This window comes from Anomaloglossus baeobatrachus, chromosome 9 (assembly GCF_048569485.1).
Source record: "Anomaloglossus baeobatrachus isolate aAnoBae1 chromosome 9, aAnoBae1.hap1, whole genome shotgun sequence".
Taxonomy (NCBI): domain Eukaryota; kingdom Metazoa; phylum Chordata; class Amphibia; order Anura; family Aromobatidae; genus Anomaloglossus; species Anomaloglossus baeobatrachus.
Window position 1 is genome coordinate 180,790,768 of NC_134361.1, and position 72,089 is coordinate 180,862,856.

Genomic DNA, 72,089 nt, shown 5'->3' on the forward strand with positions numbered 1-72,089 from the left:
CAACATCAACTGAAGTCCAGAACACTCTCAGTGAAGTAGGTGTATCTGTCTCTAAGTCAACTGTAAAGAGAAGACTCCATGAAAGTAAATACAAAGGGTTCACATCTAGATGCAAACCATTCATCAATTCCAAAAATAGACAGGCTAGAGTTAAATTTGCTGAAAAACACCTCATGAAGCTAGCTCAGTTCTGGAAAAGTATTCTATGGACAGATGAGACAAAGATCAACCTGTACCAGAATGATGGGAAGAAAAAAGTTTGGAGAAGAAAGGGAACGGCACATGATCCAAGGCACACCACATCCTCTGTAAAACATGGTGGAAGCAACGTGATGGCATGGGCATGCATGGCTTTCAATGGCACTGGGTCACTTGTGTTTATTGATGACATAACAGCAGACAAGAGTAGCCGGATGAATTCTGAAGTGTACCGGGATATACTTTCAGCCCAGATTCAGCCAAATGCCGCAAAGTTGATCGGACGGCGCTTCATAGTACAGATGGACAATGACCTCAAGCATACAGCCAAAGCTACCCAGGAGTTCATGAGTGCAAAAAAGTAGAACATTCTGCAATGGCCAAGTCAATCCCCAGATCTTAACCCAATTGAGCATGCATTTCACTTGCTCAAATCCAGACTTAAGACGGAAAGACCCACAAACAAGCAAGACCTGAAGGCTGCGGCTGTAAAGGCCTGGCAAAGCATTAAGAAGGAGGAAACCCAGCGTTTGGTGATGTCCATGGGTTCCAGACTTAAGGCAGTGATTGTCTCCAAAGGATTTGCAACAAAATATTGAAACTAAAAAAATTTAGTTTGGGTTTGGTTTATTTGTCCAATTACTTTTGACCTCCTAAAATGTGGAGTGTTTGTAAAGAAATGTGTACAATTCCTACAATTTCTATCAGTTATTTTTGTTCAAACCTTCAAATTAAACGTTACAATCTGCACTTGAATTCTGTTGTAGAGGTTTCATTTCAAATCCAATGTGGTGGCATGCAGAGCCCAACTCGCGAAAATTGTGTCACTGTCCAAATATTTCTGGACCTAACTGTATCTATATATATATATATATATTTATATATATATATATATATATATATATATATATATAGAGAGGCAGACAGAGAGCCAGTGATAGAAAGATCGTCAGAGAAAGAGACAGCTAGAGAGAGACACATGAGAGGGAAAGAAACAGACAGAGCGAGACAGAGACACAGAGAGACAAACAGAGAAAGAGACAGATGGAGACAGACAGACAAAGTGGGAGGGAGAGTAGGAGAACGGGAAAGTGGTAGAAAGACTCTTAGTTACTAACCCGGGCAACGCTGGGTAATACAGCTAGTCTAATATATATAGCTGTATGTGTGTATGTCCACTAAAGGAATCCGCACCGTCGCATTTACAATCACAAAATTTTGTACAGACACCCCATGTGATTCAGGGAACGTTATAGACTATGTTTTGACAGGAAAATTTAACCCCGCGCTTTACAGTTACTCTCCAAAAATCCTGCCTCCATTAAAGTCAATGGAGCTGCGAGCTATTAGGTTCGTAATAGGAGCTGTAATTGGTTGCTATAGGAATAAAATAACTTGTTAGTATAAGAAGCTTATGTATGAGGTAATAAGATGTCGCTGGGGAGATGGATAGAGAGAGAGAGAAAGAGACAGAGAGAAACAGACAGTCAAAGAGACAGACAGAGGCAGACAGACACAGACAGACAGGGAAAGAGACAGGGAAAGAGACAAAGACAGACGAGTAAAGAGACAGATGGGGAAAAAGACATACGGGAAAAAAGACAAATGGGGAAAGAGACAGATGGGAAAACAGACAGAAAGGGTAAAAGACAGATGGGGAAGAGACAGACGGTGAAAGAGACAGACAAGGAAAGAGACAGAGACAAGTAAAGAGACAGGGAAAGAGACAGAGACAAGTAAAGAGACATGGAAAGAAACAGAGACAGATGGGGAAAGAGACATACGGGGATAGAGACATACAAGGTAGAGACAGACGTGGAAAGAGATCGACGTGGAAAGAGACAGACCTGGAATGAGACAGACCTGGAAATAGACAGACCTGATAAGAGACAGACTTGGAAAGAGACAGATGGGGAAAGAGACAGACCTGGAACGAGACAGACCTGGAATGAGACAGACCTGGAACGAGACAGATGGGGAAAGAAACAGACGTGGAAAGAGACAGACCTGGAATGAGATAGACCTTGAATGAGACAGACCTGGAACGAGACAAACCTGGAACGAGACAGATGGGGAAAGAGACAGATGGGGAAAAAGACAGACAGGGAATGAGACAGACCTGGAACGAGACAGATATGGAATGAGACAGACAGAGAAAGAGACAGACTGGGAAAGAGACAGAAGGGTAAAGAGACAGACAGGGAAAGAGACAGACTTGGAATGAGACAGACCTGGAACGAGACAGATGGGGAAAGAGACTACCAGACAGATAGAGAGAGACAGTCACAGACAAACACAGAGATAGAGACAGACACAGAGATAGAGAGAGACGGACACAGAGATAGAGAGAAACAGACAGAGAGACTGATACAGAGACAGACAGAGAGACTGATACAGACACACAGAGACAGACAGACAAAGACAGACAGACAGACAGAGACTGGGAGAGAGAGAGACAGTTACTATCCCGGGCAACGTCGGGTACTACAGCTAATATATATATATATATATATATATATATATGTTATTCTTTATCTTTTTTGACTACATGTGTTAAGTTGTGATATCTATGTGTAACTGGTCCGTAACCTCAACTAATTTGGGAGAATCAGGTTATGCACTTTTATAATGCTTACTGATGTACTGTACTCGGGTCTTATGATTCTTCAATGTTTTCATTGATTCAATAAGCACAGCTGACAGCCGAGGAAGTGGCAGGAAGGCAGTGCTGACATCGATGTGTGGCAAAGTCACTGCCCAGCTTCTCATTTCATTGTCTTGTTGGCCAGCCAATGGAAAATCTGGTCATTAGACCATTTACTGTGTATGGTACCATCCTTAAACCTACCTCTGACAGTCTTTTGCTGATCATTATTTTTGGTGCACTGGTTGTGATATAACTTAGCTTTTCTTCACTACCTTTCATGTCTGCATCTTGGACTGTAACATGTTGCTCACACTGGGCTAATTTACCCTTCTCCTAACTTCAGAATACTGTATGTCTCAGATCACCTACTTTTGACCTTGCTTATTATTGTTTGTTATATGTTTATGTCTTCCAGTTTTGTTCTTGTTGACTTCTTTCTGGTTTTGACCAGGCTTCATCACAAATTTACTGCCAACTCACTCCACCAGCCAGTAGATACTCTGAAGACGCAACCTAGAGGGCATATTCTTTAATAGGGGGTAAAGGGTGAATAATAAAGTGTTTCTTGAAACCAATGTGTTCCATAGTGCATAGACTTTTTATTGAAGTTATCAGATCTCCACCAAAGCCTATGTAACTGTATTAGAGTGATATATAGTGTTTAAAAAAAAATAGAATTATCATTTTTCTTTATTTCCCGTGTCTCAATTCTGCTTTTCTCCAAAATTTCTGTTACAATCTCAATAATTAAAAGTGGTCACATTACTGAAAGGGGTAATCCACTTTCTAATTAATTGTATAAATGTGCATGAAAGAGCTAATTATTCTGTATACTTTTAGCAGATCTAATTATCTAATTTGTAAAATATTGCCCTTCATTGACTCCAGCCTGGAATATGCCACGATTAAGAGGCACGTGAGAGATATACTATGTCCCACTGCAAGCTCTATCACTTTGCTTGCCTTCGTTCTCCATAACTACAATGAATTTTATATGAGATCTGATAAATGTTGATCTTCAACCCTTAAACAGAAGCCATTTACTCAACTCATAGACATGATGCCATAGCGCCCATACTCAACAACCTACACTCCTTGACAGAAGTTCTGTCGCTTACACATGTTATGTAAATAAAAGCTTATTTTAAATTCATCCATTGGTTTTATAAATTACTCTTTTGAAAGCTGAAACTCTCCCAAACTTGGTTTAGATAATGAAAATAAAGTTGCTGCAAAGCTGAAATATTGATCATTTAATGAACACAGAAAGGTCAGATTTTGGCAAGACAAAAGTTTTGTCGCCCACAGAAAGTAATGTGAAATTCAAACAAATAATTCACTTCTAATACAAAGATATGTTACATAACATTGGTGAATGAAGTTGTGGTGCTATTAGAGCCATATTTAATATTTTGGGTGACTTCCATGAGCTTGAAGGACTGCATCCATGCGGTTCAACAATGATTCATACAATTTATTGTTGAAGTCATCAGGAATAGCAAAGAATGCAGTCTTACATGCCTCCCAGAGTTCATCTAGATTCTTTGGTTTTGTCTTCCAAGCTTCCTCTTTCATCCTACCCCAAACATGACAATCATGTTCATGTCTGGTGACTGGGCTGGCCAGTCCTTGAGCACCTTAATCTTCTTTGCCAGGAGGAACTTTGTTGTAAAGATGGATGTATGAGATAGAGCACCATCCTGCTGCAGAATGTAACCCCTTTTATGATTGGGAAAGTAAAAGGTAGCTAATACTTCTTGATATTTTAGGCTATTGATATTGCCTTCTACCTTGCAAATGTTTCGCACACCCCATACTGAATATAACCCCAGACCATGATCTTTCCACCACCAAACTTAACTGTTTTCTGGGTGTATGTTGGATCCATACGGGCTCCAGTAGGTCTCCTGCAGTATTTGCGTCGGCTATTCAACTGAAGATTCATCAGAGAAATCCACCTTCTGCCACTTTTTCAACATCCATGTGTTTAGCAGGCTGTGGGACTTGGCAAATGCCACACGGTTTTTTAATTACCTTTTGTTTAGTGCTGGCTTCTGGGTACTGATTTGACCATGGAGGCCATTTCTAGGCAGAATCCTACAAACTGTTCTAGTTAACAAAGGGACTTGAGGTGACCAGGCCTGTTGGAGCTCTGCTGCAGTGGAAGATAGGATGGCTTTGGATTTTCTAACCAACAAACGTTCCTCCTGAGCAGTTGTCTTGCGGGGGTCTGCCGGACCTAGGCTTGTCAAAAACATCTCCATTCTCTTCAAATCTTTTTTTTAATTCTTTGTACTTGATGCTGAGACACATTAAAGGTGCCAGACACCTCTGCAGTGGATCTGGTCTTCAGCCTCTTGATAATCAAGGCTTTGGTCGCTTTTGGCATATTGTCAGAGGGCAAGTTGCAGTTCAAGTGAAGGTCTGGGTGCTGGGTTTCTTTTTATACATACCCACTAATTAACCAATCATATAGTAAGGACAGGTGAGGATGTAAACTAGGATTGGGTGCATTATATGACAAGGCAAAAAAACTTTTGTGTTGCCCAAATCTGACCTTTCTGTGTTCATTAAATTATCAATATTTCAGCTTTGCAGCAACTTTATTTTCATAACCTAAACCAAGTTTGGGAGGGTTTCAGCTTTCAAAAGAGTAATTTATAAAACCAATGGATTAATTTATAGTCAGGTTATAAGATTTAATTTTCATAACATGGATAAGTAACAGATCTTCTGTCAGGGAGTCTACTTCATAACTAAATAATTGAATGTTCATCCAGTCAGAATTAATTTCTTCCGTGGTTAGAGTTAATATAAAGTGCAATGCATAAGAATATTGAGAGTTGGTGAATGGCAGCAACCTATGGAAAGCAGGATGATTTTAATTATACTTGTACCCAAATGGATAGGGATGAGCCAACCTCAACAGTAAATTTTGGAGTTTGTACTGGGCACCTAGTGTTCGATGCTAAAATCTGAACATTGACTTCTTACGGAAGTCAGTGGTCACGTTCGGAGTTCGGATGCTGAGTTTGTTGAAAGGCTGTAGCACAGCCACTCAACAAACTTTTCACCTGTGGGCACTTCCGCAGCCATCACAATCATGCCGAGTATTGGCATGGCTGTGATTTGCTGGCGTTCCTTATGACCCAGCCTTTATAACTGCCGGATCATGGGTGAGGCTGTCATTCTTCTCTGACTAGCATAGGCACAGGACGCTGCTTGAGTGAGGGACATTGTTAGGGTTCTCTTAGATGTCCATGCAACATGGTCCATCCACAGACCATGCACTGACTGCCTGCGGCTCTTCCTACCAGAGCGTGACAGCTTCATATATTTATACGCTCGGGTCAGGAAATCCCCAGACAGTCTGTTGCATTGCGGTCTGTGAACAGACTGGTCATGGGTTTCCTGTGCTGAGTGTGACAGCCTCATAGAAATACATGAAGCTCTCATGCTCTGATCAGGAGAGCCATGGCCAGTTCCTGAATTTTGGTCTGTGCACGGACCATGTTGCATGGATGTCTGAAAGAGCCCTAACACTATCCCTCACTCAAGCTGCATCCTGTTCCTATGAAAAAAAACTGTGAAATAATGGGAGAATATAGTCTTGTCAGATGAGACCAAAATTGAACTCTTTGTATGTCATAGTACACATCATGTTTGGAGGCCAAAAGGCACTGCACATCAAGGCAAAAGCACCATACCAACAGGAAAGTCTGGAGATGGAAATATGGTGTGGGGCTGTTTTTCAGCATACGACACTAACTTCATATAATGGAAGGAAGGACGAATAGACAATAAAAATCTGCTGCCATCTACAGGATGATGAATATGAAATGAGAATGTCTTGCTGAAATGTCCAATGATCCCAATCACACAGCAAAGAAACTCTCAGTTGGTTTCAGAGAACGAAAATAAAGCTGATAGAATGGCCGAGCTGATCACCAGATCTGAATCCAATAGACAATTTATGGAAGGAGCTAAAACTCAGAGTTCATAGAACGAGCCCATAGGATCCTCAGGATGTGAAGAGTGTTTGTGTGCAAGAAGGGACCAAAATCACATCTGAGCAATGTATGCAACTAGTTTCTCCATACAGGAGGGGTCTTTAAGCTGTCATCACCAACAACGGCTTTTGTATGAAGTATTAAATTAATTTCAGTAAGTGTCTTCAATACCTTTTCCCTCTGTCATTTTTTATTTCTATACTTAATTTATAGATATCTATAGTTTGATTTCTTTAACTGTGTGAATTTGATAAGTTATTACTGACATCTCAAGAGAAATTCATATCAGTAGGAAATCAGTAGAAATATATTTACTTTAAAAATTGGTGACGTGTTCAATACTTATTTCACCTTCTGCATACAACGCCATTATATATCACAGTGCTTTATAAGCATTATTATCATTGTGTCTGCAATACAAATTCCCAATTAGTATGTCTTTTGAGGATGGGAAGAAACCTATGCAAACAGAGGGAGAATATACAATTTTATTGCAGATGTTGTCCTTGGTTGAACTTGAATCCTGGAGCTCAGTGCTGCAAGCAACAGTGTTAACCACTGAGTCACCATCCTGAGTTATGTGCTGTTTTATATATTAGGGTCTTTAAATGTGTCAGAGTGGTGCAACCAGTGTTGGGGGTTAGACAATTGTCCAAGGTCCCAATGCTAAAGTGGGTTACCTGGAAGACCATACAAATCTGCAGTAGAGATGAGCCACCCCCCTAGAGTTCGAGTTCGGTTCGTCGAACGTTCGACGAACCGTTGGATGAACCACTCGAACCCCATTGAAAAGAATGGGAGGCAAACACAAACACATAAAAACACATTATACATGTACACATACAGTTAATAAACATTGCCATAACACTTACAGGTCCCCGCGACGCGTCCTGCACTCTGTCTCCCGCCGCTTTTCCTTCCGATAATCGCGGCGTTCTCCCGGTAACCAGCACTGACGATAAGACCTATCGTGACGTCAAAATAGCATGTGACCAGTCACTCGTCTATTATCTCATTGGCTACAGACAGGTCACATGGCTAGACGTCATGCTAGGTCCTGTCAGTGCATCTCTCCGGTACGCGATGATCATTCCAGCATCTCCGTGTACCAGCAAAATGCTCTGGCACATGGTCGACTCCCTGTTCCTGCATGTGTGCGCTCTTTACAGAGTCAGTCCACATGCAGGAACTAGCTGTCACAGCCGTCAAATAGCGGCACCGGGAATCACGTGATCGGAGCACCGTTGCTATGGTAACCCACCTGTCAGCGGTGATGTTACCGCTTACAGCACGCAGCTTCTGCTCACTCACTAAGTGAATAGACTGCACGGAAACAGCAGCGTTCTTCCTCCCATGCTGTGCTGTCTGATGTAGCAGAGCTGCATGGGTTGAAGGAGAAAGAAGACAGAAGACCAGGATCGTGGAGGGATGAGAGGGAGTAATAAACATGGAGTCTCTAAGTGTGTCTGTGTATTTATTTCTATTAAAGTATTTTTTCTCTGTGTGGTGTCTTTTTTTAACCCTTTATTGGAGATTCTTAATGGCCGGGTCAAACTTGCCTGACATTAAGAATCTATGGCTTAATACTAGCTAGAAAAACAAAGCTAGCATTGACTCATTATTACCCAGCAAGCCACCCGGCTTCAGGGCTGCTGGAAGAGTTGGATACAGCGCCAGATTATGGCGCTTCTATGACAGCGCCATTTTCTGGGGCGGATGCGGACTGCAATTCGCAGCAGAGGGGCCCAGAAATCTCAGGCTAACCTGTGCTGCGGATTCCAACCCCAGCTGCCTAGTTGTACCTGGCTGGACACAAAAATGGGGCGAAGCCCACGTCGTTTTTTTTTTTAATTATTTCATGAAATTCATGAAATAATTAAAAAAAGGCCTTCCCTATATTTTTAGTTCCTAGCCGGGTACAAATAGGCAGCTGGGGGTTGGGGGCAGCCGTACCTGCCTGCTGTACCTGGCTAGCATACAAAAATATGGCGAAGCTCACGTCATTTTTTTTTACGTTTTTTGGCAAAAAAAATAAAAAATGCTTCCCTGGATTCTCCATTGCCAGTGAAGTTAACACCAAGCAGTGGGGGTTAGCAGCCAGTAGCTGCTTGGATTACCCTTAGCTAGCAATACAAAAAATGCAGCGGGAGCCCATATAATTTTTTTTAATTATTTATTTAAATAACTAAAAAAAATGGGCTTCCCTGTATTTTGACTGCCTGACATGACAGTGCTGTAAAAATAAATCTTTAAAAAATTAATGGGGTCCCCCCATTGTTGATAGCCAGCTAGGGTAAAGCAGGCGGCTGTAGCCTGAAAACCACAGCTGGCAGATTTACCATGGTTGGTGATCCAATGTGGAGGTTGTCCCCGGTAACACCACAACCAAGACATAACATGGGTGTTCTGTCACTGGGACCGGGCTAGGGTAGGAGCTGGGGTAGCCATCACGAGGTATGGGACCTCATGCCCACTAGTCAGGAACCCAGGAAGCAGGGCTTCAACAAGGGGAAGTTAGGAGCCATCAGACACACAATAGGCAGTCAGCACCGGACAGTGTCTGTGTGAGGTCGCACTAGGGAGGAGCCATGGCCTGTGATCTGGAGCTGGAGTCTCGACCCGGGTTCTTAGGAAAAGAAGGGGAATCTAGGGTTCACAGGGAGTGCAGCAGGCACATGCGACCCGTTCCACGGCTCAGGAGCTGGGGTAGAAGGAGACCACAGAAAGAAGACTGACAGAATGACCTTCAAAGTATCCGGGATCGGCTGGAGCCCATCAAAGCGGGGATCGGCACCTTCAACGGCTGCATATATGAGCAGTGAGTAAAGAGATCTTTAACTGCACCGCTTGTGTCGTCCCGTTACTGCCGGTGCCCACACCATCATGCCCCCGGCGCTATCAGCACCTGAGAGACTAAGGGGTACTTTGCACGCTGCGACATCGCAAGCCGATGCTGCGATGCCGAGCGCAATAGTCCCTGCCCTCGTCACAGCTGCGATATCCTTGTGATAGCTGCCGTAGCGAACATTATCGCTAAGGCAGCTTCACATGGACTCACCCACCCTGCGACGTCGCTCTGGCCGGCGACTCGCCTCCTTATTAAGGGGGCGGGTCATGCGGCGTCACTGCGACGTCACACGGCAGGCGGCTAATAGGAGCGGAGGGGCGAAGATGAGCGGGATGTAAACATCCCGCCCACCTCCTTCCTTCCGCATATCCTACAGAAGCCACGGTGATGCCGGTAGGAGATGTTCCTCGCTCCTGCGACTTCACACACAGAGATGTGTGCTGCTGCAGGAGCGAGGAACAACATCGGACCGTCGCGTCAGCGTAATTATGGATTACGCCGACGCTACACCGATGATACGATTACGACGCTTTTGCGCTCGTTAATCGTATCATCTAGGTTTTACACACTACGATGTTGCATGCAATGCCGGATGTGCGTCACTTTCAATTTGACCCCACCGACATCGCACCTGCGATGTTGCAACGTGCACAGCCGCCCTAAGACTACTACTCCCACCATCCTTCCTGGGGTATAGTTCTGCCTGTGGAGAGCTGAACCACCCAAGCTGCGTCACCATCTGTCCCAGTAGAGAAGCACCCGCAGCGGCGGCTGATATTGGCCACACACCACAGGTGGTGTCACGAACAACTACACCCATCGTGCCCATCCTATAAGCCTTTTACTGACATCCGGGGTCACAAAACCAGGCAAGGCCACCGCGGCGTCTCAGGAGAAGCACCGCGGCCTGGTGACGAGTAACCACCGACCCCCCGGGCGCGTCATGTCCTCTACTGAGTGTTTGGGTGAGTGTACTGTATGTGTTTACTAACATATAGTAAGTGTGACATACAGTATGTGTGTATGTAGTGTGTAACATACAAGTTGTGTGTAGCATGACGTTAGTAAGCAGCATCCACATTTAAAATTTCTGAGGGAGTAAATGAGTTTTTGAAGGTGTAATCATCTCAGCAATCAGCCAATAAACAAAAAAAAATGCTCATTGATTGGGTAATTGGACTTTTTGTGCCAGTACAAGGGTGATCACTCTTGGTAGCACATCGCCTCGTGTAAGCGCAATATGTCCTGCCTTTAAAATGATATAGCATCTTGACAAAATCATCTATTAGTGTTTGTTCTGTGCTGGTCTTCTTCATCAGCCTGTGTAAATAAGCCAGTAAACAAGTATCAAATTACTTTAAAATAGACAATCGACCCTTGTTTAATGACTTGCAGAGAACCAGCTTATGGAAATGCACCCTAAGGCTATGTGCGCACATAGCGTTATGTTCCTGCAGAAATTTCTGCAGCGATTTGAACAGCACACATGCGCTTCAAATCGCTGCAGAAAGAGTCCGTAATGAAAAAAAAAAAAAGCCGATTTCATGCGCTCTGAGTGCTGCCCCTCCCATAGACAGAGCGGGGACTACATGCAGAGCGCAGGACAGAAGAGACATGTCACTTCTTAGAACGCGCACTTCGGGCAGCAGCCGAAGCGCTGTGCTCTAATACGCCACGTGCGCACGTCTCCTGCATAATCTTCAAAGATTGTGCTGGGGACGCAGGACGCATGCAGTTACACTGCGGTGCAGATCGCAGCGTAATTGCATGCACATACGCAACGTGCCACATAGCCTAAAGGTTTCTTTGTGATTGTAGGAGGCGGACGAGCCCTGCTGTGTAAAGTGTATTGTTATGTAGAGTGCAATGTGTTATGCCTATTGCTAAATGTGTATGTTGATATGTTATGCTGCTAGCTGGGTGTAGGTTAATACAGTGTTAGGTCGACTAATAGGTCCCAACTGTTGCCAGCGATGACCAAATGCGGAGGGAGTCCTGGTCACCCCCCCCGGCTCCTCTCAGCCTTAATAAGATACAGACAAGAGACCAGTATCTGCACATAAGCAAGAGATGTGCGCTCTGAACAACTAATTTATTTTCACACATACAGGGTTTATCAAACTAATTTGGGGCGTAACTATGTCATATGCATATTCATTAGTTTCGATTCGTCACAAGCGTGAATTTTATTTCTCATGAAAAAAGGAAAATAGACTTTATTTTCTCAGCGAGAAGCATGAAATTTCTTTCCCATCAAAGTCTTATCTCTGTCTTTGGGAAGGCATAACATTCTCAGTCCTTGATTCTTTCTCAGTGTCTGAAGCGTAAATAAGTCTGGTTGTGCTCTCTTGCAGGCAGCGAGGATTTTTGTGATTTCTATCCAACTAAAGTTAACTCTTTCCTCACAATCCCCCCTTTGGCGTGTGTGATGGGACTGGGTTCTAACGAGAAGCCGGAATTGCAGGCTGGTCACCAGATACTATCCAAGCCGTGGGTTGCCTGGGGGTGTGACGTCTATATCCATCCTCCGGGTCTGAGCCTGCATACCCCCTGATAAGAGTCACATCATAAGACGCCAAAGTGATTCTAGAGAAAAGAGCAGAGAAACAAAAGCATATTAGTGATTTCATATTGGTGCTGAATAATCACTGTATTTGCATCTCTTCAAGCAGCGGGAAAACAGGCCATTAGCAACTTAAACACTACATAGGCAACTAATAGACAGAGTAGTATTAGGAACACTGATTGCAGTATCCCCATTAACCATCGTCCTATTCCCTTAAACCAATTTGCAGGGTTGAACATTGAGAAGGTATTGCTCCACCAAGCATCTGAGCTCCTGAGTACCTCCTCATCATGTTTTTTTCTTAACTTTTGTATCTCAGTTAGACTGGCTTGGGCTTTTAAGGTTCCCTTTGGATCTATATAGTGACAACAGCTGGGACCTATTATCTGGCACATCCCCCCTTGGGCCGCTGTGAGGTAATCCAGTACCAGAGTATGTTGGTTGGTTACAATGATTAATTGTCTCTGTATGGCAATGGTACTATTTGCTGCTTGGAGAACCTCAAAAATTTGATCATCAAGATAGTCGGTACTTTCTACCAACTTAACATACATCTGCATTACCATAGGGTAGAGAAAAAGGGTACTGAAAAATTTGTTGACATGGCTCATTTGAACCACATGGGGTCGGCCACTAGGCCTGTCTTTGTTATCTGCCACTCGCTTTACCAGTAGGTGGAGAGGCATTTTTCCTGCCGGTATATCATTAGTATTGATAATGAAGGTGGCAGGAGTCAAGTGGGCTAGGGTGCAGGTGCCATTTACCCCTACTGGTAGCCATTTATAGGCATTGTAACTAGAGATGAGCGAACCGGTCGCGGTTCGGCTCGAGGTCGGTTCGCTGAACGGGGGTCCCGTTCGAGTTCGGTTCGTCGAACGTTCGACGAACCAAACTCGAACCTATAGGCTATAATGGGAGGCAATCACAAACACATAAAAATGCATTATAAATGTACACAAACAGTTAATAAACATTGCCATAACACTTACCGGTCCTCGCGATCCCTTCTGCACTCTGTCTCCTGCCGCTATTCCATCCGATGATCGCTGAATCCTCCCGGTGACCTGCACTGCCAGCAGAGATGCAGGACCTATCGTGACGTCAAAATAGCCATGTGACCAGTCACGTGGCTATTATCTCATTGGCTACAGACTGGTCACATGACTATGACGCGTCATGTAGGACCTGCGAGTGCATCTCTCCGGTACACGGTGCACATATGTGTATCGCCGTGTACCGGCGACATGCTCTAGCACATGGTCGACTCCCCGTTCCGTTAGGGACCGGCTGACACAGCCGGTCATTAACGGAGATCACCGTTGCCATAGCAACGCAGTTAGCGGTGACGTCACCGCTAACCGCGGCTCCGAGAGCACCGTTGCTATGGTAACGCGTCTGTCAGCGTTACCGCTGTTACCGCTGACAGCCAGCACTGATCACTCACGGAGTGAAGGCTGCACGCTGCTTCCCGATTGTAATGAGGATTGTAGTGAGGATGAGGTTCCCCAGCCCCAAGTGATGAGCTGGTGAACCTCATCCTCACTACAATCGTCACTACTACTACACTAGTGAGGATTGTAGTGAGGATGAGGTTCCCCAGCTCATCAAGTGATGAGCTGGGGAACCTCATCCTCACTACAATCGTCACTACTACTACACTAGAAAGAAAGAAGACAGAAGAGCAGGATCGTGGAGGGCTGACAGGGGGTAATAAAGATGGAGTCTCTAATGTGTCTGTGTATTTATTTCTATTAAAGTAATTTTTCTCTGTGTGGTGTTTTTTTTAACCCTTTATTGGAGATTCTTAATGGCCGGGTCAAACGTGCCTGACATTAAGAATCTCTGGCTTAATACTGGCTAGTAAAACAAAGCCAGTATTAACTCATGATTACCCAACAAGCCACCCGGCTCCAGGGCTGTTGGAAGAGTTGGCTACAACGCCAGATGATGGCGCTTCTATGAGAGCGCCATTTTCTGGGACGGCTGCGGACTGAAATCTGCAGCAGAGGCGCCCAGAAACCTAGGGCTAACCTGTGCTGCGGATTCCAATCCCCAGCTGCCTAGTTGTACCCGGCTGGACACAAAAATGGGGCGAAGCCCACGTCATTTGTTTTTTAATTATTTCATGAAATAAGTGAAATAATTAAAAAAAAACGGGCTTCCCTATATTTTTATTTCCCAGCCGGGTACAAATAGGCAACTGGGGGTTGGAGGCAGCCCGTGGCTGCCTGCTGTACCTGGCTAGCATACAAAAATATGGCGAAGCCCACGTCATTTTTTTGGTGGGCAAAAAAATTCTGCATACAGTCCTGGATGGAGTATGCTGAGCCTTGTAGTTCTGCAGCTGCTGTCTGCTCTTCTCCATACAGACAGACAGCAGCTGCAGAACTACAAGGCTCAGCATACTCCATCCAGGACTGTATGCAGAAGTTTTTTGCCCCCTGAAAAAATTATGTGGGCTTCGCCATATTTTTGTATACTAGCCAGGTACAGCAGGCAGGTACGGCTGCCCCCAACCCCCAGTTGCCTATTTGTACCCAGCTGGGAACCAAAAATAAAGGGAAGCCCTTTTTTTATTATTTCATGAATTTCATGAAATAATTAGAAAACAAATGACGTAGGCTTCGCCCCATTTTTGTGTCCAGCCAGGTACAACTAGGCAGCTGGGGATTGGAATCAGCAGCACAGGTTGGCCTGAGATTTCTGGGCCCCACTGCTGAGAATTGCAGTCTGCAGCCGCCTCAGAAAATGGCATTTTCATAGAAGCGCCATCTTCTGGCGCTGTATCCAACTCTTCCAGCACCTGCCTGCTATACCTGGCTAGCATACAAAAATATGGCGAAGCTCACGTCCTTTTTTTGTAGTTTTTTGGCCAAAAAAATAAAAAATGCTTCCCTGGATTTTCCATTGCCAGTGAAGGTAACACCAAGCAGTGGGGGTTAGCAGCCAGTAGCTGCTTGGATTACCCTTAGCTAGCAATACAAAAAATGCAGCGGGAGCCCATATATATTTTTTTTAATTATTTATTTAAATAACTAAAAATAAAATGGGCTTCCCTGTATTTTGATTGCTGGACATCACAGTGCTGTAAAAATAAATCTTTAAAAAAATGACGTAGCGCTCCACGGTATTTTTGATTCTCAGCGCAGATAAAGCAGACAGCTATGGGTTGCCACCCCCATCTGCCTGCCGTTACCTTGGTTGGCAATCAAAAAACAGGGAAGCCCATTAATTTTTTCTATTTAAAAAATAGTTAAAAAAAATGACGTTGGGTCCCCCCATTTTTGATAGCCAGCTAGGGTAGAGCAGACGGCTGTAGCCTGAAAACCACAGCTGGCAGCTTTACCGTGGTTGGGGATCCAATGTGGAGGTCCCCTCAGGCTCTTTTTTATAATTATTTTAGAAATATTAATAATTACACAATAAAAGTAGGGTCCCCCCCAAATTGGATCACCAGCCAAGGTAAAGCGGACAGCTGTGGTCTGGTATTCTCAGGGTGGGAAGGTCCATAGTTATTGGGCCTTCACAGCCTAAAAATAGCAACCCGCAGGCACCCCAGACGTGGCGCATCCATTAGATGCGCCAATCCTGGCGGCGCTTCACCCCAGCTCATCCCGTGCCCTGGTGCAGTGGCAAACGGGGTAATAAATCGGGTTGATACTAGCTGTAAAGTAACCTGAGATCAAGCCCAGCAGTTTGTGATGTCATGGCGTCTATTAGATACTCAACATCATAAATTGTCAGTACTAACAAAAAAAAAAAAATCGACAAAAGAAATTTATTTGAAAAAACAGTCCCCAAAATATTTCCTCTTTCACGAATTTATTGTAAGAAAAAAAATAAAGGGGTCCCACGACGACTCTGGACCGTCTAGAATATGGGGGGGAGACACTCAGGGAACGTATCCCCCATTTTCTAGGAGTGCGGACCCTTCATGTGAGGAGTGTGGGTGCAATGAATCTGCACTCACTCTTCTCGGGTCCACAGCAGCAGAGTCCATGTCGTAATTGTTGCTACCAAAGCTGCAATGCCCTGCTCATGAGGTAAGGGCATGCCTAATCAGGAGAACTACTGTAGAGGAAGCTCTGCTCACTGGTATATAGGTGCTCAGAGGTAATAATAGATAAAATTAGTGAGTAACCTCGGCACTCTAAATCTCCCAGACTAAGTCAGTAAGTCACAACGGATAGTAATGCAAAATCACTCTTTATTGGTCCGTATTAAGAAAAAAAATTTTTTCATAAGCATATATGTTTTTGTCCAAAACAAGTTACAAATGACGTTTCGGCCTGAGCCTTCGTCAGATTGGACTTATCTGCATGTAATCATGAAAAATGACAATAATCAGTATCACATAAGAGTGAGAGAACAATAACATAAACTCGAACAATGTAGAGGTACAATTGGGATGCAGCAAAAAAATTGCAACACAGCAAGAAATGAAACACATGATACAAATGTCATAATACAGTACAAGGACAATATAGTAATGACAAATATGGGGTCAGAGTAGGCTTAGATAGCTCTGGTACGAAAGAGATGTCAATCATAAAGTAACATGTGCAGTAGGTGTAGAGCTACAGTATGCATGGCAGAGCTAATGGGTAGACCGACCATAGAAAAAAGACGGAGAAAAAGTGGAGAAAAAGTGGAGAAAAAATGGAGAAAAAAATGGAGAAAAAGTGGAGAAAAAGTGGAGAAAAAATGGAGAAAAACTAGAGAAAAAATGGAGAAAAAAATGGAGAAAATGTGGAGAAAAAGTGGAGAAAAAGTTGAGAAAAAGTGGAGAAAAAATGGAGAAAAAAATGGAGAAAAAGTGGAGAAAAAGTGGAGAAAAAGTGGAGAAAGAGTGGAGAAAAAGTGGAGAAAAAAGTGGAGAAAAAAATGGAGAAAAAGTGGAGAAAAAGTTGAGAAAAAGTGGAGAAAAAAATGGAAAAAAAGTGGAGAAAAAGTGGAGAAAAAAATGGAGAAAAAGTGGAGAAAAAGTGGAGAAAAAAATGGAGAAAAAGTGGAGAAAAAGGTGGAGAAAAAAATGGAGAAAAAGTGGAGAAAAAGTGGAGAAAAAGTGGAGAAAAAAATGGAGAAAAAGTGGAGAAAAAATGGAGAAAATGTGGAGAAAAAGTGGAGAAAAAAATGGAGAAAAAGTGGAGAATAAGTGGAGAAAAAGTGGAGAAAAAGTGGAGAAAAAGTGGAGAAAAAAATGGAGAAAAAGTGGAGAAAAAGTGGAGAAAAAGTGGAGAAAAAGTGGAGAAAAAAATGGAGAAAAAGTGGAGAAAAAGTGGAGAAAAAAATGGAGAAAAAGTGGAGAAAAAGTGGAGAAAAAAATGAAGAAAAAGTGGAGAAAAAGTGGAGAAAAAGTGGAGAAAAAGTGGAGGAAAAAGTGGAGAAAAAATGGAGAAAAAGTGGAGAAAAAAGTGGAGAAAAAGTGGAGAAAAAAATGGAGAAAAAGTGGAGAAAAAGTGGAGAAAAAATGAAGAAAAAGTGGAGAAAAAATGGAGAAAAAGTGGAGAAAAAAATGGAGAAAAGGTGGAGAAAAAGTGGAGAAAAATGGAGAAAAAAATGGAGAAAAAGTGGAGAAAAAATGGAGAAAAAAATGGAGAAAAAGTGGAGAAAAAGTGGAGAAAAAGTGGAGAAAAAAATGTAGAAAAAGTGGAGAAAAAGTGGAGAAAAAATGGAGAAAAAGTGGAGCGCCCTTTGGTGCCTTTCATGTGGCACTAAGGGGTGCTTAGCTTTGTATTTAGCCAAAAAAATGAAAAAAAAATGACGTAGGGTTCCCCCTAGTTTTGTAGCCAGCTAGGGTAAAGCAGACGGCTGCAGCCTGCAGACCAAAGCTGGCAACCTCACCTTGGCTGGTAATCCAAAACTGAGGGCACCCCACGCTGTTATTTTAAATTAAATAAATAATTAAAAAAAAAAACACGTAGGGGTCCCCCAAAATTGGATCACCAGCCAAGGTAAAGCAGACAGCTGGGGGCTGATATTCTCAGACTAGGGAGGTCCATGGTTATTGGACTCTCCCCAGCCTAAAAATAGCAGGCCGCAGCCGCCCCAGAAGTGGCGCATCCATTAGATGCGCCAATCCTGGTGCTTCGCCCCAGCTCATCCCGCGCCCTGGTGCGGTGGCAAACGGGGTAATATATGGGGTTAATACCAGATGTGTAATGTCACCTGGCATCAAGCCCTGGGGTTGGTGAGGTCAGGCGTCTATCAGATACCCGACATCACCAACCCAGTCAGTAATAAAAAAAAATAGACGACAAACACATTTTTATTTGAAAAAAACACTCCCCAAAACATTCCCTCTTTAACCAATTTATTAGAAAGAAAAACAAATCCAGGTCTGGTGTAATCCAAGGGGTTGCCATGACGATCCACACTGTCCCAGTCAATGAAGAGCAGGATGTTCCCCATTGGCTGGGAGAGCAGTGCAGTGACCTGAGCTAACATCAATGGGTAAGCCTAGGTCACTGCAGGGGATGACAAGTGCTGCTGTCAGCGAGGTACATTACCTGCGCTGATCTCCAGCACACTGACAGCCTCTGTCACTGAGTTCAATGACCGGCGCCTTCACACCAAGTATTGCGAGAGGCCCGTGACATCACCGCTAGTCAGTCTCGGGTCGGAAGCGAGAGGTGATGTGAGAAGCGGCAGCCATGGAGGACAATGACAGCGCTGAGGTCGGGATGGCGGGACTTCATCACCGCAGGTAAGCCGAGCGGGACCATGTGTGTGTGTGTGTGTGTGTGTGTGTGTGTGTGTGTGTGTGTGTGTATACGTGTGTACGTGTGTACATGCCGCAGGCAGGAGGGGGCGGAGCGAGCTGAGCGGGGAAGTGTGGGCTTCCTGCACGTAACTAGGATAAACATCGGGTTACTAACCAAAGCGCTTTGGTTGGATACCCGATGTTTATCTTGGTTACCAGCTTCTGGCAAGCTGCCAGCGATGGCTCCTGCACACTGTAGATGTAAAAAGCCCTGCTTTTTGCTGCTAGAACCGTTCTCGAACGTATCTATAACTATTGAGCTTTTGCAAAAAGCTCGAGTTCTAGTTCGATTTCGGACAGCCCCCAAAATCACTCGAGCCTAGAACTTGAGAACCTCGAAGCTCGAACCGCGCTCAACTCTAATTGTAACCACAAACCCAGTAGGTCTGCGGCAGGAGATCCCAGATGGCAAAATGTTGTAGTATGAGTCTATGTACTATATCTATAAAGGCCGATATGTTTCTCAGCAAACACCATCCGGGAAGTTGGCCTAGGGGACTACAATACCCTGCGGACTGTTCACCACAGGTTTCTCGGCCAGGCACATACGGGTCTGAATCATTGCACCATAAATTTCTGGGTTTGGAGTAACAAGTATTATTTCTGCCTTCTGGGAACAATGAATTGTATACCCACCCATGGTCATGCAGATGTCTTTCTAACAGCAAGGGTTTAAATGCATCTGTACTGTCAGAGGTTCGCCCAAAACTTATTTTAATTCCTTCCATTGTAATATTGTCCATAATAGGTGTTTTTGTGTAATTACGGGGTACCCAGCTGTTTCCTTCAAATGCTAAGTATTGCTGGGTTCCGGGAAGGCCGGTAGTAAGGTTGCCTTGCCACCAGGGAAAATCTACCCATCCAACTATTGGTATGGGCACACTAGTGTTCCACAGTTTTTGGTTCTTTGTGTCATTAACTGATAGTCTATTGTAACAGCCTCCTCATTGGAATACTTTGTTTATTAGGACTGGTATAGCTAAGTAAGGCATGGAGGAGGCTGTCATAGGTGCGTGTGTAGATATTCAGCAGTCTGTGATTTCAAGTTTCTCAGCTAACACTTCATGGTGGGTCTCAAATGAATTCTGCCGTGGTATAGAAGGCCCCAAAAAGAAAGTACACATAGAAATACTTATCAGCAGTATTAGGCCTTCTTTCAGTGGCTGACATGGACCCATGTCGATCTCCCCTCTAGTTTGACAGAGGTTGGAGTGGTCAGCTGGACAGTCAAAGGTCCTTCGAATCGTGGCTCAAGGGTCTTCCTCACGTGCTTCTTCAGATAGACCCGGTCACCAGGCTTTAGGGAGTGGGTTCCTGGAATAGCATCAGGATCGGGTAGAGAAGAATAGACCCTTTGGTGGGTTTCAGTTAGTCTCTTCTGCAGGGAAACAACAGAAGACATTAGGCTATCACATTGCAGGTGTAACTCCTGCGGGAAGTAGCATCCTAATCTGGGTGCACTACCAAAGAGTATTTCAAAAGGTGAGAGCCTGTGCTTTCCCTGCGGGGTGGTCCTTATGGAGTAAAGAGCTATGGGGAGACATTCTGTCCATGGTCTACCAGTCTCCTCCACTGCCTTGGCTAGTTTGAGCTTTAGCGTTCCATTTAACCTTTACACTTTCCCTGATGACTGTGAGTGGTAAGGCTGACTGAATGCCTAACAGGGAGCAGGTATTCTGGAAAACTTGTCCAGTGAAATGGGTACCTCGGTCTGACTCTATGACTTCGGGGAGTCCAAACCGAGGTACCAGCTCACAGGCCAATTTTTTTGCTGTGATCTTGGCCGTGGCTGAGCTGACAGGGTAGGCCTCGGGCCATCCTGGGAAGAGGTCTACCCAGACAAATACAAATTCATAAATGCCATGTTTTGGCAGTTGGATATAGTCTATTTGTACTCTTTCAAATGGAGCAAATGTCTTTGGCATGTGTCTTTGCGGGTTTTTGTTAGCTGGCCTGGATTATGCTGTTGACAGATGTGACAAGCTTTTATTCTCTGGGAGGCCTATTGTCTGAACCCGGGGGCTACCCAATGAGGTTGCATCTGGTTCATGATTGAATTTGCGCTACCATGCGTAGGGTAGTGGAGTATTTGGAAAATGGCAGGGAACCAACTGCGTGACAGGACGGAAAGTCCGTTTAGGCGCCAAATCCCCTCCACCTTTTGTGCCCCCTTGGGCCGCCATCCGGCCTTTTCTTCCTCAGAGGCGTTTTCCTGTGTCTCAGAGAGGTTCTGCATCTTTTCCTCCGTCGTTGACACTGTTTCCGTCTCCTTCAAAGTGAGTAAGGCTGCTTGTTTTGCTGCTTGGTCGGCCAAGTGTTTTCCCCTAGCCTCGGGTGTTTGGGCCTTGGTGTGGGCAGCAACCTTTATGATTGCCAACTGCTTTGGTTTCAAGGCTACTTCCATTAGTCTTTTCACCGAGGCTCCATGCCTGATAGGATTTCCTGTTGCTGTGAGAAATCCTCTAGCTTGCCAGATAGTTCCAAAATCGTGCACAATGCTGTGTGCATAGGCTGAGTCCATGTAGATGTTCGCTGTTCGTTCGTCCAGAAACTCAATAGCCCAGATAAGGGCACGAAGTTCTGCTTCTTGGGCAGATATGTGTGGAGGTAGTGGTTGTTTGGTTATGACATCATGTAAAGTCACTACCGCAAATCCAGTATGTAATTTGCCTGCTTCGTCGGCATATCTACTACCATCCACAAAAAGTTCAAAGTCTGGATTTGTAAGTGTTGTTGTTTGAATATTGTGCAGGGGCTTCGCTTCATGTTGAATGAGTTCCTGACAATCATGGTCAAATGGTGCGCTGGTACGTTTGTCACTCTCTTCCTCTGTCCCCCCTTCTAAACTGGTGAAGATCAGCAGATCAGCAAGGTTAAGACTGGTTACTCGAGCAAATGAGATGTTTGGGGGTAGCAACAGTGCAAATTGAAGTCTGACTTGTCTTGCCAGGGAGAGGTGTTTCAGCTGCACTTGATTAAGAACAACATAGATATCATGGCTGGTAAGGATGGTGGTCGGGAAATCGAGTGAGATTTCAGATGCTTTCTGCAGTATGTTTGAGACTGCTGTGACAGCACAGACACAGGTTGGTGCTGCTTTGGTAATGTTGTCGAGTTGAGAGGAGTAGTACCCGATTATGTGATGTTTTTCTGTCTTCTGGGTGAGTACTCCCACGGAAAATCCTTGAAGTTTTGCTACGAACAAGTAAAAGGTGAGATCATAGTTTGGTAGTGCCAGAGCCGGAGCATCAATCACTAGTTCCTTAAGTCTCTGGAAGCTTTGTCGAGCTTCTTCTATAAGGAAGAAAGGAACATTCTTCATGCAGTCATACAATGGTTGCATGATTAGTGACGCATTAGGAATCCACTGTCTGCAGAATGATATTAGTCCTAAAAATCCTCTGAGTTTCTTGAGGTTCCTAGGGACGTTTGCCTTCCTGATGACTTCTTGTCTGTTTGGGCTGAGTTGTTTTTGTCCTGCAGAGAGACAATGACCTGGGAAAGTGACCCTTGTCTTGCAGAATTGCATCTTGTCCTTGCTTGCTTTGCATCCTGATTCTGCTAGGAAGATTAGAAGACTTATTGAAGCCGTTTTACATTCTTCTTCGCTTGAACAGCAAAGTAGTAGGTCATCCACGTACTGGAGAAGAACACAGCGGTCAGGAGGCTGCGAGCCTTGAAGGACACTACTCATTGCCTGAGTATACAGTGTAGGGGAATGCTGCATCCCTTGTGGCAGCCTTGTCCACGTGTATTGATTTTGTTTGTGCATGAATGCAAAAAGATCTTAACATGCTGGATCTAGTGGTACCGAGAAAAAAACATTAGCAAGGTCTATGACCGTGTAATGGGAAGATGTAGCCGGTAGAGATGAGCGAACCGGTCCCGGTTCGGCTCGAGGTCGGCTCGCCGAACGGGGGTCCCGTTCGAGTTCGGTTCGTCGAACGTTCGACGAACCGAACTCGAACGTATAGGCTATAATGGGAGGCAATCACAAACACATAAAAATGCATGATAAATGTACACAAACAGTTAATAAACATTGCCATAACACTTACCGGTCCTCGCGATCCCTTCTGCACTCTGTCTCCTGCCGCTATTCCATCCGATGATCGCTGAATCCTCCCGGTGACCTGCACTGCCAGCAGAGATGCAGGACCTATCGTGACGTCAAAATAGCCATGTGACCAGTCACGTGGCTATTATCTCATTGGCTACAGACTGGTCACATGACTATGACACGTCATGTAGGACCTGCGAGTGCATCTCTCCGGTACACGGTGCACATATGTGTATCGCCGTGTACCGGCGACATGCTCTAGCACACGGTCGACTCCCCGTTCCGTTAGGGACCGGCTGACACAGCCGGTCATTAACGGAGATCACCGTTGCCATAGCAACGCAGTTAGCGGTGACGTCACCGCTAACCGCGGCTCCGAGAGCACCGTTGCTATGGTAACGCGTCTGTCAGCGTTACCGCTAGCAGCCAGCACTGATCACTCACGGAGTGAAGGCTGCACGCTGCTTCCCGATTGTAGTGATGATTGTAGTGAGGATGGAGGTTCCCCAGCCCCAAGTGATGAGCTGGTGAATCTCATCCTCACTACAATCGTCACTACTACTACACTAGAAAAGAAGACAGAAGAGCAGGATCGTGGAGGGCTGACAGGGGGTAATAAAGATGGAGTCTCTAATGTGTCTGTGTATTTATTTCTATTAAAGTATTTTTTCTCTGTGTGGTGTCTTTTTTTTAACCCTTTATTGGAGATTCTTAATGGCCGGGTCAAACGTGCCTGACATTAAGAATCTCTGGCTTAATACTGGCTAGTAAAACAAAGCCAGTATTAACTCATGATTACCCAACAAGCCACCCGGCTCCAGGGCTGTTGGAAGAGTTGGATACAGCGCCAGATGATGGCGCTTCTATGAGAGCGCCATTTTCTGGGACGGCTGCGGACTGAAATCCGCAGCAGAGGCGCCCAGAAACCTCGGGCTAACCTGTGCTGCGGATTCCAATCCCCAGCTGCCTAGTTGTACTCGGCTGGACACAAAAATGGGGCGAAGCCCACGTCATTTGTTTTTTCATTATTTCATGAAATAAGTGAAATAATTAAAAAAAAACGGGCTTCCCTAGATTTTTGGTTCCCAGCCGGGTACAAATAGGCAACTGGGGGTTGGAGGCAGCCCGTGGCTGCCAGCTGTACCTGGCTAGCATACAAAAATATGGCGAAGCCCACGTCATTTTTTTGGTGGGCAAAAAAATTCTGCATACAGTCCTGGATGGAGTATGCTGGGCCTTGTAGTTCTGCAGCTGCTGTCTGCTCTTCTCCATACAGACAGACAGCAGCTGCAGAACTACAAGGCTCAGCATACTCCATCCAGGACTGTATGCAGAAGTTTTTTGCCCCCTGAAAAAATTATGTGGGCTTCGCCATATTTTTGTATGCTAGCCAGGTACAGCAGGCAGGTACGGCTGCCCCCAACCCCCAGTTGCCTATTTGTACCCGGCTGGGAACCAAAAATAAAGGGAAGCCCTTTTTTTATTATTTCATGAATTTCATGAAATAATTAGAAAACAAATGACGTAGGCTTCGCCCCATTTTTGTGTCCAGCCAGGTACAACTAGGCAGCTGGGGATTGGAATCCGCAACACAGGTTGGCCTGAGCTTTCTGGGCCCCACTGCTGCGAATTGCAGTCTGCAGCCGCCTCAGAAAATGGCATTTTCATAGAAGCGCCATCTTCTGGCACTGTATCCAACTCTTCCAGCACCTGCCTGCTATACCTGGCTAGCATACAAAAATATGGCGAAACTCACGTCCTTTTTTTGTAGTTTTTTGGCAAAAAAAATAAAAAATGCTTCCCTGGATTTTCCATTGCCAGTGAAGGTAACACCAAGCAGTGGGGGTTAGCAGCCAGTAGCTGCTTGGATTACCTTTAGCTAGCAATACAAAAAATGCAGCGGGAGCCCATATTTATTTTTTTTAATTATTTATATAAATAACTAAAAATAAAATGGGCTTCCCTGTATTTTGATTGCTGGACATCACAGTGCTGTAAAAATAAATCTTTAAAAAAATGACGTAGCGCTCCGCGGTATTTTTGATTCTCAGCGCAGATAAAGCAGACAGCTATGGGTTGCCACCCCCATCTGCCTGCCGTTACCTTGGTTGGCAATCAAAATACAGGGAAGCCCATTAATTTTTTCTATTTAAAAAATAGTTAAAAAAAAAATGACGTTGGGTCCCCCCATTTTTGATAGCCAGCTAGGGTAAAGCAGACGGCTGTAGCCTGAAAACCACAGCTGGCAGCTTTACCGTGGTTGGGGATCCAGTGTGGAGGTCCCCTCAGGCTCTTTTTTATAATTATTTTATAAATATTAATAATTACACAAAAAAAGTAGGGTCCCCTCCAAATTGGATCACCAGCCAAGGTAAAGCGGACAGCTGTGGTCTGGTATTCTCAGGGTGGGAAGGTCCATAGTTATTGGGCCTTCACAGCCTAAAAATAGCAGGCCGCAGGCACCCCAGACGTGGCGCATCCTCTAGATGCGCCAATCCTGGTGCTTCACCCCAGCTCATCCCGTGCCCTGGTGCAGTGGCTAACGGGGTAATAAATCGGGTTGATACTAGCTGTAAAGTCACCTGAGATCAAGCCCAGCAGTTTGTGATGTCATGGCGTCTATTAGATACCCAACATCATAAACTGTCAGTACTAACAAAAACAAAAAATCGACAAAAGAAATTTATTTGAAAAAACAGTCCCCAAAACATTTCCTCTTTCACCAATTTATTGTAAGAAAAAAAATAAAGGGGTCCCACGACGACTCTGGACCGTCTAGAATATGGGGGGGAGACACTCAGGGAACGTATCCCCCATTTTCTAGGAGTGCGGACCCTTCATGTGAGGAGTGTGGGTGCAATGAATCTGCACTTACTCTCCCCGGGTCCACAGCAGCAGAGTCCATGTCGTAATGGTTGCTACCAAAGCTGCAATGCCCTGCTCATGAGGTAAGGGCATACCTAATCAGGAGAACTACTGTAGAGGAAGCTCTGCTCACTGGTATATAGGTGCTCAGAGGTAATAATAGATAAAATTAGTGAGTAACCTCGGCACTCTAAATCTCCCAGACTAAGTCAGTAAGTCACAATGGATAGTAATGCAAAATCACTCTTTATTGGTCCGTATTAAGACATTTTTTTTTTCATAAGCATATATGTTTTTGTCCAAAACAAGTTACAAATGACGTTTCGGCCTGAGCCTTCGTCAGATTGGACTTATCTGCATGTAATCATGAAAAATGACAATAATCAGTATCACATAAGAGTGAGAGAACAATAACATAAACTCGAACAATGTAGAGGTACAATTGGGATGCAGCAAAAAAATTGCAACACAGCAAGAAATGAAACACATGATACAAATGTCATAATACAGTACAAGGACAATATAGTAATGACAAATATGGGGTCAAAGTAGATTTAGACAGCTCTGGTACGAAAGAGATGTCCATCATAAAGTAACATGTGCAGTAGGTGTAGAGCTACAGTATGCATGGCAGAGCTAATGGGTAGACCGACCATAGAAAAAGAACGGAGAAGAAGTGGAGAATAAGTGGAGAAAAAGTGGAGAAAAAGTGGAGAATAAGTGGAGAATAAGTGGAGAAAAAAATGGAGAAAAAGTGGAGAAAAAGTGGAGAAAAAGTGGAGAATAAGTGGAGAAAAAGTGGAGAAAAAGTGGAGAATAAATGGAGAAAAAGTGGAGAAAAAAATGGAGAAAAAGTGGAGAAAAAGTGGAGAAAAAGTGGAGAAAAAGTGGAGAATAAATGGAGAATAAATGGAGAAAAAGTGGAGAAAAAAATGTAGAAAAAGTGGAGAATAAGTGGAGAATAAGTGGAGAATAAGTGGAGAAAAAGTGGAGAAAAAGTGGAGAAAAAGTGGAGGAAAAAATGGAGAAAAAGTGGAGAAAAAGTGGAGAAAAAGTGGAGAAAAAGTGGAGAAAAAGTGGAGAAAAAAATGGAGAAAAAGTGGAGAAAAAGTGGAGAATAAATGGAGAAAAAGTGGAGAAAAAAATGGAGAAAAAGTGGAGAAAAAGTGGAGAAAAAGTGGAGAAAAAGTGGAGAAAAAGTGGAGAATAAATGGAGAATAAATGGAGAAAAAGTGGAGAAAAAGTGGAGAAAAAAATGGAGAAAAAGTGGAGAAAAAGTGGAGAATAAGTGGAGAATAAGTGGAGAAAAAGCGGAGAAAAAGTGGAGAAAAAGTGGAGAAAAAGTGGAGAAAAAGTGGAGAATAAGTGGAGAAAAAGTGGAAAAAAAGTGGAGAAAAAGTGGAGAAAAAGTGGATAAAAAGTGGAGAAAAAAATGGAGAAAAAGTGGAGAAAAAGTGGAGAATAAATGGATAAAAAGTGGAGAAAAAGTGGAGAAAAAAATGGAGAAAAAGTGGAGAAAAAGTGGAGAATAAATGGATAAAAAGTGGAGAAAAAGTGGAGAAAAAAATGGAGAAAAAGTGGAGAATAAAATGGAGAAAAAGTGGAGAAAAAGTGGAGAATAAATGGAGAAAAAGTGGAGAAAAAGTGGAGAAAAAAATGGAGAAAAAGTGGAGAAAAAGTGGAGAAAAAGTGGAGAATAAGTGGAGAAAAAGTGGAGAATAAGTGGAGAATAAGTGGAGAATAAGTGGATAAAAAGTGGATAAAAAGTGGATAAAAAGTGGAGAAAAAGTGGAGAAAAAGTGGAGAAAAAAATGGAGAAAAAGTGGAGAAAAAGTGGAGAAAAAGTGGAGAATAAGTGGAGAATAAGTGGAGAAAAAGTGGAGAAAAAGTGGAGAAAAAAATGGAGAAAAAGTGGAGAAAAAGTGGAGAATAAATGGAAAAAAAGTGTAGAAAAAGTGGAGAAAAAAATGGAGAAAAAGTGGAGAAAAAGTGGAGAAAAAAATGGAGAAAAAGTGGAGAAAAAGTGGAGAATAAATGGAGAAAAAGTGGAGAAAAAGTGGAGAAAAAAATGGAGAAAAAGTGGAGAAAAAGTGGAGAAAAAGTGGAGAATAAGTGGAGAAAAAGTGGAGAAAAAGTGGAGAATAAGTGGAGAATAAGTGGAGAAAAAAATGGAGAAAAAGTGGAGAAAAAGTGGAGAATAAATGGATAAAAAGTGGAGAAAAAGTGGAGAAAAAAATGGAGAAAAAGTGGAGAAAAAGTGGAGAAAAAATGGAGAAAAAGTGGAGAAAAAGTGGAGAATAAATGGAGAAAAAGTGGAGAAAAAGTGGAGAAAAAAATGGAGAAAAAGTGGAGAAAAAGTGGAGAAAAAGTGGAGAATAAGTGGAGAAAAAGTGGAGAAAAAGTGGAGAAAAAGTGGAGAATAAGTGGAGAATAAGTGGAGAAAAAAATGGAGAAAAAGTGGAGAAAAAGTGGAGAATAAATGGAGAAAAAGTGGAGAAAAAGTGGAGAAAAAAATGGATAAAAAGTGGAGAAAAAGTGGAGAATAAGTGGAGAAAAAGTGGAGAAAAAGTGGAGAAAAAGTGGAGAATAAGTGGAGAATAATTGGAGAAAAAAATGGAGAAAAAGTAGAGAAAAAGTGGAGAATAAATGGATAAAAAGTGGAGAAAAAGTGGAGAAAAAAATGGAGAAAAGTGGAGAAAAAGTGGAGAAAAAAATGGAGAAAAATTGGAGAAAAAGTGGAGAATAAATGGAGAAAAAGTGGAGAAAAAGTGGAGAAAAAAATGGAGAAAAAGTGGAGAAAAAGTGGAGAAAAAGTGGAGAATAAGTGGAGAAAAAGTGGAGAAAAAGTGGAGAAAAAGTGGAGAATAAGTGGAGAATAATTGGAGAAAAAAATGGAGAAAAAGTAGAGAAAAAGTGGAGAATAAATGGATAAAAAGTGGAGAAAAAGTGGAGAAAAAAATGGAGAAAAAGTGGAGAAAAAGTGGAGAAAAAAATGGAGAAAAATTGGAGAAAAAGTGGAGAATAAATGGAGAAAAAGTGGAGAAAAAAATGGAGAAAAAGTGGAGAAAAAGTGGAGAAAAAAATGGAGAAAAAGTGGAGAAAAAGTGGAGAATAAATGGAGAATAAATGGAGAAAAAGTGGAGAAAAAGTGGAGAAAAAATGGAGAAAAAGTGGAGAAAAAGTGGAGAAAAAGTGGAGAATAAGTGGAGAAAAAGTGGAGAAAAAGTGGAGAAAAAGTGGAGAAAAAAATGGAGAAAAAGTGGAGAAAAAGTGGAGAATAAATGGAAAAAAAGTGGAGAAAAAGTGGAGAAAAAAATGGAGAAAAAGTGGAGAAAAAGTGGAGAAAAAGTGGAGAATAAGTGGAGAAAAAGTGGAGAAAAAGTGGAGAATAAGTGGAGAATAAGTGGAGAAAAAAATGGAGAAAAAGTGGAGAAAAAGTGGAGAATAAATGGATAAAAAGTGGAGAAAAAGTGGAGAAAAAAATGGAGAAAAAGTGGAGAAAAAGTGGAGAAAAAAATGGAGAAAAAGTGGAGAAAAAGTGGAGAATAAATGGAGAAAAAGTGGAGAAAAAGTGGAGAAAAAAATGGAGAAAAAGTGGAGAAAAAGTGGAGAAAAAGTGGAGAATAAGTGGAGAAAAAGTGGAGAAAAAGTGGAGAAAAAGTGGAGAATAAGTGGAGAATAAGTGGAGAAAAAAATGGAGAAAAAGTGGAGAAAAAGTGGAGAATAAATGGATAAAAAGTGGAGAAAAAGTGGAGAAAAAAATGGATAAAAAGTGGAGAAAAAGTGGAGAATAAGTGGAGAAAAAGTGGAGAAAAAGTGGAGAAAAAGTGGAGAATAAGTGGAGAATAATTGGAGAAAAAAATGGAGAAAAAGTAGAGAAAAAGTGGAGAATAAATTGATAAAAAGTGGAGAAAAAGTGGAGAAAAAAATGGAGAAAAAGTGGAGAAAAAGTGGAGAAAAAAATGGAGAAAAATTGGAGAAAAAGTGGAGAATAAATGGAGAAAAAGTGGAGAAAAAGTGGAGAAAAAAATGGAGAAAAAGTGGAGAAAAAGTGGAGAAAAAGTGGAGAATAAGTGGAGAAAAAGTGGAGAAAAAGTGGAGAAAAAGTGGAGAATAAGTGGAGAATAATTGGAGAAAAAAATGGAGAAAAAGTAGAGAAAAAGTGGAGAATAAATGGATAAAAAGTGGAGAAAAAGTGGAGAAAAAAATGGAGAAAAAGTGGAGAAAAAGTGGAGAAAAAAATGGAGAAAAATTGGAGAAAAAGTGGAGAATAAATGGAGAAAAAGTGGAGAAAAAAATGGAGAAAAAGTGGAGAAAAAGTGGAGAAAAAAATGGAGAAAAAGTGGAGAAAAAGTGGAGAATAAATGGAGAATAAATGGAGAAAAAGTGGAGAAAAAGTGGAGAAAAAAATGGAGAAAAAGTGGAGAAAAAGTGGAGAAAAAGTGGAGAATAAGTGGAGAAAAAGTGGAGAAAAAGTGGAGAAAAAGTGGAGAAAAAGTGGAGAATAAGTGGAGAATAAGTGGAGAAAAAAATGGAGAAAAAGTGGAGAAAAAGTGGAGAATAAATGGATAAAAAGTGGAGAAAAAGTGGAGAAAAAAATGGAGAAAAAGTGGAGAAAAAGTGGAGAATAAATGGATAAAAAGTGGAGAAAAAGTGGAGAAAAAAATGGAGAAAAAGTGGAGAAAAAGTGGAGAAAAAAATGGAGAAAAAGTGGAGAAAAAGTGGAGAATAAATGGAGAAAAAGTGGAGAAAAAGTGGAGAAAAAAATGGAGAAAAAGTGGAGAAAAAGTGGAGAAAAAGTGGAGAATAAGTGGAGAAAAAGTGGAGAAAAAGTGGAGAAAAAGTGGAGAAAAAGTGGAGAAAAAGTGGAGAATAAGTGGAGAATAATTGGAGAAAAAAATGGAGAAAAAGTAGAGAAAAAGTGGAGAATAAATGGATAAAAAGTGGAGAAAAAGTGGAGAAAAAAATGGAGAAAAAGTGGAGAAAAAGTGGAGAAAAAAATGGAGAAAAATTGGAGAAAAAGTGGAGAAAAAAATGGAGAAAAAGTGGAGAAAAAGTGGAGAAAAAAATGGAGAAAAAGTGGAGAAAAAGTGGAGAAAAAAATGGAGAAAAAGTGGAGAAAAAGTGGAGAAAAAGTGGAGAAAAAAATGGAGAAAAAGTGGAGAAAAAGTGGAGAATAAATGGAGAATAAATGGAGAAAAAGTGGAGAAAAAGTGGAGAAAAAAATGGAGAAAAAGTGGAGAAAAAGTGGAGAATAAGTGGAGAAAAAGTGGAGAAAAAGTGGAGAAAAAGTGGAGAAAAAGTGGAGAAAAAGTGGAGAATAAGTGGAGAATAAGTGGAGAAAAAATGGAGAAAAAGTGGAGAAAAAGTGGAGAATAAATGGATAAAAAGTGGAGAAAAAGTGGAGAAAAAAATGGAGAAAAAGTGGAGAAAAAGTGGAGAATAAATGGATAAAAAGTGGAGAAAAAGTGGAGAAAAAAATGGAGAAAAAGTGGAGAAAAAGTGGAGAAAAAAATGGAGAAAAAGTGGAGAAAAAGTGGAGAATAAATGGAGAAAAAGTGGAGAAAAAGTGGAGAAAAAAATGGAGAAAAAGTGGAGAAAAAGTGGAGAAAAAGTGGAGAATAAGTGGAGAATAAGTGGAGAAAAAGTGGAGAAAAAGTGGAGAAAAAGTGGAGAATAAGTGGAGAATAAGTGGAGAAAAAAATGGAGAAAAAGTAGAGAAAAAGTGGAGAATAAATGGATAAAAAGTGGAGAAAAAGTGGAGAAAAAAATGGAGAAAAAGTGGAGAAAAAGTGGAGAAAAAAATGGAGAAAAATTGGAGAAAAAGTGGAGAAAAAAATGGAGAAAAAGTGGAGAAAAAGTGGAGAAAAAGTGGAGAAAAAGTGGAGAAAAAAATGGAGAAAAAGTGGAGAAAAAGTGGAGAATAAATGGAGAAAAAGTGGAGAAAAAAATGGAGAAAAAGTGGAGAAAAAGTGGAGAAAAAGTGGAGAAAAGGTGGAGAAAAAGTGGAGAATAAGTGGAGAATAAGTGGAGAAAAAAATGGAGAAAAAGTGGAGAAAAAGTGGAGAATAAATGGATAAAAAGTGGAGAAAAAGTGGAGAAAAAAATGGAGAAAAAGTGGAGAAAAAGTGGAGAAAAAGTGGAGAAAAAAATGGAGAAAAAGTGGAGAAAAAGTGGAGAATAAATGGAGAAAAAAATGGAGAAAAAGTGGAGAAAAAGTGGAGAAAAAGTGGAGAAAAAGTGGAGAAAAAGTGGAGAAAAAGTGGAGAATAAGTGGAGAATAAGTGGAGAAAAAAATGGAGAAAAAGTGGAGAAAAAGTGGAGAATAAATGGATAAAAAGTGGAGAAAAAGTGGAGAAAAAAATGGAGAAAAAGTGGAGAAAAAGTGGAGAATAAATGGATAAAAAGTGGAGAAAAAGTGAAGAAAAAAATGGAGAAAAAGTGGAGAAAAAGTGGAGAAAAAAATGGAGAAAAATTGGAGAAAAAGTGGAGAATAAATGGAGAAAAAGTGGAGAAAAAGTGGAGAAAAAAATGGAGAAAAAGTGGAGAAAAAGTGGAGAAAAAGTGGAGAATAAGTGGAGAATAAGTGGAGAAAAAGTGGAGAAAAAGTGGAGAAAAAGTGGAGAATAAGTGGAGAATAAGTGGAGAAAAAAATGGAGAAAAAGTGGAGAAAAAGTGGAGAATAAATGGATAAAAAGTGGAGAAAAAGTGGAGAAAAAAATGGAGAAAAAGTGGAGAAAAAGTGGAGAAAAAAATGGAGAAAAATTGGAGAAAAAGTGGAGAATAAATGGAGAAAAAGTGGAGAAAAAAATGGAGAAATAGTGGAGAAAAAGTGCAGAAAAAGTGGAGAATAAGTGGAGAATAAGTGGAGAAAAAGTGGAGAAAAAGTGGAGAAAAAGTGGAGAATAAGTGGAGAAAAAAATGGAGAAAAAGTGGAGCACCCTTTGGTGCTTTTCATGTGGCACTAAGGGGTGCTTAGCTTTGTATTTAGCCAAAAAAATGAAAAAAAAAAAATGACGTAGGGTTCCCCCTAGTTTTGTAGCCAGCTAGGGTAAAGCAGACAGCTGCAGCCTGCAGACCACAGCTGGCAACCTCACCTTGGCTGGTAATCCAAAACTGAGGGCACCCCACGCTGTTATTTTAAATTAAATAAATAATTTAAAAAAAAAAAACACGTAGGGGTCCCCCAAAATTGGATCACCAGCCAAGGTAAAGCAGACAGCTGGGGCCTGATATTCTCAGACTAGGGAGGTCCATGGTTATTGGACTCTCCCAAGCCTAAAAATAGCAGGCCACAGCCGCCCCAGAAGTGGCGCATCCATTAGATGCGCCAATCCTGGTGCTTCGCCCCAGCTCATCCCGCGCCCTGGTGCGGTGGCAAACGGGGTAATATATGGGGTTAATACCAGATGTGTAATGTCACCTGGCATCAAGCCCTGGGGTTGGTGAGGTCAGGCGTCTATCAGATACCCGACATCACCAACCCAGTCAGTAATAAAAAAAAATAGACGACAAACACATTTTTATTTGAAAAAACACTCCCCAAAACATTCCCTCTTTAACCAATTTATTAGAATGAAAAACAAATCCAGGTCTGCTGTAATCCAAGGAGTTGCCATGACGATCCACACTGTCCCAGTCAATGAGGAGCAGGATGTTCACCATTGGCTGGGAGAGCAGTGCAGTGACCTGAGCTAACATCAATGGGTCAGCCCAGGTCACTGCAGGGGGGTGACAAATGCTGCTGTCAGCGAGGTACATTACCTGCGCTGATCTCCAGCACTGCCGACAGCCCCTGTCACTGAGTTCAATGACCGGCGCCTTCACAGCCAAATATCGCGAGAGGTCCGTGACGTCACCGCTAGTCAGTCTCGGGTCGGAAGCGAGAGGTGATGTGACAAGCGGCGGCCATGGAGGACAGTGACAGCGCTGAGGTCGGGATGGAGGGACTTCATCACCGCAGGTAAGCCGAGCGGGGGGGGGGGTGCGTGTGTGTGTGTGTGTGTGAGAGTGTGTGTGTGTGTGTGTGTGTGTATGTATGTGTACATGCCGCGGGCAGGAGGGGGTGGAGCGAGCTGAGCGGGGAAGTGTGGGCTTCCTGCACGTAACTAAGATAAACATCGGGTTACTAACCAAAGCGCTTTGCTTGGATACCCGATGTTTATCTTGGTTACCAGCTTCTGGCAGGCTGCCAGCGATGGCTCCTGCACACTGTAGCTGTAAAAAGCCCTGCTTTTTGCTGCTAGAACCGTTCTCGAACGTATCTACAACTATCGAGCTTTTGCAAAAAGCTCGAGTTCTAGTTCGATCTCGAACAGCCCCCAAAATCACTCGAGCTTAGAACTGGAGAACCTCGAACCGCGAACCGCGCTCAACTCTAGTAGCCGGTACTTATGTGAGCAGTGTATGTGGATTAGGAACAACAGGAGTGAGGGGCTCCAGTATTGAGTTCACTGCCCTCAAATCGTGTACCATCCGGTACGTGACTGGGCCACCTTTCTTCACTTGTTTTTTCTTGACAGGGAATAGCGGAGTGTTGTAAGGAGACTTAGTAGTTCTGAGAGCTCCCGACTTCAGCAGTTTTTTTATTTGGTGGTCCAGAGCAGCTTCCTGTTGAGCATTGAGAGGATATTGTCTTAGCTGTGGTGGTGTAATTCCAGGCTTGACTGAAACTTTTACGGGGGGCACGGGTAGTGTGCCGAGGTCAGTTTTCGATGTGGACCAGAGTTTTGCAGGAACTTTCAGAAGTACAGGATCCGTGTTTACTTCCTGTGTGGCATCAAATTCTGGTCGATTTTCGATCATCTGAATGGTGCACAGGACTTCTTCAGGAATATCCTCTGGAATTTGCAGGACAGCAGATCCATATTCATTGTAGACAATTTGAGCTTGTAATCTTGATAGTACATCTGCTCCCATTAGGGCATCTCCACCCAGGGGGGAGACTAAGAATTTGGACACGAATATGTGTAGTCCCAGTTTCACCTTGGATGTGTTATTGGGATTATCTGGGCTTGTCCATCAAAACCAGATACTATAGTAGACTCGGATGAGATGGATCCTTCAGGTACCAGGTCCCTGGGGAGTACGGAGCGTGAGGCTCCTGAGTCCACCAGAGCCCCTATTTTCTTGTTGCCAATTTGAAGGGGGACGTGTATAAATGGACCTCTGGCATCCCTATCCCGTGCTGCTGCAAGTCAGGCAGTCTTTTCTTCCTGACTCTCGGGCTGGTTTTGAGTGTCCCTCTTCTTCTTTCTACAGTCTCTGATCACGTGTCCTTTGATCCCCCAATAGTAGCAGGTCGGTCCCTTTTTTCTTGTAACTTCTGACTGACCGTTCACTGCCGCTATGACGACCTTCTTGGTCCTATTATCTTTTGCGTTGGTTTCCAATCCACTGGCTTTGTTGACTAGAAGATTTATGTCTTCCATGTTCCTCCATTCGGGGCCGCACGCTTTCAGCCTATCTGCCAGAGGTGCATGTATTCCATCCATGAAGGCGACATATCGCACCTGCTTGTAAGTCCAGCCCCTCATCTGCAAATGACTGCATCAGTCTATAGTAAAATAAACTGACATTCTCCATGGGACCTTGATGCACTGGTCCCATTGTGCCCTTTGTTCTTTGCTCCTAGGCACAGAAGAGATTGAGCCTTCCCATGAAGTCCTGGCCGGATGCCACAGTATGGGTATTGTCCGGGACTTGCCCTGCCAGATGGGCAGTAAGTTTGGCATACATCTCAGGGGACATTTTGTTTCTACACAAACCCTCCATGTCCAACCAGGTGCTCCGGTAAGAGACCTGTATTTCGGCCAAGTAACGTGAAAAACTGACTGGGTTTCGAGTCGGGTCTGGAGTAGAGATGAGCGAACCGGTCCCGGTTCGGCTCGAGGCCGGTTCGCCGAACGGGGGTCCCGTTCGAGTTCGGTTCGTCGAACGTTCGACGAACCAAACTCGAACGTATAGGCTATAATGGGAGGCAATCACAAACACATAAAAATGCATTATAAATGTACACAAACAGTTAATAAACATTGCCATAACACTTACCGGTCCTCGCGATCCCTTCTGCACTCTGTCTCCTGCCGCTATTCCATCCGATGATCGCTGAATCCTCCCGGTGACCTGCACTGCCAGCAGAGAAGCAGGACCTATCGTGACGTCAAAATAGCCATGTGACCAGTCACGTGGCTATTATCTCATTGGCTACAGACTGGTCACATGACTATGACACGTCATGTAGGACCTGCGAGTGCATCTCTCCGGTACACGGTGCACATATGTGTATCGCCGTGTACCGGCGACATGCTCTAGCACACGGTCGACTCCCCGTTCCGTTAGGGACCGGCTGACACAGCCGGTCATTAACGGAGATCACCGTTGCCATAGCAACGCAGTTAGCGGTGACGTCACCGCTAACCGCGGCTCCGGGAGCACCGTTGCTATGGTAACGCGTCTGTCAACGTTACCGCTAGCAGCCAGCAGTGATCACTCACGGAGTGAAGGCTGCACGCTGCTTCCCGATTGTAGTGAGCATTGTAGTTAGGATGGAGGTTCCCCAGCCCCAAGTGATGCCCCTCACTACAATCGTCACTACTACTACACTAGAAAGAAAGAAGACAGAAGAGCAGGATCGTGGAGGGCTGACAGGGGTAATAAAGATGGAGTCTCTAATGTGTCTGTGTATTTATTTCTATTAAAGTATTTTTTCTCTGTGTGGTGTCTTTTTTTAACCCTTTATTGGAGATTCTTAATGGCCGGGTCAAACGTGCCTGACATTAAGAATCTCTGGCTTAATACTGGCTGGTAAAACAAAGCCAGTATTAACTCATGATTACCCAACAAGCCACCCGGCTCCAGGGCTGTTGGAAGAGTTGGATACAGCGCCAGATGATGGCGCTTCTATGAGAGCGCCATTTTCTGGGACGGCTGCGGACTGAAATCCGCAGCAGAGGCGCCCACAAACCTCGGGCTAACCTGTGCTGCGGATTCCAATCCCCAGCTGCCTAGTTGTACCCGGCTGGACACAAAAATAGGGCGAAGCCCACGTCATTTGTTTTTTCATTATTTCATGAAATAAGTGAAATAATTAAAAAAAAACGGGCTTCCCTAGATTTTTGGTTCCCAGCCGGGTACAAATAGGCAACTGGGGGTTGGAGGCAGCCCGTGGCTGCCAGCTGTACCTGGCTAGCATACAAAAATATGGCGAAGCCCACGTCATTTTTTTGGTGGGCAAAAAACTTCTGCATACAGTCCTGGATGGAGTATGCTGAGCCTTGTAGTTCTGCAGCTGCTGTCTGCTCTTCTCCATACAGACAGACAGCAGCTGCAGAACTACAAGGCTCAGCATACTCCATCCAGGACTGTATGCAGAAGTTTTTTGCCCCCTGAAAAAATTATGTGGCTTCGCCATATTTTTGTATGCTAGCCAGGTACAGCAGGCAGGTACGGCTGCCCCCAACCCCCAGTTGCCTATTTGTACCCGGCTGGGAACCAAAAATAAAGGGAAGCCCTTTTTTTATTATTTCATGAATTTCATGAAATAATTAGAAAACAAATGACGTAGGCTTTGCCCCATTTTTGTGTCCAGCCAGGTACAACTAGGCAGCTGGGATTGGAATCCGCACCACCGGTTGGCCTGAGCTTTCTGGGCCCCACTGCTGCGAATTGCAGTCTGCAGCCACCTCAGAAAATGGCATTTTCATAGAAGCGCCATCTTCTGGCGCTGTATCCAACTCTTCCAGCACCTGCCTGCTATACCTGGCTAGCATACAAAAATATGGCGAAGCTCACGTCCTTTTTTTGTAGCTTTTTGGCAAAAAAAAAAAAAATGCTTCCCTGGATTTTCCATTGCCAGTGAAGGTAACACCAAGCAGTGGGGGTTAGCAGCCAGTAGCTGCTTGGATTACCCTTAGCTAGCAATACAAAAAATGCAGTGGGAGCTAACATATATTTTTTTTAATTATTTATTTAAATAACTAAAAATAAAATGGGCTTCCCTGTATTTTGATTGCTGGACATCACAGTGCTGTAAAAATAAATCTTTAAAAAATGACGTAGCGCTCCGCGGTATTTTTGATTCTCAGCGCAGATAAAGCAGACAGCTATGGGTTGCCACCCCCATCTGCCTGCCGTTACCTTGGTTGGCAATCAAAATACAGGGAAGCCCATTAATTTTTTCTATTTAAAAAATAGTTAAAAAAAAAAATTACGTTGGGTCCCCCCATTTTTGATAGCCAGCTAGGGTAAAGCAGACGGCTGTAGCCTGAAAACCACAGCTGGCAGCTTTACCGTGGTTGGGGATCCAATGTGGAGGTCCCCTCAGGCTCTTTTTTATAATTATTTTATAAATATTAATAATTACACAATAAAAGTAGGGGACCCCCCAAATTGGATCACCAGCCAAGGTAAAGCGGACAGCTGTGGTCTGGTATTCTCAGGGTGGAAAGGTCCATAGTTATTGGGCCTTCACAGCCTAAAAATAGCAGGCCGCAGGCACCCCAGACGTGGCGCATCCACTAGATGCGCCAATCCTGGCGCTTCACCCCAGCTCATCCCGTGCCCTGGTGCAGTGGCAAACGGGGTAATAAATCGGGTTGATACTAGCTGTAAAGTCACCTGAGATCAAGCCCAGCAGTTTGTGATGTCATGGCGTCTATTAGATACCCAACATCATAAACTGTCAGTACTAACAAAAACAAAAAATCGACAAAAGAAATTTATTTGAAAAAACAGTCCCCAAAACATTTCCTCTTTCACCAATTTATTGTAAGAAAAAAAATAAAGGGGTCCCACGACGACTCTGGACCGTCTAGAATATGGGGGGGAGACACTCAGGAAACGTATCCCCCATTTTCTAGGAGTGCGGACCCTTCATGTGAGGAGTGTGGGTGCAATGAATCTGCACTCACTCTCCCCGGGTCCACAGCAGCAGAGTCCATGTCGTAATGGTTGCTACCAAAGCTGCAATGCCCTGCTCATGAGGTAAGGGCATGCCTAATCAGGAGAACTACTGTAGAGGAAGCTCTGCTCACTGGTATATAGGTGCTCAGAGGTAATAATAGATAAAATTAGTGAGTAACCTCGGCACTCTATATCTCCCAGACTAAGTCAGTAAGTCACAACGGATAGTAATGCAAAATCACTCTTTATTGGTCCGTATTAAGAAAATTTTTTTTTCATAAGCATATATGTTTTTGTCCAAAACAAGTTACAAATGACGTTTCGGCCTGAGCCTTCGTCAGATTGGACTTATCTGCATGTAATCATGAAAAATGACAATAATCAGTATCACATAAGAGTGAGAGAACAATAACATAAACTCGAACAATGTAGAGGTACAATTGGGATGCAGCAAAAAAATTGCAACACAGCAAGAAATGAAACACATGATACAAATGTCATAATACAGTACAAGGACAATATAGTAATGACAAATATGGGGTCAGAGTAGACTTAGACAGCTCTGGTACGAAAGAGATGTCAATCATAAAGTAACATGTGCAGTAGGTGTAGAGCTACACTATGCATGGCAGAGCTAATGGGTAGACCGACCATAGAAAAAGTAGAGAAAAAGTGGAGAAAAAGTGGAGAATAAGTGGAACATAAGAGGAGAAAAAGTGGAGAAAAAGTGGAGAAAAAAGTGGAGAAAAAGTGGAGAAAAAGTGGAGAAAAAGTGGAGAAAAAGTGGAGATTAAGAGGAGAAAAAGTGGAGAAAAAAAGTGGAGAAAAAGTGGAGAAAAAGTGGAGCATAAGTGGAGAAAAAGTGGAGAAAAAGTGGAGAAAAAGTGGAGCATAAGAGGAGAAAAAGTGGAGAAAGAAGTGGAGAAAAAGTGGAGAAAAAGTGGAGCATAAGAGGAGAAAAAGTGGAGAAAAAGTGGAGAAAAAGTGGAGCATAAGAGGAGAAAAAGTGGAGAAAAAGTGGAGAAAAAGTGGAGCATAAGAGGAGAAAAAGTGGAGATTAAGAGGAGAAAAAGTGGAGAAAAAGTGGAGCATAAGAGGAGAAAAAGTGGAGAAAAAGTGGAGAAAAAGTGGAGAAAAAGTGGAGCATAAGAGGAGAAAAAGTGGAGATTAAGAGGAGAAAAAGTGGAGAAAAAGTGGAGAAAAAGTGGAGAAAAAGTGGAGCATAAGAGGAGAAAAAGTGGAGAAAAAAGTGGAGAAAAAGTGGAGAAAAAGTGGAGATTAAGAGGAGAAAAAGTGGAGCATAAGAGGAGAAAAAGTGGAGAAAAAAGTGGAGAAAAAGTGGAGAAAGTGGAGAAAAAAATGGAGAAAAAGTGGAGCTAAAGTGGAGAAAAAGTGGAGAATAAGAGGAGAAAAAGTGGAGAAAAAGTGGAGAAAAAGTGGAGAATAAGAGGAGAAAAAGTGGAGAATAAGTGGAGAAAAAAATGGAGAAAAAGTGGAGAAAAAGTGGAGAAAAAGTGGAGCATAAGAGGAGAAAAAGTGGAGAAAAAGTGGAGAAAAAGTGGAGAAAAAGTGGAGCATAAGAGGAGAAAAAGTGGAGAAAAAATGGAGAAAAAAGTGGAGAAAAAGTGGAGAAAAAGTGGAGAAAAAGTGGAGAAAAAGTGGAGATTAAGAGGAGAAAAAGTGGAGAAAAAGTGGAGAAAAAGTGGAGAAAAAGTGGAGAAAAAGTGGAGAAAAAGTGGAGAAAAAGTGGAGATTAAGAGGAGAAAAAGTGGAGAAAAAAAGTGGAGAAAAAGTGGAGAAAAAGTGGAGCATAAGTGGAGAAAAAGTGGAGAAAAAGTGGAGAAAAAGTGGAGCATAAGAGGAGAAAAAGTGGAGAAAGAAGTGGAGAAAAAGTGGAGAAAAAGTGGAGCATAAGAGGAGAAAAAGTGGAGAAAAAGTGGAGAAAAAGTGGAGCATAAGAGGAGAAAAAGTGGAGAAAAAGTGGAGAAAAAGTGGAGCATAAGAGGAGAAAAAGTGGAGATTAAGAGGAGAAAAAGTGGAGAAAAAGTGGAGCATAAGAGGAGAAAAAGTGGAGAAAAAGTGGAGAAAAAGTGGAGAAAAAGTGGAGCATAAGAGGAGAAAAAGTGGAGATTAAGAGGAGAAAAAGTGGAGAAAAAGTGGAGAAAAAGTGGAGAAAAAGTGGAGCATAAGAGGAGAAAAAGTGGAGAAAAAAGTGGAGAAAAAGTGGAGAAAAAGTGGAGATTAAGAGGAGAAAAAGTGGAGCATAAGAGGAGAAAAAGTGGAGAAAAAAGTGGAGAAAAAGTGGAGAAAGTGGAGAAAAAAATGGAGAAAAAGTGGAGCTAAAGTGGAGAAAAAGTGGAGAATAAGAGGAGAAAAAGTGGAGAAAAAGTGGAGAAAAAGTGGAGAATAAGAGGAGAAAAAGTGGAGAATAAGTGGAGAAAAAAATGGAGAAAAAGTGGAGAAAAAGTGGAGAAAAAGTGGAGCATAAGAGGAGAAAAAGTGGAGAATAAGAGGAGAAAAAGTGGAGAATAAGTGGAGAAAAAAATGGAGAAAAAGTGGAGAAAAAGTGGAGAAAAAGTGGAGCATAAGAGGAGAAAAAGTGGAGAAAAAGTGGAGAAAAAGTGGAGAAAAAGTGGAGCATAAGAGGAGAAAAAGTGGAGAAAAAATGGAGAAAAAAGTGGAGAAAAAGTGGAGAAAAAGTGGAGAAAAAGTGGAGAAAAAGTGGAGATTAAGAGGAGAAAAAGTGGAGAAAAAGTGGAGAAAAAGTGGAGAAAAAGTGGAGAAAAAGTGGAGAAAAAGTGGAGAAAAAGTGGAGATTAAGAGGAGAAAAAGTGGAGAAAAAAAGTGGAGAAAAAGTGGAGAAAAAGTGGAGCATAAGTGGAGAAAAAGTGGAGAAAAAGTGGAGAAAAAGTGGAGCATAAGAGGAGAAAAAGTGGAGAAAGAAGTGGAGAAAAAGTGGAGAAAAAGTGGAGCATAAGAGGAGAAAAAGTGGAGAAAAAGTGGAGAAAAAGTGGAGCATAAGAGGAGAAAAAGTGGAGAAAAAGTGGAGAAAAAGTGGAGCATAAGAGGAGAAAAAGTGGAGATTAAGAGGAGAAAAAGTGGAGAAAAAGTGGAGCATAAGAGGAGAAAAAGTGGAGAAAAAGTGGAGAAAAAGTGGAGAAAAAGTGGAGCATAAGAGGAGAAAAAGTGGAGATTAAGAGGAGAAAAAGTGGAGAAAAAGTGGAGAAAAAGTGGAGAAAAAGTGGAGCATAAGAGGAGAAAAAGTGGAGAAAAAAGTGGAGAAAAAGTGGAGAAAAAGTGGAGATTAAGAGGAGAAAAAGTGGAGCATAAGAGGAGAAAAAGTGGAGAAAAAAGTGGAGAAAAAGTGGAGAAAGTGGAGAAAAAAATGGAGAAAAAGTGGAGCTAAAGTGGAGAAAAAGTGGAGAATAAGAGGAGAAAAAGTGGAGAAAAAGTGGAGAAAAAGTGGAGAATAAGAGGAGAAAAAGTGGAGAATAAGTGGAGAAAAAAATGGAGAAAAAGTGGAGAAAAAGTGGAGAAAAAGTGGAGCATAAGAGGAGAAAAAGTGGAGAAAAAGTGGAGAAAAAGTGGAGAAAAAGTGGAGCATAAGAGGAGAAAAAGTGGAGAAAAAATGGAGAAAAAAGTGGAGAAAAAGTGGAGAAAAAGTGGAGAAAAAGTGGAGAAAAAGTGGAGATTAAGAGGAGAAAAAGTGGAGAAAAAGTGGAGAAAAAGTGGAGCATAAGAGGAGAAAAAGTGGAGAAAAAAGTGGAGAAAACGTGGAGAAAACGTGGAGAAAAAGTGGAGAAAAAGTGGAGAAAAAGTGGAGCATAAGAGGAGAAAAAGTGGAGAAAAAGTGGAGAAAAAAGTGGAGAAAAAGTGGAGAAAAAGTGGAGAAAAAGTGGAGAAAAAGTGGAGAAAAAGTGGAGATTAAGAGGAGAAAAAGTGGAGAAAAAGTGGAGAAAAAGTGGAGCATAAGAGGAGAAAAAGTGGAGAAAAAAGTGGAGAAAACGTGGAGAAAACGTGGAGAAAAAGTGGAGAAAAAGTGGAGAAAAGTGGAGCATAAGAGGAGAAAAAGTGGAGAAAAAAGTGGAGAAAACGTGGAGAAAAAGTGGAGAAAAAGTGGAGAAAAAGTGGAGCATAAGAGGAGAAAAAGTGGAGATTAAGAGGAGAAAAAGTGGAGAAAAAGTGGAGAAAAAGTGGAGAAAAAGTGGAGAAAAAGTGGAGCATAAGAGGAGAAAAAGTGGAGAAAAAAGTGGAGAAAAAGTGGAGAAAAAGTGGAGATTAAGAGGAGAAAAAGTGGAGCATAAGAGGAGAAAAAGTGGAGAAAAAAGTGGAGAAAAAGTGGAGAAAGTGGAGAAAAAAATGGAGAAAAAGTGGAGAAAAAGTGGAGAAAAAGTGGAGAATAAGAGGAGAAAAAGTGGAGAAAAAGTGGAGAAAAAGTGGAGAATAAGAGGAGAAAAAGTGGAGAATAAGTGGAGAAAAAAATGGAGAAAAAGTGGAGAAAAAGTGGAGAAAAAGTGGAGCATAAGAGGAGAAAAAGTGGAGAAAAAGTGGAGCATAAGAGGAGAAAAAGTGGATAAAAAAGTGGAGAAAAAGTGGAGAAAAAGTGGAGCATAAGAGGAGAAAAAGTGGAGAAAAAGTGGAGAAAAAGTGGAGCATAAGAGGAGAAAAAGTGGAGAAAAAGTGGAGAAAAAGTGGAGCATAAGAGGAGAAAAAGTGGAGAAAAAGTGGAGAAAAAAGTGGAGAAAAAGTGGAGAAAAAGTGGAGAAAAAGTGGAGATTAAGAGGAGAAAAAGTGGAGAAAAAGTGGAGAAAAAGTGGAGCATAAGAGGAGAAAAAGTGGAGAAAAAAGTGGAGAAAACGTGGAGAAAACGTGGAGAAAAAGTGGAGAAAAAGTGGAGAAAAAGTGGAGAAAAAGTGGAGCATAAGAGGAGAAAAAGTGGAGAAAAAAGTGGAGAAAAAGTGGAGAAAAAGTGGAGAAAAAGTGGAGCATAAGAGGAGAAAAAGTGGAGATTAAGAGGAGAAAAAGTGGAGAAAAAGTGGAGAAAAAGTGGAGAAAAAGTGGAGAAAAAGTGGAGCATAAGAGGAGAAAAAGTGGAGAAAAAAGTGGAGAAAAAGTGGAGAAAAAGTGGAGATTAAGAGGAGAAAAAGTGGAGCATAAGAGGAGAAAAAGTGGAGAAAAAAGTGGAGAAAAAGTGGAGAAAGTGGAGGAAAAAATGGAGAAAAAGTGGAGAAAAAGTGGAGAAAAAGTGGAGAATAAGAGGAGAAAAAGTGGAGAAAAAGTGGAGAAAAAGTGGAGAATAAGAGGAGAAAAAGTGGAGAATAAGTGGAGAAAAAAATGGAGAAAAAGTGGAGAAAAAGTGGAGAGAAAGTGGAGAAAAAAATGGAGAAAAAGTGGAACACCCTTTGGTACCTTTCATGTGGCACTAAGGGGTGCTTAGCTTTGTATTTAGCCAAAAAAATGAAAAAAAAATGACATAGGGTTCCCCCTAGTTTTGTAGCCAGCTAGGGTAAAGCAGACGGCTGCAGCCTGCAGACCACAGCTGGCAACCTCACCTTAGCTGGTAATCCAAAACTGAGGGCACCCCACGCTGTTATTTTAAATTAAATAAATAATTAAAAAAAAAAACACGTAGGGGTCCCCCAAAATTGGATCACCAGCCAAGGTAAAGCAGACAGCTGGGGCCTGATATTCTCAGACTAGGGAGGTCCATGGTTATTGGAATCTCCCCAGCCTAAAAATAGCAGGCCGCAGCCGCCCCAGAAGTGGCGCATCCATTAGATGCGCCAATCCTGGTGCTTCGCCCCAGCTCATCCCGCGCCCTGGTGCGGTGGCAAACGGGGTAATATTTGGGGTTAATACCAGATGTGTAATGTCACCTGGCATCAAGCCCTGGGGTTGGTGAGGTCAGGCGTCTATCAGATACCCGACATCACCAACCCAGTCAGTAATAAAAAAAAAATAGACGACAAACACATTTTTATTTGAAAAAACACTCCCCAAAACATTCCCTCTTTAACCAATTTATTAGATTGAAAAACAAATCCAGGTCTGGTGTAATCCAAGGGGTTGCCATGACGATGCACACTGTCCCAGTCAATGAAGAGCAGGATGTTCCCCATTGGCTGGGAGAGCAGTGCAGTGACCTGAGCTAACATTAATGGGTCAGCCCAGGTCACTGCAGGGGGGTGACAAGTGCTGCTGTCAGTGAGGTACATTACCTGCGCTGATCTCCAGCACACTGACAGCCCCTGTCACTGAGGTCAATGACCGGCGCCTTCACATCAAGTATCGCGAGAGGTCCGTGACGTCACCGCCAGTGTCAGTCTCGGGTCGGAAGCGATAGGTGATGTGACAAGCGGCGGCCATGGAGGACAGTGACAGCGCTGAGGTCGGGATGGCGGGACTTCATCACCGCAGGTAAGCCGAGCGAGCGAGCGAGCGGGCGGGCGGGCGGGGTGGGGGGTGGGGGGGGTGGATGTGTGTGTGTGTGTGTGTTTGTGTATGTGTATGTATGTGTACATGCCGCGGGCAGGAGGGGGTGGAGCGAGCTGAGCGGGAAAGTGTGGGCTTCCTGCACGTAACTAAGATAAACATCGGGTTACTAACCAAAGCGCTTTGCTTGGATACCCGATGTTTATCTTGGTTACCAGCTTGTGGCAGGCTGCCAGCGATGGCTCCTGCTCACTGTAGCTGTAAAAAGCCCTGCTTTTTGCTGCTAGAACCGTTCTCGAACGTATCTAGAACTATCGAGCTTTTAGCAAAAAGCTCGAGTTCTAGTTCGATCTCGAACAGCCCAAAAATCACTCGAGCCTAGAACTGGAGAACCACGAACCACGAACCGCGCTCAACTCTAGTCTGGAGCATTTTGCAGGAAAGCCATCTGTTCAGCAGGAGTCCAGGGTACATATACTTCATACCCACGGGCGACTGGTTTTCTGGGAGCATTTGGGTTTTGTGGGTCAACAGGTGGTGTTATGAAGGCTCTTCTCTCTATTACAGGATAAAGAGGTGCTGGTGCTGTGGGCTGTTTATGATGTAGGGATCCACAAGCCAGGCATGTTTCTTCCCAGTCCGGGTTTTGCTGGCTACAATTGGTTCAGGTCCATCCCTGGGGTTCTGCTGCTTGTGGGGTTGTTGCAGGAGTAATGGACAGGTACGGGGGTGGCTCAAAGTCCTTCTTAGCCTTTTTCTCAGTTTCTTCCCATGTGTCTGATTCTTCATGGTATATCCAACCTTGATCGTGGGCTGTCTTTGCCATGTCAGAAAGGAATCTGACTACTCCGGTCCATAATTTATCTGCTATTACTCCTGCTCTGGTTGCTCTTATCTTGTCCCATTTGTTCGGGTCTAGTTGGTCCTTTCCCTTCAATCCGAAGGTTTTAAAAACTTCCTTGGACTGGCTAGCTATGTTTTTCCCATGGTAATACGTAATGAGATGCGGCAGGGTGCGCCCAGTTCTGTCCTTTGATATTCCTTGACCCATTCTTCATCTATTTTCTTCAGCTTTTTAGACCCTTAAACGTCCCTTGAACTAACCTCACCTATCTTGGAAGTACCTGGAGGCTGACTCCTTTCTGTATTCCTACTTAAGGTGGTGTCCTAACTTTGTTTAGAGGGGGCCGAGTATGTTGAATGGTGGTGGGTTGCCCTTCTTGTACCACAGATATACTCTATATCCAATAAAAATGGCACAAACAGGGCTCCTCCAACTAACACTAGGGCAGTGAATATCACATCCATTTAGACAGGACAGAAACACAGAGGCAAAACGCAAAAAAGCAGACATACGGAGACAAAGCACAGAAAAACAGACAAGGCACAGACAAGGCACAGAAAAGCATCTACTGGCAAGAGTTCTCTCAGAGTTCAGTGGTGACCCACCAATTACCCAGTTTCTACTCACAGTGTCCCTCTTGCAACGGTGAGGAGAGGGAGAGCAGAGATGAGGAGCAAAAGAGCAGAAGAAGGTTCAGCTCTTACCTGACCAGGTGTTTTTGGTCCCCACGTCTGGTCTCCTCATCTTCGGGTGGCAAGACGGTCCACTGGGTCCTGGATTAACATGGGTCCCTGTTCGGGCGCCAGAAATGTTACGTCGACAAATAGGTCACAACTGTTGCCAGCGATGACCAAATGCGGAGGGGGTTCCGGTCACCCCCCCCCCACTGGCTCCTCTCAGCTTTAATTAGTTTATTTTCACACATACAGGGTTTATCAAACTAATTTGGGCGTAACTATGTCATATGCATATTCATTAGTTTCGATTCGTCATAAGCGTGAATTTTATTTCTCATGAAAAAAGGAAAATAGACTTTATTTTCTCAGCAAGAAGCATGAAATTTCTTTCCCATCAAAGTCTTATCTCTGTCCCTGGGAAGGCATAACATTCTCAGTCCTTGATTCTTTCTCAGTGTCTGAAGCGTAAACAAATCTGGTTGTGCTCTCTTGCCGGCAGCGAGGATTTTTGTGAATTTCTATCCAACTAAAGTTAACTCTTTCCTCACACAGTAGAGTGGGAATGTTACCAGAGGTGCCACCTGATGGTTGGGTTGAAATACAGTAGCAGCAGAATGGAAGAGATAAGGTTAAAGGGTTAGTGATAGATGTGGGAAAGAGGTTAGTTGGGAAGTCTAGAGAGGAGCAGTCTTGAATAGGGTTTAAGTGTGAGAAGACGTTGGCCTTGGTGCTAGGGACAGTCACAGAATCCTGAGGTCCAGAGCTTACAGGTCAGCCCAATGGGCTTAGACAGCCATCCAGATAGAGTCACCAGGACCCAGAATCAGATGAAGGTAGACAAAGTCAAGGGGAAGGAGACTCTGGAGCTTGAGGACGAGTTCCAAGATAGAAGAGTGGAACAGGTCGAGAGATAGCACTCCCACTGAGAGGAAGGAATAAAAAGGAAGGTCATGTCTGTCATAACTCTGTGAAGAATAAAGTGAACCTTTTGGTTGGCAAAGTGAGCGCTGATGTCTTGTGTGTTACTGACAGTCTACAACAAGGACAGCCAACAAGGTGACAGGCACCGGCCTGAAGAAACCAGTAAGTGTCATGCACCCCACCCGATGTCCCATGAGTACCCAGAGTCTCCGTAGCAAATGATTGTGGCACCCATAATGCCCGGGGCCGGCAGCTTGGTTCATGATGGTGCAATATGTCATCATATTAGACTCCTCTTTTCATTTTGCTTGTTCAACACGTCGAAAACCAGCTGAGCAGAGAAGCAATTTAATCAGGCACCACCATGTTGATACAATTGCTCTATCCACTTTGTAGCTATAACTTTGGATGGAGTTCTCCAAATTGATGGACTGTTTTACATTTATGCATGACGATGTAATGTTTAAGGGGATAGCTACTCTCCTTGCAGAGACTGACACACCAATCCAGCATGCCAGTGCTGAGGAGACGTTAAGCCACAATGCTCCACTAATAAATTGGCAAATTGTCTTTTCAGTGAGGAAGTAGGTGAACTCTAGTGCCACCTATTGGAGGTAGCAATCCTAAAAGTCAAAAGTGACCCTTTAGCGAGCCTTGTCATATGATTTCAGATTTATGCCAGATCAAAACCTCAATTTGCAGACATGGTGTATTGGGACAGTTGTAGCTCGTCAGTGCAAAGTTTGAGATCTGACCTGGCTTTATGAGAAGCTAAAGTGGGGTCAAAGGGGAAAGCTATTCTCCTTGCAGAAACAGACTCACCAATCCAGCATGCCAGTGCTGAGGAGACTTTAAGCCACAATGCTCCTCTAGTAAATTGGCAAATTGTCTCTTCAGTGAGGAAGTAGGTATACTCTAGTGCCACCTATTGGAGGTAGCAATCTTAAAAGTCAAACGTGACCCTTTAACTAGTCTCCTCAGTCATATGACTTAGGATTTATGCCAGATCTGAACCTCAATTTTCAGACACTGTGTTTTGGGTCCCTCGTCAGTGCAAAGTATGAGATCTGAACTGGCTGCATGAGAGGCTAAGATGGGGTCTAAGGGGAAAGCTATTCTCCTTGCAGGGACAGACACACCAATCCAGCATGCCAGCGGTGAGAAGACTTTAAGCCACAATTCTCCTCTGGGAAATATGCAAATTGTCTCTTCAGGGAGGAAGGAGACAAACTCTAGTGCCACCTATTGGAGGTAGCAATTCTGAAAGTCAAAAGTGACCCTTTAACTAGTCTGCAAATTGAGGTTGTGATCTGTTATAAATCCAAAGTCATATGACAAGGTTCATTAAAGAGTCACTTTTGACTTTAGGATTGTTACCTCCAGTAGGTGGCACTAGAGTTCATCTACTTTCTCACTGAAGAGACAATGTGCATATTTCTCAGAGCAGCATTGCGGATTAAAGTCTCCTCACCACGGGCATGCTGGAATAGTGTTTTAGTCTCCGCAAGGACAATAGCTTCCCCTTCGACCCCCTCTTAGCCTCTCATACAGCCTAATTAGATCTCATACTTTGCACTGATGAGTCACAACCACCCCGAAATACCATGTCTGCAAATTGAGGTTCGGATCTGTCATAAATCCAAAGTCATATGACAAGGTTTGTTAAAGGGCCACTTTTGACTTTTTAGGATTGCTACCTCCAATAGGAGACTACTTCCTCACTGAAGAGACTATATAATGTTTAAAAACCTTGATTATGGGTTGGGATTCGAGGAAATACATTATCTGTAATTTTGTAGTTAAACGTAATCATAAGGTATTGTATTATATGATTATTGATGATCTGTTTTTGTTATTAAAAACTAATAAAAAGAATTAAAAAAAAACCTTGATTATATTTGTTGTTACCATAAAAGTATTTTTTTGAATAATCCAAAATATAATAAATTCTGAAACCTTTTTTTTTTTTAAATGTGTAGTATTTTTCCCAATTATTATTTTTTCTTCTTTATTGTTCTTGTTTGCATTCTTTTATTTTTTTTGCATTGTATCCTGTATGCAATCATGGCTTACAGAAAAGCTACCATACCAAAACATTACAGACCTTTGGTTGTGGAAAATCAGCTTTCAGTATTACTGATTAATAACTAGGTTTAACAGTGATAGCTACTTTCGAAAAATAAACATTGTAATGGATCTTAATTAAAATTAATTACGACTATTTTCCATTTTAATTACATTGATACTCTTTTTTTCCGTTGCCATAGGAACTGAAAGCAAACAAAACAATATTTATATAAATTCACATTGTGAAGAGAAGCTCGATGTCCTGAAAGCCGGCCGAATACATAGAATAGCTGGAACACAAATTAGCACAGCTTATTTAGTCTACACAGAAAACATAGTTGTTTATGAACTAATGACCATATTACAGCAACATACAAACAGCGTAAGACTAAAAAAGCCAAATATAAGGGGATAATAATTGCTTCCAGTGTCACAAAAACATAAACAGAATTAAACATAAGAAATCTAAAGTGGATTTTCTAAAAATTTAAGCCAAGTAGCTCCTCTAATTGCTGCTGTTCCAATGATTACGGAAAAGTTATTTTTTTCTTCTGTGCCCCTCTAATCCAAAGTCATGCACCTCCTGAAATAAAGAAGACTTTTCCAGTCAACCAACAGAACTTCTCTGTGGGCGTTTTCTTTTTGGTCATCTGACGATGTGCCCTTTGAGAAAAGAAGTTCTGTGTTATATGCCCAATTGATTGAAGGGGAAACTAGTGTCTTTGTTTTAGGGGGTTAAAACTTTAGAAAAGAGGAGCACAGGAAAAAAGAGGTGTAGTGATGTTATGACACCATTTAGGTGTCACATACACATTTTTAGAATTTGGTGCACATATCACTTTTAGATACACAACTGCACGCCACCACCACAGAACAAATTCTGAGTAGAGATGAGTAGACCCGTGTAAGTTCAGTTCAGTTCAGCCGCACTTTAGATAAGGTTTGGTTTGTGACCTGGACTTGACCTGAACCCCAATGGAAGTCACTAATTGGGAAGTTTGGGTCACCACTCACAAGGAGCCAGCCATAAACAGATCACTTCCGGTGAAGGGAGGATTGCATTTTTCCATTTTTTTGGTTTGGTGCACACTACATCCGACCATGCTTTTGCTACCCCTAGGGTGAGCCGATGAAACACTGCAAGTGGCTCACACTGGGCCGAGCACCGAGCGTACCCGAGCACAGTGATGCTCATGAGTGGTGTACATACATAGAACACCCGAACTCTGGTGTTTTTTTAAGTCTGTGTTTGGTCCGAACATCGAACTCAGAACCTCAGGTTGACTCATCTCCATTTCTGGGTTGGTAAGATCCGATCATCGAACTCTGAATCTCAGGTTGACTCATCTCCATTTCTGGGTTGGTAAGATCCGATCATCGAACTCTGAATCTCAGGTTGACTCATCTCCATTTCTGGGTTGGTAAGATCTGAACATCGAACTCCGAACCTCAGGTTGACTCATCTCTATTTCTCGGTTGGTAAGTAGCCAGCTCCATATACAGACGCTTTCCCTCACACTACCCTCTAAGAGTTAACAGATAAGGAATATCCAAAGTGTAGTTTAGAACTGAAAAGCAAGTATTATAAGGTGTACATAGCCTTTTAAAAGTGATGGCTTTTCCTTTAGATAAGCAATCAATATTGTATCTGTGGAAATCCGACTCTCAGCACCCCTACCCCAGCTGTTTTAAGGGGTTTGCTTTACTTTTCAGTGTTTGTATTGACTTGCAGGTTGGTTTTTGCTTCCTTGCTCATTACTGTTTGAAGTAGTAGTGTAAAGTATCACAGAGATATTAAATTACAGTGCATGAGGCTAGTAGATATAAGAGTGTCCGATGATCCAGGCTGAGACCTGATGAACTAAAAAATACAGAAAAGTCATAACCTGTGAATAGCACAAAGAGCAAAAAGACACACAGACGAACTACACTTAAATACATGCCTAACAAACTAACAATATCATGTTAATTTCTTCCAATCCAATGTACATTGTCCACATTTTTGTCAATGAGAAGTCAGTTACCAAAACACAACAGAATATTATCCCTCATGCATATGCACTTCTTCCACCCACTGGCAGTCCCCACACCTATGACTGTTTGCAGTCAGGTGTGCCCCCACCCTGAGTGGCAGACTGCTCTGCCTGACTGCTTTCAATCAGAGGTGCTATGTGTGCATCTCTATTGGTGTAAAAATACATAAATAATAAAAATTGGCATAGGGTCCCCCCATATTGTGATACTCAGCACATATAAAGCATACAGCTACAGGCTGCAGCCCCCAGCGGTGCGCTTATCTTGCCTGTGTATCAAAATACGAGGAACAGCATACGACTTTTTAAAATTAATTAAATAAATATTTAAAAAAAACAGCATGTGGTCCCCCCAATTTTGATACTCAGCCATGATAAAGCCAACAGCTGGTGGCTGGTATTCTCAGACTGGAGAGACCCATGCTTATTGGGCTTCCCAGCCTAAAAATAGTGGTCTGCAGCTGTCCTGGATTGTCGCATCCATTAGTTGCAACAATCCTAGAACTTTACCCGGCTCATCCTAATTGCACTGTTGCAGTGGCAATCAGGAAAATAAGGGTTTAATAATAGCTCACAGCTGCCACTAAGCCCTATATTAGTAATGGGAGTCATCTATAAGACCCCCAATACTAATGTGTAAGTAAAATTTAATAAACACACACCGAAAAAATCCTTTATTTGAAATGAAATACAAAAACCCCCACTCTATTTCACCCTATTAACCCCAAAACACCCAAGTCCGACGTAATCCACACGAGGTCCCATGCCGATTTCAGCTCTGCTAAATTAGAAGTGACAACACGCGGGCATAGAATGTGACTGCCTGCTATAGGCTAAAGGCAGAGAATGACCTAGCCGCATTGATGAGCGGTGATGTCAGTCAGATTATTTGCAGTCAAGGCTGGAGGATCCCACGGTCCTCCATCTGTGACCACAGGTAACCTGACCTCAGGTGACCTCATTTAACTGAGTGACCTCATCTCAAGTGAGGTCACGGAGTTCACAGACCTGCATCTCCTGACAGAAAACTGCATTTTTTTGGCCAAGAGATGCAGATTTGGTGCTGAAATTTCTATACCATATTCCTGCAGCCAATCTACACCTCCTGGTGAAAAAAAATCCATCAAAACACCATATGGTGTTGATGCGATAGTGATGTAATTTTTTGCCACGACCAAATCTGCATCTCTTGATCAAAAAATACACAAAAATGTTTTTGATGCCGTTTTGGTGCAGTTTTCGCTAGGAGGTGCAAATTTGATGCTGAAATCTGGTGCAGACATTTCAGCACTAAATTGGACCCCTGGCAGAAAACCGAACAAAATGGCATCATTTGTTTAAATAATTTTAAAAATACGCATGTGCTCCCTCTTATATTGATACACAGCCAAGATGACTGCATGGTTGGGGGTTGCAGCTTGTAGGGTATGTTTTATCTGTGCTGTGCATCATAATATGGGGGGGACCCTATGCCAATTTTGTAATTTATTTATTTTAACACCAATATTCATACACAGAAAGCATCTCTGATCGAAAGCAGTCAGACACTCTGTCACACAGGGTGGAGGTGTATCAAACTGCAGCCGATCAAAGATACAGGGACTGCTGGCGGGGGAAGCAGGGAATATGCATGAAGGATAATGAGTGGCCCCGGAAGTAGTGTGAGTGGCCCTGAAACAGTGTACAGCTGCGTTAATCGGTAAGTATAATGTGCCTGCTCTCCCCTTTTTATTCTTTATTATTCCTTTATTTTTTTTTAAATATCTGAGTTGCTGGACCCAGATCGCTACCGAGAGTTCCCTGAAACCTCCAGGCACGGGGTCACGGCTCAGGTACGGTACTTTTGAATCCACGCAGATCCTAGACTTTTACACACTGCGATATCGGTACCGATATCGCTAGCGGGCATACCTGCCCAGTCGGTTGTGCGTCACGGGCAAATCGCTGCCCGTGGCGCACAACATTGCTAACACCCGTCACACGGACTTACCTTCCCTGCGACGTTGCTCTGGCCGGGGAACCACCTCCTTTTTACGGGGGCGGTTCGTGCGGCGTCACAACGACGTCACACGACAGCCATCCGAAAGCAGAGGAGGGGCGGAGATGAGCGGCCGGAACATGCCGCCCACCTCCTTCCTTCCGCATTGCCGGTGGACGCAGGTAAGGAGATGTTCGTCGTTCCTGCAGTGTCATATATAGCGATGTGTGATGCCGCAGGAACGACTAACAACATCGTACCTGCAGCAACAACGATATTTGGAAAAGGAGCGACGCGTCAACGAGCAACGATTTTACACGTTTTTCTGCACGTTGATCGTCACTCCTTGGTGTCACACGCTGCGATGTCGCTAATGGCGCCAGATGTGCATCACTAACGACGTGACCCGACGATATATCGTTAGTGATGTCGCAGCGTGTAAAGGACCCCTGAGTCCGCTACTCAATAGCTGTCACATATAAAAAAAATAGGCTATATGGGAAAGTGAGAATTTGACTAAAGTTGTTTGAAGGCTCCATCTGACACACAATATTTGCCTAAAGCACTAAAGGGAATCTGTCAGCAGGTTTTTGCAATATCACCCTGAATCCAATGATGTATCACTTAGATTGGGTGCAGCCATTCTGACACAATCAGAATTTTTAAATTTAGTCATGTAGCAAAGTTGAGTGAGAAGTCCCCACTTACTCCAGGCTCTCTTTACAGATTGTATATTGCAAGTGAGGTGTCAATCAGAGAAGCGGAGGGGGCGTGCTGGACTATACTTTGAACATGACTTTGTAATCCCAGCAATGATAAGGGTCCTATTGCTTAAACAAACAGCAAATAAACAGCAGATTGGACTGTGACAAGACAGGCAGCCTTAGATTCTCTGTTTTAACCCTTTCAGCATGTTGTCTTCAGCTTACATAGCAAAAACCTGCTCACAGATTTCCTTTAAAGGGAACTTGTCAAGTGGAAAAATTCTATTAACTTGCAGATATGGGGTTAATCTGCTGGATAATAAAATTCTGAACCTGTCTGACCCCTGCACAATAAACCCCACTGCCAGAAGAAAAATAACTTCATTCCTTCCTTGCTTTAGCAAGGTAGACATAGCAAGACTTAAGCGGGCTTTACACGCTGGGACCTCGCTAGTGAGATCGCAAGCAATCGTACCCGCCTCTGTCGGTTGAGCGACACGGGCATATCGCTGCCCGTGTTGCACAACCTTGCTTACCCCCGTCACATGGACTTACCTGCCCTGCAACGTCACTCTGGCCGGCGAACCGCCTCCTTCCTAAGGGGGCGGGTCGTGCGGTGTCTAAGCAACGTCACACGGCAGGTGGCCAATAGAAGTGGAACATCCCGCCCACCTTCTTCCTTCCGCATTGCCGATGGAGGCAGGTAAGGAGATGTTCCTCGCTCCTGCGGTGTTACACACAGCGATGTGTGCTGCTGCAGGAACGAGGAACAACATCGCTAACATCCTGAAAACGATTTTTTGTTTCAGGACGACCTCTCCACGGCAAACGATTTTGCTCTCTTTTGCGATTGTTTAAGATCGCTCTTAAGTGTTACACGCTGCGATCTCGTTAATGACGCCGGATGTGCGTCACAAACAACGTGACCCTGACAATAATTCATTAATGATATCGTAGCGTGTAAAGCCCGCTTTACACTTTTAAAAGTCCAGAAAGTCTATTTAAAGAGCATAGACTTGCACTCCAACAACATAGCATGAGCCTTCCTTCAGCTTTACAGGAAAATAGACATAATACAGTATTACAGTCCATTTGCCTCACGGGTACGCTCGCACACCATACATTTGTCCATAGTTGTACCCAAGTGGAGCTATCAGCCACCAGTCACTGACTTTGACCAGTATTCACACACAGATATCCTGTGCCATTACCTTCAGGAGGTTAGCAACTTCCACACACACTGACTCTTATGAGTTCCCCAAACCTTTCTCAGAGGCTCCTTCTGACAGATTGTCTACATGTGTAAAGTGCCGGAGAGGAGCAGTCATGGCCGAGGGTTGTAATCCTCAACCCACAGTACAGACACAGAGGGGGGGGGGGGCAAAGTGGTGTGCGGAGTGAGTGTGAAGATGTTACCATTCTGCAGCTGCATCTCTGAGTCTCTGTCCGGCTTTTCAGAATCCCGTTCACTACAATCAGCCTTGCACGCACACCTCATTATCAGAGCCAAGTCCACCACCAGATAAAACTCCAATAACTTTACTAAGCAGTTGATTCGCAGACAGTCTCCATTTTTTCATGGCAGATTTTACATCATTGGCAGCTACATGCATTCTTTTCTGTACCGGGCTTGGCTCTACAGTTAAGGTACCGATAACCAAGGGGCGGCTTATCTTCTCCTCCCTAACCCAATCCTTCAACATGATGGCTGGTCTGTCGTTTTTTGATCAATGGACTCCTGATGATGCCCCCACTGTGCTAGTGTTCCCACAGGTACTTACTGCTGCCGGCCTAAGAAAGGGGCACCCTCCTCCTTTACTCCTTCAGACTGGAATTACACCTTGCTGCAGACAAGCTCCACTCTACTTCATCTGACCCTGCAGGTCCTTTTTCTTGTCACTACTCACTTGCTCTTTATCTCCCTATCTGCCTGTACCCTGGAAACCTCTGCCCTATATCTCCTCTTGTCCTGGGGATTGTCCCTCCCCACTCAACCCCTGCCATCCCATGACTCCCTCTGCACTCCCTCACTCTAGGGAACCAGGAAACCAGTGACACCTGGTGGCAGCTGGCCATATCACACAGGAGAAAATACCATACAGTAAATCACAAACATATACATCAATACAGTACATTGCAATAATCCAATTCTCCATATATATCCAGGGGCGGTAAGGCACTGGTCACCCTATTACACATGCTGAAATAAACAGTCTCCATTTTAACAGGTAAGAAGTATGTGGATAGCCAGACCCATCCATCTATCCTGCTATCCATACACCTGGCCCTGATATGCCCTACTAAGACTCCTGACACTAAGGGCGGCTTTGCACGTTGCAACATCGCACATGCAATGTAGGTGGGATCAAATAATCGAAAGTGACGCACATCCGCCTTGACTTTCGACATCGTAGTGTGTAAATCCTAGATGATACGATTAACGAGCGCAAAAGCGTCGTTATCGTATCATCGGTGTAGGCTCCGGCTTTTTCAAAATTACGCTGCCGAGACAGGTATGATGTTGTTCCTCGTTCCTGCGGCAGCACACATCGCTGTGTATGAAGCCGCAGGAGCGATTAACATCATCTTACCTGCCGCCGGCGGCTGTACGGAAGGAAGAAGGTGGGCGGGATGTTTACATCCTGCTCATCTCCGCCCATCCGCTTTGATTGGCCGCCTGCCGTGTGACGTCGCTCTGACGTTGTACGACCCGCCCCCTTAGGAAGGAGGCGGGACGCTGGCCAGAGCGACGTCGCAGGACAGGTGAGTGCATGTGAAGCTGGCGTAGTGATAATGTTCGCTACGCCAGGAATCACAAGCTATCGCTGCTGCGACGGGGGCGGGGACTATCGTGTGCAACATCGCAGCATCGGCTTGCGATGTCGCAACGTGCAAAGCCCGCCTTAGAGTACCAGACCAGACATGCAGGTTTACACCACGTCTGTGATACATACTGGCCACCCTGTCACAAGTCATAAAAATTTGTACAAGTCATTTCAGCTTCAAAACAAAATCACAGATGCCTCAATTTTTTTATGGCCAGGGGAAAAAGTGCCCTAGTTTTATGGACTGTTCTGGAATTTCTGGACGGTTGGCAACCCTGCTCCGATACCATATTTTAACTTCTAGGTAATGACCAACTATGTATGTAAGAAATGCCGAATTTGCTTTTTTTTAGGCTATTTTTAGTATCCATCATCATCCATGATATAAAATGTATAGTCACTTTGACAAAGCATAATGACTCATTCAATTAGGATCTAGATGTAAGGGATATGATACGTAAAATACCCTGTGGATTTAGTCCGTGTTTGTAGTTTTTTCTTTCCATTCAACCTTGTAGTTGAGGCTCCACATACATTAAATTCTCAACTCTTGATTTAGGCGGCTTTCCTAAAAGTTGGATGGGAAGTACGCTGAGTCAACATTGCTCCAGACAAACAGTAGCCATGGGGATCCTTCATTCTCCTCCTCTGGAGACCACTTCTTTCTTCAGACAGAGACATCTGAGCTCAATTAGAACAGGAAAGGGGGAAAAACACTTAGGTATGATGTCATGTTTTCCACTACTTCACCAGAATATCATGTATTGCCTTTTCTTTAAACAGAAAACTTGGCAGCTTACCGTTTCGAAAGGGGACTCCTTGCTCCATATTAGAAAGCAGTGAAAACATAAAAACTCCTCCAGGAGCTGATAAGCCAGAGCAAATTTGGTTTGGCCAAGACGGGGCCCTTGGATTGTATGAGTTTATGTATTATATTGTAGACCAAACATAAATTAACTCTGCTTCTGAATGTTAAATGTAGGGTTAGGAAATGCAATTCTTAAGTTTCATTTTCCCTGAAGGAGACTTTGGTCTTAGCCTCTTTTTCCAACATCTCATTTTTCATGTCAATTGAAATGTGGAGCAGCATTATTAGATATTCTATACATATAAAGGAGAGTACTGTGTGTTAGGCTCAATGTATTTTAGCATTGACACACGAGGGTATTATATAAAATATAAAAAGCAATACATATTTTAAGTAACGGATAAAATAATAACTATTTATATTTATAAAAAAAATATATAAAATATTTTGAAAAATGTAAACTCGATATCCTGAACAGATATTATCTGCTTGTTTATAATTTCCGAATTTGAAGGATTTTCAGTGGAATGCTCAATATTAGTAATATAAATGATTTTTCATGGCAATAACCTTAGAGAACACATTCCTCCAAGTAGAACCACTTGGTGGCATTGCCTCATTAGCTATGACCTCTTTCACAAATATTAATGTACTTTGCACTATGGTAATATGACCACTAAGGGTCTGTTCATACTTAGAATCAAGAATCATAGAATGGTAGAGTTCGAAGGGACCTCAAGGGCCATCGAGTCCAACCCCCTGCGAGTGCAGGCTTTCCTAAATCATCCCAGCTATGTTTATCCAGTTTCCGCTTGAAGATTTCCATTGATGGAGAGCTCACCATCTCCTGAGGTTGCCTGCTTCATTCTCTGAATTCCCTCACCACCTCCCGTGGCCACCTGCTCCACTCTCTGACTGCCCTCACTATCAGAAAGTTTTTCCTAATGTCTAATCTCAATCTCCTTTCTTTAAGTTTCATCCCATTGCTTCTTGTACTTCCTTGTGCTAATGAGAATAGGGTAGTTCCCTCTGCACTGTGACTACCTTTCAGATAATTGTAGACCGCTATTAAGTCTCCTCTCAGCCCCTTCTCTTTTTCAAACAAAACATTCCTAGTTCTTTTAGCCATTCTTCATATGACATGGTTTGCAGACCTTCTACCAACTTGGTTGCTCTTCTCTGGACTTGCTCCAATATATCGATGTCTTTCTTGAATTGGGGCGCCCAGAACTGTACACAGTATTCCAAGTGGGGTCTGACCAGGGCAGAGTATAGGGGAATAATTACTTCTCTTGATCTAGATTCAATGCTTGTCTTGATACATTCCAAAATTTTGTTGGCCTTTTTAGCTGCAGCTCTGCATTGTTGGCTCAACTTGTGGTTCCCCTTTTTTTGTAAAGAAGAAACTTCAAACCATTCTCAGGCCAAATTCAGGCTTACCTGGGCCCCTTGGTTGAAACCCGGGGGGTCCACCACATATTTTGACCTGATGTCGTCTTGAGCCCCTCCCATCCCTCAAACCAGAAACGATGCATCTCTTATCTACCAAACTCTCCATTTCCACCTCTCAATTCTCAGTACCACCTACATACTACTCCTACCTTTCTCTTCTCTCGCTTCTTCTCTTATATAGGGGTCCTCAGCACTGGTTGCCCCAAATAATCTAAAATCTTTGTCTACCCTTCTATCTACCCCTCATTTCACTTCAGACATGTTCTATACCTGCCTATGTTTTCTAAAGGTGATCACTCATTGTGGATCACATTTTGAGCATAAAGGTACATATACCTAATTGGGATATTTATGATGAGTGGGGAAAGACGTACTGGATCTTTGGGACTGAACTCTGCAAATAAAATGTTTCCTCCAAGATGCATGTACAATTTTATTGCATATAACCCCATTAAGCTATTTTTCCTGACATGATGTGTGTCGCCCTGGGCAAGCCAGGGGACACAGGTCACACACCACCACACCCTACATCCCAGTTAGGAACACCACAGCTAACCAAAAATCCTTGTTGCCTTCCTCCAGAGGCTGATGATTCACACCAGGGGGTGGGCCAGGTGGTTGGCTCCGCCCACCGAGGAGTTCACAGCTCTGGAGGCGGGAGAAACCTGGCAGATCAGTTAGGGAGGTGAAGGAGTAAACATGAGTTGACTGAAGGAAGTGAAAGTAGAAGAAAGTAAAGTGGTAAAGGAGGAAAGCAAGAGTGGTGACAGGAAAGAAAGAGAGAGAGAAAAGCCTGAAGTAGTCCAGCTGTGTGCAGGACAGGTCAGCAAGGTCAGCAACGGCGGTGACTGTCTGGAGGGGGACCGTTTGGAAGTTCCTGGAAGGACCGCGGACGGGTAGTGCCCGGCGGTCTGGAGCAGTGTTCCGAAGGACAGTCAGCACCAGGGCAGGGGCCTCTCGGACCCCGGCAAGGCTAGGAGTCGCCATAATTTTCCAAATCCGTCAGTGAAGGGGACATAGATCCCCCAACAACCAAGTCCCGATTGAAGGCAACAGCCCAACCAGAGTAGGAGAGACACCGCCACCGCCAAGGCACCAGTTTCTCAGGGCCAGCGCCTGCGGGCAAAGAGTAGAGCTCCTCCAGTCCAGCTTGAAGCCGGGGAGCGGGTTATCGGTGGGGACCCATCGCTACCAACAAGTAAACAAAGGTGCAAGGAAGAGGGACATCACCGTCACCTACTGGGAGAGCAAGTGCAGCCGTCCGTGGGAACCGTCTTTCCAGCCGTGTGGTTTACCGTAAAAACTGTGTCAACGTCTCAGGCTGAGTGAGTACCACAGTGCCGTAAGGCACAGCGCTGCCCCCGCGTCCCTGCGCCCACCAGGCCCTGCACCTCCCAAACCATCACCGGGATCACCAACCCCTACCCACGGAGGGGCAACACAACACCTGGCTGCTCCGCATCACCATCCCCGGGATTCCCATATAGAGCAGCGGTGGTGAAATCACCACAACCGTGGGTGGCATCACGGACAATAAACAAATCCCACACCCAACAACCCCCTTTCACTCACGGGCGAGGAGTGCCGCTCGAGAAACCACCGGGATCCGGCCCACAGCTCGAGCCACCACTGAGCAGCAGCCGCCGGACCCGAGCAGAAGGGGTGAGCGTAGTGTGCTGACACCCTCCTCCGCGTCACGAACAGGATCTTACCGCTCTGCCGTCTGGTAGAGGTGCGCCTTGTTACCGCCGGAGGTATCCGGCAGAAAAATTTCAGAAGCCGCCAAAAGTTCCCGCTCAAGCGTCTTCTCGAGTAGTAGAGGCGCGAAGGCCAAAACCCCGCCCCGAGAGAGGAGGGGCCGGAAAGAGCTAAGGGGGACGGAAACAAGATGTCTGCGCCCGACGGAGCCGCTGGAGGAGCGGTGGTCGCAGCCGCAGCGGCACCCGCGGATGGGAATGGGCCTGCCCAGGTCCCGGCCGTACCGGCGGGAGGTGCCGCGGCCCCCGCGCTCGCTCAGGTCATGCCGTTCTCCTTGCCCTATGCGCCCAGAGCTGCCTGGCTACCGCAGTATGACGGGAAACCGGATGCCCTACAGGCCTTCCGGAAAAAGCTTAACCCGTTGCTAGAGCTGTACCCCCTGACTGATAAGCAACGTGCAGCGATAGTGCTAGGCCAGTTAACCGGTGCGGCGGAGCAGGAAGCGGAGACCTGGGCCGAGGGGGACCGGCTCTCTGTAGCCACCATCTTTGAGAAGCTACAGACTGCCTTCGAGACCCGGACTGAAGCTGAGCTGAGGATGCAGTTTTACCAGTGCCGGCAGCGAGCTGGGGATAGCATTCGGGACTATGCTCTACGTCTGCAGACCGCCCTCCGAACGCTGAAGCGGGTGAACCCTATTAATGAGGCGGATAGCAGCAAGATGTTAGTGGAGCAATTTGCGCAGGGGATGAGGTCCCCTGAGGATCGTAAACAACTCCGGCTGTGGGCCCTGGAACACCCTGATGTGGACTTTGCTGTGTTAAAGGAGCGGGCCATTAAAGCACTACAGCCCCCAGCTGCCGAGGTTCTGGAACCCGCCCCGTGGCCCGTCGAGACGGCTCCCGTTGTGGCGGCCTCAGCCAAACCAACCTCTCCAATACCTGCAGCCCCGAGCAGCACAGTGGAAGAACTGGCAGCCCAGGTCCGTCGCATGGACGGAGACCTTGCCAAAATCCTTGCTGCACTACAACCTCTGACCAGATCTCAGCCTCCAGCACAGATACAGCTTGCTGACAGTCCCGAGGATGTTCCCTGGATGCAGCGGAAAAGTGCTAACAACCCGCGGAGCAGACCTCCAATCTGCTACAAGTGCCGTAAGCCGGGTCATTACTTCCGTCAGTGCCCGTTAAACGAGCAACCCCTGGGGCCCCGGGCCAATCCTCAGGAGTAGAACATCGTGGCCCCCCGGACTGGCGGGACCGATATATCGGGGCCCGCCCCATCATCCCCGTGGCTGTGGATGGCATACCAGTGATGGCTCTCTTGGACACTGGATCACAGGCAACTACCATACCGTACACGTTGTACCAGCGGTAATGGGCCATAGACGAGCTGGCACCCCCAGACAATAGTATAACGTTGATTGCCGCTAATGGACTTCCATTGACCCTGGTGGGGTATAAACAAGTGGCTATGACAGTGGGGCAAGCTGAACTGCAACACCAGGGTATGATTGTGATCATGAATGAACCCAGTGATCATAATCCGAAAATAGTGCTGGGAACCAATGTGATGGAGCACTGCATGGCTGATGTGTTGACCCTATTGCAACAGCTAGCCGCCACAGCGGCAGGGAGCCGGCAGAGGGCTGTGCAGCGTGAGATCCGAGCCCTTATGTACCGCCAGCATGTAAGCTCAACAGGAGGGGAGATTGGTGGAGTGAGAGTGATGGATGTTGCTCCATTGACTGTGCCCCCTAGGAGTGAGATGATGATCTGGTGTAGGGCAGCAGTAGGGCCTCAGGGGCGTGACTACCCTGCTATGATGGAGCCCATGCCCTCCGAGCACTGGCCCACTGTAATGGCCGCCCGAGGGGTGGTGGATGTGAAGAAAGGGAGAGTGCCTGTGAGGGTGTTGAACTGTGGAGAGGAAGAAGTCAGGCTTCCCCGGTATGCCACCATTGCCAAGCTGCTCACCCTGGACCCTCACACTATCCATGAAGCCAGTCCATCCACACTCCCACCTACCACCAGCACTTCCCCACCCCAGGGGGAGACAAAGGAGTGGCACCAACAGCTACATGTAGGCACTGATGATACCCCTACACATCACAGGGTAGGGGTATACAGGGTGGTGCAGGAGTACGAACAGGTTTTCAGTAAGCACCCCCTAGACTTTGGGCAGATCAAGGGGGTCCAACACCACATCCCCACCGGTGAACATCCCCCTATCAAAGAGAGGTATAGACCTATCCCCCCTGCACATTACCAGTGTGCCAAAGATATGTTGAGGAATATGAAGGAGGCAGGGGTTATTCGGGACAGCTGTAGTCCCTGGGCCGCTCCGTTGGTACTGGTCAAGAAGAAGGATGGTACCATGCGGATGTGTGTGGACTACCGGAAGATCAACCAGATAACCCATAAAGATGCCTATCCATTACCTCGTATTGAAGAGTCTTTGGCTGCACTGAGAACTGCAAACTACTTCTCGACCCTTGATCTCACCAGCGGGTACTGGCAAGTGGCCGTGGCCCCAGAGGACCGGGAGAAGACCGCCTTCACCACCCCGATGGGGCTCTGCGAATTCAATAGCATGCCGTTTGGGCTGTGCAATGCCCCCGGAACCTTCCAACGGCTGATGGAGTGCTGTCTGGGACATTTAAACTTCGAGACCGTCCTGTTGTACTTGCATGATGTGATTGTTTATTCCCAGATGTATGAGGCCCATCTGGAGCACCTGGCCGAGGTGTTCGCGTCCCTTGCCAAGTACGGGATGAAATTGAAGCCCTCTAAATGTCACCTGCTGAAACCCAGGGTGCAGTACCTAGGGCATGTGGTGAGTGCGGACGGTGTCGCCCCCGACCCTGAGAAGATTACTGCCATCCAGAGCTGGCCGAGACCAACTACAGTGAGGGAAGTAAGGCAGTTTCTGGGTCTGGTGGGGTACTACCGGCGCTTTATAAAGGGGTACACGAAGATGGCTGCCCCCATGCAGGACCTCCTCGTGGGACAGACCAAAGGTGGTAGACCCATTGGAGCCCCACTGTCGTGGGAGGGCAAGCATGAGGAGTCCTTTTGCCAATTGAAGGCGGCCTTGACCGGAGAAGAGGTCTTGGCGTATCCTGATTATGGGCGCCCGTTCATCCTCCACACAGACGCCAGTAACGTGGGACTAGGAGCGGTCCTATCCCAGGTCCAGGATGGAAAGGAGAAGGTGATTGCCTATGCTAGCCGAAAACTCCGGCCAACCGAAAGGAACCCTGAGAACTACAGCTCCTTCAAGCTCAAGCTATTGGCGTTGGTATGGGCTATCACGGAGCGGTTCCGCCATTACTTGGCGGCAGCAACATTCACCGCGTTTACGGACAACAATCCACTGACTCACCTGAACACGGCCAAGCTGGGCGCGCTGGAGCAGCGGTGGGTAGCCCGGCTAGCCAACTATGATTTCACCATAAAGTACCGAGCTGGTTGTGTCAACATAAATGCTGATGCACTCTCCCGAATGCCCCATTTGTCAGAAGAGGGGTGCGAGGATGACGACTTCGAGGAGATCGAGTTGCCTGCGTTTCACCAGCCATCTACTGAGAGGGTACAAGTACATCAGCAATGGGTGGATCTGGATCCACGGCCCAGTCAAGAGTGGCAGGAAGCTCAGGACCAAGCGCTGGCTGTTCACCTTGTCAAGACTCTGGTGGAACAAGGTGCTCTGGGAATAGACTCTGCCACTCCAGCCGAAGCCCAACGCTTGTGGAAGGAACGGAAACGGCTTTACCTACACCAAGGGAGGCTGTACCGTGAGCTGATCAACCCGAAGACCCATGAGAAAATATGCCAGTTGGTCGTTCCTCAAGCTGACGTGGCTACAGTCCTGCGGGCATACCATGATGGTGCTGGCCACTTCGGGTGGAAGAAGCTGGAGATGCTGTTGAGGGAGCGGTTCTATTGGAGTGGGATGCGTGAATCGGTGGAAGCCTGGTGCCGAGAGTGTGGTCCTTGTACGCTGAGGAGAAAGGACGAGACTAGCCAGAGGGCACCCTTACATCCAATAGTCACCCATCAGCCGCTGGAGCTCGTCGCCCTAGACCATGTCAAGCTCACCCCTAGCCGAAGTGGGTACACCTACGCATTGACCATTGTAGACCACTACTCGAGGTTTATGGTGGTAGTCCCCGTTAAGGACCTAACTGGTCGAACTGCTGCTCGGGCGTTCCAGGCCTATTTTTGCCGACCCCATGGGTATCCAGAAAAGGTGCTGACTGACCAAGGCCCGGCCTTTGAAGCAGAGGTGTTCCACGAATTCTGCCAGTTGTACGGCTGCAAGAAGATCCGGACCACTCCGTACCACGCCCAGACCAACGGCATGTGCGAGAAAATGAACCACTTGGTCCTGGGGCTCCTTAAGACGCTACCGCTGGAGGAACGGAACCTGTGGCCGTAAAAGTTACCCGACTTGGTCGACATGTACAATAATATCCCGTCTAACTCGACGAAGTGCACCCCAGCGTATCTGATGAGGGCTCGGCCTGGCCGCCTGCCGGTGGATCTGGAGATGGGGTTGGAGGCCCCAGAAGCACTCCCTTCGACGGCGGAGTGGGAAAGTCGGAGGAGAGCACAATACCGGCAAATCTAGGAATATGTGGAGAAAAACCTCAGTCGCAGTCGAGAACAGCAGGAGCACCGGTTCAATCAGAAGGCGTCCGCGGGTCCTTTCCAGCCAGGAGATGTAGTGTTGAAACGGAAGAGGAAGGCCCACAAGCTGGATGATCAGTGTGAACTATCCATGGACAAGCCCGTGAACTTGCAGGGCAACCACAAACGTTAAGTGGCTTGTAAATAAGTTGTTTGCCGTTGCCGTTTTCCGCGGTGCCGCCTCCGGAGAGGCAGGTTGGAGGGAGGGCCCTGAGCGGAGCAGGCTGGGGCCCAGCCACCAGAGGAACCGGTGGCTACCCTCTGGAGGGAAAGGACAGATCCCGCTTGGGTAACTTGTGCTGGACTGTGGGTCAAGGGGTGCTGCCTGGGCTTTAGGGGCAGCATCAGGGCCAGGTTGCTTGGGTGGGAGAGAGCGGAAACCGTAACCGTAAACCGTTATGCAACGTTTAAGAAATGTGCCTCCCGTTAAGGGAAGATTTATTAAAAATGTAAATATGTTATTTTACCATGTTATCTTTTTCAGAAAAATAAAACCGGTGTTGGACGGCAGCCCGCGGACGGTCTTCATTTTGCTAAGGGGGAATGTGTCGCCCTGGGCAAGCCAGGGGACACAGGTCACACACCACCACACCCTACATCCCAGTTAGGAACACCACAGCTAACCAAAAATCCTTGTTGCCTTCCTCCAGAGGCTGATGATTCACACCAGGGGGTGGGCCAGGCGGTTGGCTCCGCCCACCGAGGAGTTCACAGCTCTGGAGGCGGAAGAAACCAGGCAGATCAGTTAGGGAGGTGAAGGAGAAAACATGAGTTGACTTAAGGAAGTGAAAGTAGAAGAAAGTAAAGTGGTAAAGGAGGAAAGCAAGAGTGGTGACAGGAAAGAAAGAGAGAGAGAAAAGCCTGAAGTAGTCCAGCTGTGTGCAGGACAGGTCAGCAAGGTCAGCAACGGCGGTGACTGTCTGGAGGGGGACCGTTTGGAAGTTCCTGGAAGGACCGCGGACGGGTAGTGGCCCGGCGGTCTGGAGCAGTGTTCCGAAGGACAGTCAGCACCAGGGCAGGGGCCCCTCGGACCCCGGCAAGGCTAGGAGTCGCCATAATTTGCCAAATCCGTCAGTGAAGGGGACGTAGATCCCCCAACAACCAAGTCCCGATTGAAGGCAACAGCCCAACCAGAGTAGGAGAGACACCGCCACCGCCAAGGCACCAGTTTCTCAGGGCCAGCGCCTGCGGGCAAAGAGTAGAGCTCCTCCGGTCCAGCTTGAAGCCGGGGAGCGGGTTACCGGTGGGGACCCATTGCTACCAACAAGTAAACAAAGGTGCAAGGAAGAGGGACATCACCGTCACCTACTGGGAGAGCAAGTGCAGCCGTCCGTGGGAACCGTCTTTCCAGCCGTGTGGTTTACCGTAAAAACTGTGTCAACGTCTCAGGCTGAGTGAGTACCACAGTGCCGCAAGGCACAGCGCTGCCCCCGCGTCCCTGCGTCCACCAGGCCCTGCACCTCCCAAACCATCACCGGGCCCCGGGATCACCAACCCCTACCCACGGAGGGGCAACACAACACCTGGCTGCTCCGCATCACCATCCCCGGGATTCCCATATAGAGCAGCGGTGGTGAAATCACCACAACCGTTGGTGGCGTCACGGACAATAAACAAATCCCACACCCAACAACCCCCTTTCACTCACGGGCGAGGAGTGCCGCTCGAGAAACCCCCAGGATCCGGCCCACAGCTCGAGCCACCACTGAGCAGCAGCCGCCGGACCCGAGCAGAAGGGGTGAGCGTAGTGTGCTGACACCCTCCTCCCCGCCCGCGACAGATGCCACCATGTGTTGATCAATACTTGTATCGTATGTACTGTGTTTAATGTGTTTTTCCTATAATAAACAAATATTGAAAATAAAAGAAGACACTTCAAATAAGTAAATTTGTTAAGAGTTTAATTAGCCTTAGCGACAAGAATAATTTTCTTTGTGTGTCAATAAGCAAGCAACATGCTTTGTTTTTTAGGTTGCTCTCCTGTAAAGAGGAACATAAGGAATGATATTTCTAAGTCAAGGTGTTTTATAGAGCTGCATAGCTGCTAGAATGCCTGTGCTGACCCATGTCCACCACCAGACTTGCAGCCTACACTTTACCTCAGTCACACATCTTTTGCTGTTTCAGGGTCCCCACTAATCCACAGCAGTATCTGTCTGGACTCCAGAACCTGCTCCGTTTTTGTCCTTTATCTCAATTTTTGGGAACCAGTGTTCTCCTTCTCATCTTGCTATGAATATTAATTTGAAATAAGAGAATATAGTAGAGTGGAATTGAATCTTACTGGAATATTTAAAAAATCCACCTTCCCCAGATTGCTGAATACTTGTAGTTCACTTAGTGGATTAAGTAAATATCAGTTGGATGGCCATCATTTTGCTCTACCATAAAGGGCCATCAAAAGGCTAAAAAAAATACTTTCACTCACCTTACCCTTCACTTTTCTGATGCACCCACTCTGCACCATCCCCTGTCTGGTCATCACTGCATCTTCTTATCACTGGCATCAAGCGTTGAATCTTCAGGTCTCTTCACGCTAGACCATGACCTTGTGCATGCTGGTGAGGAAACATCCCGGACCTCATTAAAACCTGAAACTCAGATCTAGCTTGAAGAGGCTCAAGGATTCAGTGCTTGGTGATGGAGCTAAGAAGATGTTCCAAGAACTGACAGATGACGGTGAGGAGCGGAGGAACCAGACATGTGGACGATAAGGTGAGAATAAGTAATTTATTATTATTAATATTATTATTATTACTATAAAATCTCAAAGCATAATAAGGTCCTTCAAATCAGATTTTCGGTGAAAATTGTGTGAACCGGCAAACTGAAATTTTGCCGGATACACTCCTCTCTACTGACAATCTGACACTTTTCATACAGATTACTTCATGCTTTCACTGAGATTCTCTCATTCACGTACTGCGGCTTTACCCAAACTACTAACTATTCACTCACGGACTCTGTCCAGGAGCTGAATTCTATAAACTAAATTATTTTTCAGTTGGAAAGGTCTAACTAGCTTTTAACTTGTGTAACATGGTGGAGGGTGTGTATCACGAAAGTGGCGTAAACATGGATATCCGCTCTAGCACTTGTAGAGCCACAAGGCTTATTGTGGGGTTCCAGGGACAAGTGTTATCGATAGTTGGAGAGACGGGCAGGTCTGGCTATCCACCCAGCTTCAAGCACCCCCTATATCTGGCAGTATCATTCTTTGTCCAGCTTAGCACTTGCGTAATTTATCTCTCCAAACCCAAGGCCAGTATGCGCACATTCAATGTGAGCAAGGATGGTTGACCTTAGGGAGATCAACATCCACCACTGCAGAGACACCATCACGTGTTTCTCAACGCAGTGATTCTAGAGCAATGCCCCCTGGGAAATATTCAAAGCAAGAAGGCCTGCGGAGACACCATCACATGTTTCTCAACGCTGGCAGGTTACTAGCCAGGTCTTTCAACGGGAAGGAACAACCACGGGAAGGGCAGTCTCCAGTCAAGGAGACCACCTATGCCAAACTAGGCAATGCTCCCACTAGCCAGATTCCTACTCCACACTGATGAGGGGCAAATACTCCGAAACAGCTGTCTGTGGATGGATACCATGTTTGGCATAGGTGGTCTCCTTGACTGGAGACTGCCCTTCCCGTGGTTGTTCCTTCCCGTTGAAAGACCTGGCTAGTAACCTGCCAGCGTTGAGAAACATGTGATGGTGTCTCTGCAGGCCTTCTTGCTTTGCGCACATTCAAGGCTGCTCTTCTGTTTGGTACTAGTCAAAAAAGTCACCATTTTGGTAAATGCTGTTCATAGCTGGTTGCTAGACCTAGTGCTAAATGCACCAAGTCCACAGACAGTCGCGAGACACACATCATGATTCCGGGAGCCACATGTGGCTCCAAAGCTACAGGTTGGGAATGCCTATTCTAGAGTTTCAGAAGTAAGCACCAACATACTAACGTGGGGATTAGACAATAAATGAACATGGCCTTAATCAATTGTTTATGCACAGTCACTTTCAGATGTAAACCCTCGGTTCTCCTGTCCTCATGATCAGTGGTGCGTCCTCTAGCGGTTGGAACCCACCATTATTGGCCATATGAATTTGGATGATGATGTACAGTTAGGTCCAGAAATATTTGGACAGTGACACAAGTTTTGTTATTTTAGCTGTTTACAAAAACATGTTCAGAAATACAATTATATATATAATATGGGCTGAAAGTGCACACTCCCAGCTGCAATATGAGAGGTTTCACATCCAAATCGGAGAAAGGGTTTAGGAATCATAGCTCTGTAATGCATAGCCTCCTCTTTTTCAAGGGACCAAAAGTAATTGGACAAGGGACTCTAAGGGCTGCAATTAACTCTGAAGGCATCTCCCTCGTTAACCTGTAATCAATGAAGTAGTTAAAAGGTCTGGGGTTGATTACAGGTGTGTGGTTTTGCATTTGGAAGCTGTTGCTGTGACCAGACAACATGCGTTCTAAGGAACTCTCAATTGAGGTGAAGAAGAACATCTTGAGGCTGAAAAAAAGAGGAAAAAATCCATCAGAGAGATAGCAGACATGCTTGGAGTAGCAAAATCAACAGTTGGGTACATTCTGAGAAAAAAGGAATTGACTGGTGAGCTTGGGAACTCAAAAAGGCCTGGGCGTCCACGGATGACAACAGTGGTGGATGATTGCCGCATACTTTCTTTGGTGAAGAAGAACCCGTTCACAACATCAACTGAAGTCCAGAACACTCTCAGTGAAGTAGGTGTATCTGTCTCTAAGTCAACAGTAAAGAGAAGACTCCATGAAAGTAAATATAAAGGGTTCACATCTAGATGCAAACCATTCATCAATTCCAAAAATAAACAGGACAGAGTTAAATTTGCTGAAAAACACCTCATGAAGCCAGCTCAGTTCTGGAAAAGTATTCTATGGACAGATGAGACAAAGATCAACCTGTACCAGAATGATGGGAAGAAAAAAGTTTGGAGAAGAAAGGGAACGGCACATGATCCAAGGCACAGCACATCCTCTGTAAAACATGGTGGAGGCAACGTGATGGCATGGGCATGCATGGCTTTCAATGGCACTGGGTCACTTGTGTTTATTGATGACATAACAGCAGACAAGAGTAGCCGGATGAATTCTGAAGTGTACCGGGATATACTTTCAGCCCAGATTCAGCAAAATGCCGCAAAGTTGATCGGACGGCGCTTCATAGTACAGATGGACAATGACCCCAAGCATACAGCCAAAGCTACCCAGGAGTTCATGAGTGCAAAAAAGTGGAACATTCTGCAATGGCCAAGTCAATCACCAGATCTTAACCCAATTGAGCATGCATTTCACTTGCTCAAATCCAGACTTAAGACGGAAAGACCCACAAACAAGCAAGACCTGAAGGCTGCGGCTGTAAAGGCCTGGCAAAGCATTAAGAAGGAGGAAACCCAGCATTTGGTGATGTCCATGGGTTCCAGACTTAAGGCAGTGATTGCCTCCAAAGTATTCGCAACAAAATATTGAAAATAAAAATATTTTGTTTGGGTTTGGTTTATTTGTCCAATTACTTTTGACCTCCTAAAATGTGGAGTGTTTGTAAAGAAATGTGTACAATTCCTACAATTTCTATCAGATATTTTTGTTCAAACCTTCAAATTAAACGTTACAATCTGCACTTGAATTCTGTTGTAGAGATTTCATTTCAAATCCAATGTGGTGGCATGCAGAGCCCAACTCGCGAAAATTGTGTCACTGTCCAAATATTTCTGGACCTAACTGTACATACAGACTCAGTTTTTAGTTCTTTTGCCTAGGATCAGATCCAAATAGTTCACACTTTAAATGTCTCTGTGTTGGTGCACACCATGTGTCAAAATGTACCAGTCTCAGTCCCCCATTCTGAAGACACATTAAGAGGTTCATTGACCTCCTATGCTCCCGAAATCTAGAAAATAAAATATTTGTATAAGACAATTTGTCACGCTTGCCAGGAACAACAAACAATGGGGAGCCTGATGCACAACAAAAATGCAACAAATAATACCAGTTAGGCTGCGTTCACCCATCAGTTTTTTTGCCATCAGGCGCAATCCGTCAAAAAAATG

General features: G+C 44.5%; 1 pseudogene; it reads right to left on the reverse strand.

Annotated features, from left to right (window-relative positions):
• Positions 1–12,367: 12,367 nt before the first annotated feature.
• On the reverse strand, positions 12,368–20,210 carry LOC142251862 (uncharacterized; annotated as a pseudogene).
• Between the last annotated feature and the right edge of the window lie 51,879 nt (positions 20,211–72,089).